This window comes from Triticum aestivum, chromosome 1B (genome assembly GCF_018294505.1).
Source record: "Triticum aestivum cultivar Chinese Spring chromosome 1B, IWGSC CS RefSeq v2.1, whole genome shotgun sequence".
Taxonomy (NCBI): domain Eukaryota; kingdom Viridiplantae; phylum Streptophyta; class Magnoliopsida; order Poales; family Poaceae; genus Triticum; species Triticum aestivum.
The window spans coordinates 681,084,770-681,156,858 of NC_057795.1; the positions used below are offsets into that span (position 1 = coordinate 681,084,770).

General features: G+C 42.9%; 3 protein-coding genes, 3 non-coding genes and 1 pseudogene across 6 annotated transcripts; 2 read left to right on the forward strand and 5 right to left on the reverse strand.

Annotated features, from left to right (window-relative positions):
- Positions 1–5,607: 5,607 nt before the first annotated feature.
- LOC123100515 (NADH-ubiquinone oxidoreductase chain 6-like) lies at positions 5,608–6,726 on the forward strand. Its single transcript, XM_044522437.1, has one exon. The coding sequence runs from the start codon at positions 5,623–5,625 to the stop codon at positions 6,364–6,366; it is 744 nt and encodes a 247-aa protein (XP_044378372.1). The 5' UTR covers positions 5,608–5,622; the 3' UTR covers positions 6,367–6,726.
- A 9,337-nt stretch (positions 6,727–16,063) lies between these two features.
- On the reverse strand, positions 16,064–16,137 carry TRNAW-CCA (transfer RNA tryptophan (anticodon CCA)). Its single transcript has one exon. It is a non-coding gene; the product is annotated as a tRNA-Trp (tRNA).
- Positions 16,138–20,779: 4,642 nt separating this feature from the next.
- TRNAC-GCA (transfer RNA cysteine (anticodon GCA)) lies at positions 20,780–20,850 on the reverse strand. The gene has a single exon. It is a non-coding gene; the product is annotated as a tRNA-Cys (tRNA).
- A 754-nt stretch (positions 20,851–21,604) lies between these two features.
- Positions 21,605–22,384, reverse strand: LOC123148713 (NADH dehydrogenase [ubiquinone] iron-sulfur protein 3-like). Its single transcript, XM_044568207.1, has one exon. It carries the CDS (start codon positions 22,190–22,192, stop codon positions 21,620–21,622), a length of 573 nt encoding a protein of 190 aa, XP_044424142.1. The 5' UTR covers positions 22,193–22,384; the 3' UTR covers positions 21,605–21,619.
- A 2,125-nt stretch (positions 22,385–24,509) lies between these two features.
- Positions 24,510–26,094, forward strand: LOC123100526 (ribosomal protein S2, mitochondrial-like; annotated as a pseudogene).
- A 5,853-nt stretch (positions 26,095–31,947) lies between these two features.
- Positions 31,948–32,021, reverse strand: TRNAD-GUC (transfer RNA aspartic acid (anticodon GUC)). The gene has a single exon. It is a non-coding gene; the product is annotated as a tRNA-Asp (tRNA).
- An 11,011-nt stretch (positions 32,022–43,032) lies between these two features.
- Positions 43,033–43,770, reverse strand: LOC123100536 (putative ATP synthase protein YMF19). Its single transcript, XM_044522451.1, has one exon. It carries the CDS (start codon positions 43,765–43,767, stop codon positions 43,297–43,299), a length of 471 nt encoding a protein of 156 aa, XP_044378386.1. The 5' UTR covers positions 43,768–43,770; the 3' UTR covers positions 43,033–43,296.
- Positions 43,771–72,089: the final 28,319 nt, after the last annotated feature.

Genomic DNA, 72,089 nt, shown 5'->3' on the forward strand with positions numbered 1-72,089 from the left:
TTCAGCAGTTTGAAGAGGTAGCCTTTTTTAGTAGCAGTCTTGTAAGCAAGCGCCGTACGTTCAATCTATACTGGCGAGAGTCTTTCCTCTTATAAAGCCTGAGCGCGTTGCATGACTTAATGCCAGCTCTTTATCATACATCTTCTGTAGAACCAATAAATATAAGGGATATGTGTTAGCACATCTTGTTCGTGCTCTGCACCATGTTTTTCCTGTATACCGGCAGCTAGCATCCCATCAGTAACCTACGGGCGAGATTTCTTGAGGGGGGCTGGCCATGGTTTTTTAACCCACCCTTTCATTCACTTAAGACCCAAAGCAGAAAAGGTTTGCAATCCATATACAGGAATTTGGTTCCACCGAAGTACAAGGACTAAACTGGTCGACTCCACCGCAGGGTGCGAGATGTTGAGCTTCCTCGACGCCTACTCTGGGTATCAGCAAGTCTATATGGCTGAGGAAGACAAAGAAAAAACGAGTTTGATCGCCCCTTCCTTCTGCTACAAGCGGATGCCCTTCGGTTTGATAAATGTCGGCGCCACATTTAAGCGCCTAATGAGCCTCATCCTCAGGTCTCAGTTGGGTCGTAATGCAGAAGTGTACATTGACGACGCCGTCATCAAAAGCCGCTTGGCAGGGACTCACCCCAAAAACACCTCTTTTTTTGCATCTGCTGAGCAGAACCAATTACCAGATCCTACTTCTAAGCTCTATGCTCTACTTCGGCCTTGTTCTCACTTATGGGTAGGAAGGACAATAAGCAGGAATTCATGTTGGCTAACTATTCTATCCAGGCAGAAGTTGTTTTCATAGGAAAGACGGAAGGTTTTGCGCGTTGGTTGTATCGAATTTCCCTTTCTAATAGCATACACAAATAGATAAAAAAGTTACGACGATGATAAGGTAAATGAAAACCTTTGATTTACCTTACCATCAGTTCTGTCTTATCTCTATGCCTCCTCTAGCCATTTCATAATTGGATATCGTCATTCAAATCTGTTATGACAACTGTTTGGTAAGCAGGGATTCGAATCAAACAATAAATACCAACTCTAAGTGTGATGGATAGTACCTGGTGCCTAATTTCATGGTATCTTTCTTGGCGCCTACCACAGGAAAACCCCTCCTTCTTTTGGGAGGAAATCAAATGAGTAAAGGTTTCTGCCGACTCCCCTCAAGGAACCACTCACTACTCAACTTGAAACCACAGACCTACGTCCTGCTTTTTACTTTCTTCTTTGTCCCAATTCATATCGAGCATGTCTTTCTCCATCTATAGATAGAGAGAATATAGGATAGGGGCGCTCAAAGCAAATAGGATTCTGTATCAAATACTAATAGGTACTAACCGCATTCAAGATTGACTTGACCTCTTATTTTGGATAGGCAGAAATGCTTACGCCCTAGGGGTTTAAAGGGCCCACTCCCTTTGGTTGACTCATCAGGCTCACCACCTTTTGGAGCTCATCCAACAGTCAGTCTACTTAATCGTAATCATAATCAATCCGTTGCTATTGCTATCTATCGCCATACCCACAAGAGGGTAATTTATCCAACTCCCCATGCGAAAGCAAGTCCCACGTCAGCAGTGATTCGAGTTGTTCCTTGAGAGCAGGCTTATGGCATTCCAGGTAAACATAACAATATGAGAGAGAACTCCGTTCGGCTTATAAGTACTCGATTGAACCAATTGTTTTTTCATTTCCCAGTAGGTCACCTTGGGCCAGCTGCTGACTTTCTAGAAAGAGACAAGGAAGTCGATTCAACATAAGGGAAGAAAGCATATTTTAGGTTTACTCCTTCCATGTCTAGTAGGAGTGCGTGCTTCTTATTGCCTTTCGAGCAGTAGTTGTATACATTCCTCACTCAGTCTAATTAATTATCTTTCTCCCTACCCAAATACCAAGGGAGGTTTATGAGTCGTATCCTCCTTACGAGATAGCGGAAGTAGCATTAGCGGGAAAAGTAAGCTCCTTTTCAAGCCTTCTCTTTCGTAACCTTTGATTAGTTCCTTAGATGCCCTTAGCAAGAATGATGCAGGAGCAAGAAAGTCTATTTCCTCTGCCTTTCTAGAATATAGCTATTCAAATAGAACAGTATAAAATGCAATCCATAAGTCATGCTGGTCAATCAATGACAATGATAAGCTCTATAAAAAAAGAGTCTATTGCTCTTCGACGCTTTATTGGAGTTATCTGACGCCAAGGAGGAAGGAATAGAGATTAGGATCCTAGCCTTGTTCTGTTTGAAGTTCCTAAGAGAGGAAAGGGATGCTCAAACCAAGGATTTGGAGTCTTATTAGTGCATCAATCTACAGAAAGGTAGGGGGGCATACCTGTGTGAAAATGGAGTGTAAAGAATATTCTAGATATTTCACTTCGAATTTCTTCCTCTTAAAAGAGTCAAGTCCGCAGGGTTCCCTAAATTCCCCAGGAATCAAGTGGGACCGGGAGATCATTGTTCATTCGCTGGTTGGCCCTCCCCCTAATAAGTACCTACCAAGAATTGGGCCAGTTAGTTCAAGCGGTACCGAATCACAAAGAACAGTTGAGTTTTCTAATTCATCTATTATTCTATTTTTTGCATTTCTAGAATAGCGTTGGAGCCGGGACACACATTTCTGCCCGAGTTCCAACAGAAAACCAAATACGTTATCGTGGAAAACGAGTTTCGCCAACACAGAAGAGTTTGTGTGCGTTTTATTTTCACATGAGTTTGACATATGTGATGGTTGGTTGGGAGGGTACGGCAAATGACTCTAGAATCTTTCTGGATACAACCACTGAACCGGAAAATGGCCACTATCGTCACCGAGAAAATACTATCTTGTGGACTCAGGCTCTACGTTTATGCCTTAAGGTCTTTCTCCTTACCATGGGAAGCGGTACCACTTGCGTGATTCTAGAGAAGAAGGTGGTGTCCCGACCACAAGGCGGTTAAATTCCACTGGTGCTTGCTAGCCAGTCAAGAACGACTCGAAGACCGTGGGAAGGTCTTCACGCCACGCCGAAGACGACGATGGCTCCATACCGGGTGGTAATACATAGGTATAGGATTTCCTGTAATGATGTGAAACTGTATATTTCAGAGAAATAGCTCAGTTCGAGAGGAAGGCGGAAACAGTTCCGGTTTTATTAACCTGATTCCTATTCATTTACCGGTAAAGGAAGGAATTCTTATCTATTTCTCGAGGCAATTATACTCATATCGACAATATGAACTGCATGAGAATTAGCATATAGAAAGAAAGCTTTACCGAATATAGGTCTAGTAGGTATAGAGCCGTAAGCGTGGTGGGGGTGCCGGTGCTTAGGCAGATGCCCCATTGTTCATGATGTTGCAATGAATCCAGTGGATCATCCTCATGGAGGAGGTGAGGGGCACACGAAAGGAGGTAGACCTTCGGTGTCACCTTGGGGAAAGCTCACCAAAGCAGGATTTCGGGCAGTAGTAGGGGTGGTGAAACTTTAGATGTCAAATGCCACCAATTTTTCTGCTCAAGTTAGAACGTAGTTTTTCGAAGTGAATTGGCCAGTTCCTTTTAAAAGGAGACTGGTTTCTTTTTATAAGCGATTGGCTTCACTTTAGATTTTTTATCGTAATTTCTCTTTGATTTATGGGTTGTTATTTATTATTTCGATTTTTGATAAACGAAACGAATCCAAGCCCGACAAGTAGAATTCCATTCGGTACCTTTGGGGTTTTCTCTTTCCTTCTGGATGACGACGTCACCGCGTCTCCTTATTGTTATTGCGATGGTGACGAGGAACAAAGGGCCGGGGAGATCATCGAAATTACCTCTAGCCCGGAGCCAGAGGGGGTCGTCGACACAACGCCAACCCTGGTGGTGGGGCACTTCGAAGGTCTGGAGACCCTCCTTGAGATTCCCCCTTTACCGGAAACGCCACCCGCAGGTCCTTCCTTAGCTCCAGAAGAAAGGGAGCAAGCCCCCTCTATTGGCCTAAACCTCGATCCATCCCAGAGTAGCCGCCGACTGGACGGCGGCGAACGGGGGGCAAACTCCTCAAAACGAAGTTCTACTTTGTCTTTGGAAGAATTGGAAGAATCGGACTCTAAGTTTAAAGTAGGAGTAGAGTCTTTAGAGGCTCGCTTAGAAGGAATAAAGAGAAAAAAGCAACTGCAAGCGTTCGGGGCTTCTCCTTTTGAGACCGTGAAAGTAGAGCTGGTTACGTCCATTGGGGAAAATTCCCAGTTTCGTGTGGGACTGCTTTTGTCTCTGGATGTCAAATGCCCCTTGACGGGCAAACGGGAGGCTCTCGAAAAGACGATAGAGGCCATCTTGAAATGCCAAGGGAAGCCCACAGACTCCCTAGCGTCTCTACTCGACCTAAAATGCGATCTCGAGGACCCCGAAAAACTCGAGACCGCTCTCCGTCCATATTTAGGACGGTTAGGGCGATTTTTTAAGAAATAAAAACCTTCTGTCGATTTATCCACACTTCCATGTCTTCTAGAGGAAAGCTAACTGCTTGCTGGCTGGGAGCTGTATGAGCGGTAACGTCCACGTACGGCTCCGTGAGAAGGTGGACGGAAATGGCCTTGTTGTACCTCACTCCCGTCTTCAATGGGGTCTGCTCTTTTTTTAGGAGAGTATGCCAATATGATCTTAATGAGGTGCGGGGCTTTGCATCTGACATTCGTTGGGCTTTCCTCTGCGGGAGCCCGCGTCCCGGCCTTTTTGTGCAATAAACCCCTCCGGCCGAAGACTAGTGATAGGTGGTCCCGCGGAGCTTTCGGAGAAGGGTAGCCTAGTGTGTAAGCACAGCAATGAACTGCGGCGAACCCTCAGACGACCCTCTAAGATAAGGGGGGAGATCCTCAGTAGTGGTGACCCTTTGACTCTTCCACTGACTTATATATGTACCGAATGCTCATACGGGAAAGTGAACTCCTGGGTTTGGAACCTGGGGGGGTTGATCCGATAAAAAATCCTTTCTTTCTCGTCCACTCTAGGGGGTGCGGACACACCTGCGCGGATTACAGGTGACGGTTACAAGAATGGCGGGGAAGTGAAGAGTACCCGACGACATTCAGGGATGAATGTAGACCCATCGGGCGGGGATAATCATTCCGGTCCTAGGAGAGGTGGCGACACCAGTCTGAGCTGAGGGAAGCCAGCCAATTGAGTCACTGAAACGACCGCAGGAGGCACACCCTAAGCCCAGCTTTTCGGAGCTGCTATTGCGAAATACGGCTTCCTTAATATCCAAATTTCAACAAGGGGGCTGGGCTGCTCGCCTTCATAGAAAGGCGACCGGGCCTAGATTAGATGTTCGCCTTTTTATAGAATAGAAAGAGAAGGTAAAGGGGGGGGGTTGGAGATTCTTTCAAGAATGCATGGCCTCCTCCTATTCCGCTTCAACAGAAGCCCTTAAAATCCTGCTGCTATGGCAGCAAGGGTTATCCATTTCATAGGCGGGGGAGGGGGAGAAGCAAGCCGAACCTCTGATCGACCCGGACACGTCAAAAATTCTCGGCGCCGAGAGAAAGACGAGATTCAGTAAGTAATTCAGTGAGTGCTTTCTTTTATAAGAAGAGCGTCGGCTTGGAAGAAGAAAATGAAATATGAACAACCACGCTGGTTGTAATAGATCGACTTGAATGCGTCTTCTTGCTCCAGCATTCAAGTTCCATTTCAACGGAGGACGACGTACCATGATACTTTCTGTTTTGTCGAGCCCTGCTTTGGTCTCTGGTTTGATGGTTGTACGTGCTAAAAATCCGGTACATTCCGTTTTGTTTCCCATCCTAGTCTTTTGCGACACTTCTGGTTTACTTATTTTGTTAGGTCTCGACTTCTCCGCTATGATCTCCCCAGTAGTTCATATAGGAGCTATTGCTGTTTCATTCCTATTCGTGGTTATGATGTTCAATATTCAAATAGCGGAGATTCACGAAGAAGTATTGCGCTATTTACCAGTGAGTGGTATTATTGGACTGATCTTTTGGTGGGAAATGTTCTTCATTTTAGATAATGAAACCATTCCATTACTACCAACCCATAGAAATACGACCTCTCTGAGATATACGGTTTATGCCGGAAAGGTACGAAGTTGGACTAATTTGGAAACATTGGGCAATTTACTTTATACCTACTATTCCGTCTGGTTTTTGGTTTCTAGTCTGATTTTATTAGTTGCTATGATTGGGGCTATAGTACTTACTATGCATAGGACTACAAAGGTGAAAAGACAGGATGTATTCCGACGAAATGCCTTGGATTCTAGGAGCCATATAATGAACAGGACTATTTCTCCTTTTGGCCATAGCCATAGAAGAAGCTTCTCCTCCGGAGCGGGGGGACCGCCTGACAATTACAAAGAAACCTTTAAAATGTGGATTTAGTGCCCAGAATATAAGGATTTCCCTGGCTTAAAATGCAAGATAGACAGACTTCTTGCATTCCTTGAGCCTGGGGAGATCCTATTCATGGTAAACATGTTCCCCCGGGACTTTCCTCTGCTCGAGATCTTAGAACCCCAGGATATCCGAAATATAATTGCTCACTCGCACAAGCAGTGGAAGCCACCCAAAAAGGGAGGCTAGTAAATTTTTTTGGTAGGTTTGTATTGTTTCTCGAATTGGTAGGTTTCTCGAAGTTGTTTTAGTAGGTTTCTCAGGAAATAGAGATGCCGAGGCCCCTACTTACCTTATGGGTAGGTAGGGGGAAGGAAGAGTGGGTCAGAGGGCTTCCTTCACAGTGCATACCTCTCTTTCTCTTCTGAGTTTTTCTGGTCACGCAAGATCTTTGGTCTTCCCCCCGGAACCGATGAAAAAGCGGGTCGCTTCTTATGGACTCGCTCAGAATGATTCTTTTATATCTAAGGAAAGGGGATGACATTATCGCCATTGATTGAATTCGTACGTCTATCGCTATCCCGGGCCGAGGAGAGGGGGTTTCGGAAGGAGGAAGGCTCGTTTCATTATCGAATATCGTGTAGAACTCACTTGCCCTGCCTTTTGCTAGGAGAGTGTAGTTCGAGCATTCTATTCTGTGCTCGATCCGTGATACGCAAAGCAATCTCCTGTTTACTATTGATCTAATGACAGTTGATTGAGACTTGCCATTGTCGTCTTTCGAAAGCGAAATCTTATCTGGTTGCACTCGGGTTCTCCTGTCGACTTGTTTTTCAATAGTAAATCACAGGCAGTATGCCATATTTGAAAACATGCAATGAGGGTACGAGCAACACTCCCCAAACTTGGCATGACTCATCGCCATCTTGTATTCATGATCTTACCTCTATTGGTCACAAATGCATAGCATAGGATCGAGTGGATCGGCACCCAATAGGCCAGATTTTCATATCTTTGATGTTAGAAGTGATTCCAATCTATTTTTCTATAGTGATAGTTCACACATTAGCAATTACCACTGCCTCAAAGCAAACATAGGAACTAGGGAGTTCATCGAGAGAAAGTCCCTTTAGTTTCGTACTTCCTTGTTTCGGATTTGCATATGTCTTTAATCGCAATAGTTGTAGAGAAATCCCTCAATCACGGGACAATCCTCCAGGGCAAAGGTACTTCCAAAGCTCAGAAGGTTCATCTGTGCATGAAAGGAATGAAACAAATTCCATAGAAAAAATAGGAAAATCCCCACCGAGATCGGTACCTATCTAGATCCCCAGCTTCGACAACAAAACTCCTTCGCATTTTGCGACCATTCCCGCGAGGACTACGATTCGGATTATCTAATGTCATCCCCAAACAGAATTACACCTCTTAAGAGGAAGGGACGGCCCTCTATCCGGTGTGGGTTCCTACGAATTATTGTATGGTTCCAGATCCAGGTCCCTCTGCCCTTGCTTTTTGTTATTCCATAGGGGTATGGATTGAAGTAATCACTAATCCAGGAAAGATGGATCTTTAGCTAGAAAAACGAAAAGCCAATACGCCATGTATCAAAACAATAGGGATAGGGGTAGTTGTATACCACCTACGAATAGGAAGATCCTGGGTTTTGTAAGAAAACTACGAATAGGAAGATCATGGGTTTTGTAAGAAAACTACGAATAGGAAGATCCTGGGTTTTGTAAGAAAACTACGAATAGGAAGATCATGGGTTTCATCAATTCTAAGCACGGTAACGGCAGTGCTCCTATCCAACGGCCGGGGATCTATTCGATTTCTCAATTTGCTAATGCCGATAAGCTTAGGTTGTTATTTCATCGTTTTGTGCTAAAAAGGCACCCTCCTATTATGCTAACAAAGGGACGGATAACGGCAAAGCAGAACAGCAATAGCGAAAGCAGGTACAGTAATTGTGCAATCCCTAAAAAAGAATCAAAATAGAGAAATTTAGAGCGCTGCAAATTTCCTTCTTTTGATAATGCTACCCACACAGTCACGGCTCCTATCCGGTCACCGGGTTAAACAATTGATTCCTCTCAACGCATCCCCGCGGTAAAGAGCTAGTCGTATTCTTTTGAGAATTCTCTAGTTGTATTCAAGCAAGAGTCCTCGGCATCCTACGAAAACAAGCGCTAGGAATATCAATAGCGTTAGCGTTAGCGTCCTGGCCTTTGCTTGGGGATTCCTCTATGGAATTCCAAACATGCCATTGCTTTGCCTTTGCTCGTCCCTTTGATTCAATCCTTCTTCTCCTCGAAAGCTACAACTAGAAAATATATTCTTCTTTGCCGGTGCGAACCCTTCTTTTGAATAACAACCATTGGCAAGACCAGCGAAATCCGAATACTAATCCGAGGAAAGCCCATCCCTACTTCCCTTTGCTGTTGTTCCTCGAAATCCTCTACTAGTCATTGGTTTCAAAGCAAAGGTATCCGGTATAGGGGGTCGTGGGCAGGTTAGTGTTTCATTTCGATAGGTGATAGTGGTATACCCAAACCATATGGTATAGGTCTTGGAAAGGAAAGTAAATCAAGTCCATCTTACAGGATTTCTTCACTTGCTTGGGCTTAAGCGGTACCAGTACCCGGAGAATAGTTCCATTCTCTTTCTCCACATGACACCCTTGTGTTGTCAAACTAATGAATCCCTCTCCGCCCCTGCTCCGACAAAGCAATAAGCACTAGGGTATCCACCCACCCGCCAGTTCGGATAGCCGGTTTCCTCCCCTTCCTCTCAAGTTAAAGGTTCTGGGCTACGGCTTCCGGTTCCGTATTCCGATTCGTCTTCGGATAGCATTAGAAAATCCCTTTCATGCCTTGCCAATACAACTATTATTTTTCTTAGCCAAGGAGCCTTTGGAAGTACCGTTGTTGGATCGGATTGAGCCATTATTGGATCGGATAAAGATTCACTCTTTGCCAATGCCTGCTTCCTTGGTTTCCTACTTTCTGCATCGAAAGTGACTTTTTGCTCAGTATCGAGAACCACTTCTTCTCCTTTTCGAGGCGTAGATCGCCCGTCATCTAATTTGCTTCGTCAAAGCGGATAGCATTATGGAATTGATTATATTCGTAGAAAAAGCACCCCTATTTAATAAGTCCTCGGAAATGATCTCATCCAGTACTTCTCTCAGCCTATTTGCCAAGACTTTGGAGCATAGCTTGTAAATGACATTGCACAAAGATATCGGCCTATACTGTGAGATTTCTTGGGGGTTCTACTGTCAGCAAGTGCACTATTATTTACTTCACCGCGTACTTAAAGAATTTTTGGTAGCAAAGAACAACACCTGATAGAAAGGATGCTAACCAAGCCTCTTCTGTTTAAGCAAGGCTAAGCCAGAATAAGGGGTACAGTAGGCTGGTGACCCTGACAATAGCACTAAGACTGCCTCGGGAATCTCCTCAATCATTGAAGAGTGCCTCGGGAATTGAATAAAAGCACTGATATCCATATAATCCTACAATTATGCTCTATTCTCTTGAAGAGAAGACACTTGAACTTCGTCATGTGCTATTGATCCTTTTGAACCTAAATTCACATTGGCTCTTTTGGCATACAACTTTTGTTTTTCTGTGAAAGTCCTCCTTCCTCTGGACAAAGATTACATTAGAGGTGCCTCGACCCGAAAGAGCATGATACAATCAATTAGGACGTAGCTCTGCTACAAGAAAGGATAGGACTTTTGCCAAGTCTAGAGTTCGACTTCTAAAAAGAGAAAGCCACTAACAAAAAGAAAGAAAAGAGGAGGAAGCTGGACTTACCTCTGTTCGAGATACAATGAAACGAATAAATAAGTCTTATGGATGAATGTTGAAGACGGACGATACAACCCTACTAAAAGTCACAAAGCTCACTTCGCTATCAGGCCTACCAGCTGCTTCATAATATAGGTGAGATAGATTAATTGATTGTTTCTTTTTTTGTTATAGAATTCTAAATCGAGCATTAGTTTGAACGACATAGAAAACTCTTTTCCAACTAAGCACTCTTGAGCATCAAGCAATTATATGGCTTGGATTCGGTCTGTTCCATCTTTTACCTTTGGAAAAATAAAGGGATTGGAGCCGCAAATCCTTGTTGAAGAGGATATCGAGCACAAGAGTGAAGAGTGAAGAGTAGAGGGCGCATTGGATGTGCGCTCCCTATGAACGATGTCCCACTAGAAATGGATCTTCGGAAAGAAGAGTGTTTCTCTTGATATTTCTATTATATTCTATTTCTATAAGTGAATTATTGATCAAGATCAAATGGAGAAAATGTAGATGTGAAACTATGTTCTTTGAACACCTTCTTCCATGCTTTTGAAGCTGGCAAATAGGGGAGTGAGTGAAGAGAGAAGCCATGCCTCTTTCAATGTGAGGCAAGCGATGAACGAGTAGATGCTGCCCTTAGACCAATTTTCTCTTTCGGTAGCTGACACCGAGATGGGCTAGGCTAGGAAACCTTATTCGAGACGATAGGGATGGTAAACAAAGCGATGGGGTATACGTACGAATTGGAATACAAATGAAATCATTGCCTATAAAGATGAACCCGTTAGCGTATAGGAACAACAGCATATGAAAGTTGGGCGGATACTCCTATTTAATTGGTTTAACCAGAAACAGAGGATAGGATTCGAAAAGTCAACCGAAAACTGAGCCCTAACCTTTAATTGATGAGAATTTCCATACCCCTACTACTCGTATGTATTGGCGTGGGTTCGTATGTAAACATTCGTATTGGCTTAGCAGAGCACTTCGTATCCCGCCACAACCGATCCTTTGCTTCCTTCTCACTCAGCTTTTTGACTCAACAGTCGTTCCCCCTGTTACACAAAGCTACGTATACAGGGGTAGTTGTTCATCCCTTTTGCTCGTGACATATCCCCTCGCTCTGTCTTCTATTCCTTCTGTGCGTTACGTTACTAAGGCCATCGGTCTTATGGAAAGAGAAGGCATATAATCGATTCTTTGACCGGCTTTGCTTCTTTCGTGATTCACGTAGATTGGAATTCACTTTCTTTAGGGCATGGCTAGTTTCGGGTTTTCTAAAACCATCACCCAACTCTTTCTTATTCAGACACGCCAACTGATATGTTGGATTAACAAGCTAGGGAATAATTGGGGCTTATGTGGACCCCTTCCCTTTAATTTAAGAAAGAGGTCTTCCTAGCTGACTTGAAACTAGATCTTCTTCCGAGTTTCGTTCTCTATGGCTTGTGAATTGCTGTGCTGCCTGTTTCACTCTCTTCTAAGGGATCTCCTCCTATGGAGGTATGTAAAGTGGGTTCTATCGCATTTTCCATCTTAGGGCGAGCAATATAAGCAATTCTGGTATCAACAGATACATTGTTTGGGAAAGAAAGTGAAAACAATAGATCCAATTCTGGGTTTTGGGGATGGATTTCTCACAACCCTGAGGTGCTTGCTAATCTCTCGGACAAGTCGATGTCAATAGCAATTCTGATGAAACATCTTAAACATCTTTAGTGCCTTTTGCCTTTGAGCTCAATCGATCAGAAGAAAGGGAATATAACCTGCCCCTCATTGTCCTTCAATCATGGTGCAATGAATATCGTAGATAGAGTGATTTCGATCTCATATAGCTAGCTTTCCTTTCAAAGTGAAACGATTTTCCTTTTACGTTGAGATATTTGAATTGGATTTTCTTTCATCACTACTATCGTAACGCACAGAAAACACTGACGTTTCCGCTCGCTTTCAACCACTGCCACTTTACCTGAGCACTGTGACGCAGTCGGTCAAGTATTGAGTTTCTGCTAGTATATCAAGGACTTATGAGAACTGAAAAGAAAAAAATGAAAAAAGGAATTCTCATAGTTCATTGAATTAAGGGAGGGCCATTCGTGGGGGGTTCGTGGAAGAGTTGGGTTCGATTCCCTTTATACGCGATGTGGCCAAAAAGAATGATTCAACGAAATATGCCATGCCAGCATTAAGATTTAAAATGTGTCGTCTACTTCCAGGAAATGTTCGGAACAAAGAACTTTCTCTAATCCAATGCCGTATTCTCCGAAGATTGAGGAACAAGAGGAGATCCATTAAAAGAAATCTTTCTCGGAGAGAAAATCGAAACAGTAACATCAAATCACAAACTACACGAAAGTTGTCTCTTTATTATGGGGATTTACCCATAAGGGAGATGCACAGAGGAAGAGAACTAACTTCATATATCCCTTTTTTACTCAATCAAGAAACAAGATCGGACGTGATTCCGGTTCGTCTCCATTTTAGTGACACTCTTCCTCAAGCAAGGCAGCCGATAAGTCATCGAAGGGTTTGTTTGAATAATGGACTGGTAACCATTACTCATTTGAAAGTTTCCCACTGTGATCTAATATCTTTTAAAGAAAATGACGCGAGAACCCGCGGTTTTGAAATAAGGAGATCTTTCTATATCGACATATCAGTTGGAAAAATCATAGGCAAATTCCTATCGGTTGATCAATCCATGATGGGATAGAATTTGCCGAGTCAGGTCTAACTGTTGGTGATCTCTGTACTAGAATAGAAGCCCTGCTAATTGTGAAGAACCCACAGCCAGGAGCGTTAGCAACTGGATTTTACCACACTCCATTATACCCTCCCTTGGGGGATGGCTTGGTGCTAATGTAGGACTTTCGGAGACCTTCCGCTTGCTGTTTTGGTCCAGCCTGAGTGGCCATAACTTCTACTGTGATTTAGCTTGGCGCGGTCTTGCTCTTGTTGTTCCGTTGTTGCGCGTCCTATTCTGATATTTAGGACCAAGAGGTACTGGATTCTCTTTCGGATAGGCCCTGAAAGGAGAAGAAAGGCTGAAATGCCAACGGACGTCTGTCTATTCTCTAATTCACCCGATCCCTATCCGCTTTCCAAAAAGGAAGAATGCATGAACCACGGCAGAGGAGAAAGGACGGATCACCTGCTGATCTTTTACAAAACTATGCCAGAAAGGATATAAAGATTGACCGGTACAAAAGCCATCTCCATCAATCTACGCTCATTAAGGAGAGGGTTCCTTAGAGAATAAAATGGGGAGCGAACGAAAAAGATGTGTGGCTGAGGTGTTGGGAGCCCCCAATAGAGAAGGACGATGCGGAAAGGTATGGTGGGAATACAAACAGGCCTGGACAGAAGAAGTAGACGAAAGACCTCCAGGCTGTGTCGTCATTCTCAATCCTGAAAAGAGAGCGCACATCCTGAGGAAGGCGCGTCATGCAAAGGTTCCCATTTTTTTTCCTTAGTTGACCCCGTGTTTCTATCGGATCCTAAGCTTCATCGGGACAAGCGCATAAACCATCCCATCCCGGTAGAGGGGACAGAGCAGCTCAGCGGGCTAATCAGTGACCTCATCTACCCAAAGACTTTATTTCTGCTGTACTTTCTTAAGCAATAGGAGCTCCTTCATATGCCCTTGAAGGCGGGAATATTGGTACTGAAACGAGGTTTAAAGGTACCTTTTCCCGTTGTCCGCTTTGCCTTCGTACGACTTTCCTTGGCAAACTATCCCAAAAAAGGAATGGGCTTTTTCAAAATCAAACTTGTTGTTTACTCATTGTGGCAAAACAAAACTCTCTTATTTTCCTTCGAGATGAATACCAATTTGATAGAGGTGGGGCATTTTCCATGAGTGGATTCGAGAATGTGGTCCCTCCTCTCTTTTGACCAGTCCTTGGCTTCTTTGTTTGATGATGGCGATAGCTCTTCTCTAGCCCGGCTAGATAACAAAACAATGAAATAGCACGCCACTGTGGTGATAAATCTTCTTGATGAAATCTTACTGATTCAACTCGTGGACCTTTTCCAAATAGTAGTGGCCTTCGTTCGAAAGGTGAAAACAACCAGTCAATACCTTATTGATTCAAAAGGGAATGCAGATGCAATCTACTTGGAATAAAGGGTCTTGGCATGTAGTTGACTTCATAATGAAGAGCCAGAAGTTTAATGTCACTAGCTTCATTCTTACAGAAATTGATCAAGCTAGAAAGAAGGGATTTCCACAAGAATCTTCTCTTTGCGAGACCAGAAGTATGATCCTTCACAATCAGGCTCCAAGTCCTTGTTAGACACCTTTTTAATAGCAAACAAGGGCTCTGCCTAATGCATTCAGAACCGAACATTAGCATTCCGGGCAAGGAATAGAACTGCTTTGCTATTAAATGGAAGTCCATTAAAGGGTCGGACACTCTTTCTTTATTTACCGAACTAGCAACAAGGAGCTTTTCAAAGCAGATTTCCCTGTTCAGAAAAGGGCAGGAAACAGTGGGTTTTCCCGAGCGACCGATCCTATCTGTGGTCGAACTGCTTGATTTCATCAAATTAAGGAAGCCTAAAAAAAGCAAAACCGAAGGATAGACTTGTTTTACGAGCAATAACGAGGGAGGCCTCTTCGAGGCCCTACCTATCGAAGCCTTGTTTTAACAGGGGAAATATTAGGTACCACAAGGCCTCTTTTACTAAACGAATCCGCCTGAAAACGCGTTCCATAAAAAACTAAGTAGGACCCTATTGAAAGTGCAAGGAACTTGAGCCGATAAAAAAGAAAGGCACTTTTCCTTTCCTATCTTTTTGCGTTAAGGCGGAGCAGTCAGCTAACGAACTGGAAACCGGCTAACGTTACTTTTCCTTTTCCGCTTCGGAGTGGCAAACCGGCAGACCTTACTTTCTGAAAAAGACAGAAGTACGGAAACTGATCCTATTTCAGATCTAGAATTGCATTCAAACTTAGGCCGTTTTGAATTGACATAGCTTGACCTGTGAACTCTCAGCGCGTACTACAGTTGCTTCGAGAAACATTCGATAGACTAGCTTTCGAAGTGCCACGATCCTATCGAGAAAAATCAGCCCCCGGGGATAATGGCCAGTGCAAGGCTACCCGCCTTACCACACTTTCCCTGAATGTAAGTCGCTTCAGTCAACCAGGAAGATCATGGTAGCTAGACTAATTTGAGATTAGATCAGTGTCATCTGTAGCTCCCTGGTAATGAACGGAAAAAGAGACTGCTCACCGCTAAGAACAAGACGACACAGGTTGTGGTTCTTCTCCAGTGTAGGCTAGCTGCTGGAACCCACCGAGTTCAAATCCGAGTTAGGAAATTAGACTCTGCGATATCGACCGACGCGACGCTATACCGGAAAGACTAAAGAAAGGTATGTATTTTAGTCACATGAATTTTGCGAATTGAAAATTTGGGCAAGTTGACTCAGCTCTTATTTCCGATAAAAGGTTTCCCCCGAGCCCCCTTCCAAAAGGAATAGAAGGCGCAAGCTAGACCTATTCAATAGATCAAGTCTAGCTTGGCCAACTATTTGAAAAGGAAGATTCGAACTGGAAACTAATTCAACGGACAAGAAAGCTAAGCTCAAGACAGGACTAGAGGAGTGGGCTATACCCTAACCCTCGGAAGCGAAGACTACTTGTTATTCCCGTTTCTAGCTAAAGTAATGTACCAGGAGAGCTGGGTGGAATTGAAGTTCGGTTTCGATCAAGACACCCCTGCCTACTTACCTTAAAAAAACGACTAATGATCAACCGATCACAGAGGTCCTTTTCCAGCAACTTCAAATCAGAAAGCCCCGACTCCCATAAAGAATGTTTGCAGATCTTTCTTTTTATTACGATGACGATATGGACCTCATTACTGTCTCATTTTCTTATATTTATATAAGTTCTTTTTTTGGATTCGACATAACAAGAACAGAATCACGCTCTGTAGGATTTGAACCTACGACATTGGGTTTTGGAGACACACGTTCTACCGAACTGAACTAAGAGCGCTTTCCGGGAGATAAAGCAGTAAAGAAAAGGATGATTTTTGTACCGCATGCATATAGAAAAATGAAACTCTGAATTTTGTCCAATTTGAATCGATCTCAATTGATCCCTCGTTACTGCCCATAGGAGAAGTAATAGGTAGGGATGACAGGATTTGAACCCCTGCCTTGTTTTCCACATCATAATTTATTCCTCCATCTATATACAACTTTCTTGTCATTTCTTCTTTTTGGTTTCATATAATAAATGATATACATCTGAAACCCAACCTAACGTATAAAGAATGAATATTTATCGGTAATGCTCAGGAAGAAAGAAGGGGTCATCTTTTTGATTTTTATTCCACCCTCATGTACCCTTCTTTGCATTTTTTCTAAAGCCTGTTCAACCTCATATCACCTAGAACAAGTCATGGACTTCTTCAATGAAAGAAAGTCTCATGGAAACGTTTTCAACGAAATAAGAACCATACAAAATAGATTTCTTGATCTTTTTATTTAGGAAAACGGATTTTTTCGCAGTTTTTTCTTTTATCCTAAAGATATGCAGAACGAGTGTATTATGAAATGTTCGTTGTATAGCTTTGCATACATCGCTACTTAATCGTTTAGTGGTTATCGATGAAATTACTTCACCATAGAGAAAATATTATTGAAGTTTATATATATATATTATTGGTTGCTTTTGTTTATGTCCAATTGGAAAAGTTGATCTTCTAAATTATTATGTTTAGCCTAAAGTACATAACTTGTGTTCCTCCCTAGTTCTTGCAAAGCCACCTAATCAAGCCTCACCCCATTTGTAGTTATAACATGTTCAGCTGAAAGCAAACTCCAAATAAAATTGGTTTACTATTAGTAACACATATACTTTTTTACCTTAGCTCTTTCTTTATTGTTCATTGAGCAGTTCAAATGCTTTGATTGCTTATCAGATAAGAGGTAAAAATATTCTTCATTCGTTTATTTTGTTAATTCCAAATTGCATTCAAATCCATTCTTTCTCATAACTTGAGAATATGTACAGCGCAGAATAGAAAAGAAGGCTGATTTGATGAGTTGTAGGGGCGGACCCGCTTCCACTGATTTCTTGCGGGAAGGTTCTATAAGGGAAGAAGAATCAGAGCTGTGACCTGGTAACCTTGATTTCTTTCGGAACGTCATTACGAGAGTAACAAAGAAAGAATAACGTAGATAGGAAGGAGCGAGCCGAGCCCCAAGGATAATGAATTGGTATGCCGGGTGCTTACTTGAGCAAGAAGCCAAGTCATCGATAATCAAAGAAAGGTGTGAGTGAACGAGCCCAACTTTCCAATTCAAATATGACTCCTTTCCACTTTCAACAAATAGAGAAATCTCCGCTAGGCTAGCAGTGGGTAACCAACATAGTGCCCCATTCGTTCCATGACATCAATCAGTTCTCCTCGGATTCCAATCCAATCTCCCAATCAGTGAGAAATAGACGGTCGGATGAGATCAGAAGAACCGAGTACTATAGAATCTGAAACACACATATGCGAGCTATTAAACATACCATTCCTATTTATAAATAACAACATATTACCGCAGCGCTAAGAAAAGGGTTTGAAAGCTCTAAGTGGTACGATAAGCGGAATGAATCAAACGAAGTGCATCATGAGGGTTGGGGATTTAGCATACGCTCTACTATCAATTATAGGTTCACCTATGCCCCAAGAAAGAGGTGCAGAGGTGGAATTCAATAGATTTAAGCAACTTCAGTATGCGGGTAGCGATGCTTTTTGGAATCCAAGAGAACTTTGAATCGGAGGAATGACCAACACAGCTGGCATGGCTTTGTTGAATCAGGATTTGATGACAGGAACGTTGTTGAAATAACTTCTTTACCTCCCGTAAAATCCTTTATGCCTGATTTTAGTACTAACAATAAATGGCTAAAAACATCCTATTTTTTATGGTAAAATATGGAAAATCATATGGGAAACGAATAACGAATAGAAGTAGCCTAGCCTTTTCTTTCAGTCTCGGTCTCTAGATTCCCTTGTTCTTACTGTAGCTAGCACTTGTTATTGCAGTCAAGGAGCCAGGAGCCTTCAATCACATTTGAGCTTTACGCTCTTCTCCTTCTTGGGGATCGGCCTGTAGTAGCAGGCGTACAGGACGAGGCCGAACAGCGCACCGAGGCCGAAGGAGATGACATTGCTGACGATGTTCCGGGCCGCATCCGGGGAAATCATCTTGCTTTGCTCGCCGCGAGCGGGTGGGGACTTGGGATTGGTTTGGATTGGACGGCGCACGCGGCGAAAGGGAGGGAGAGAGAGAGCCAAAGCAATTGAGATTTGGGAGTCAGTTGAGGTCGAGGGATTAGCTTATATAGATAGACGCGGCGGGGGCGCGGTGTTTATCCGGTCTCGTGTTAGATCCTATGATTTGGCTAGTTAGCCTACGAGAACAAGTCACGAGTTTTTTGTTTGACTATGCATCCAGTTCGTTGCTATCTCTATCTTTATCTACATGGATATTAACACGCACTATTCTTGAGAGTCAAGACACCGTTTTGCTTTAAAGAGCCAAATAAATCCCAGATAATTACTAATGCACCGTTGAGTACACAGATTCTTTTCCTGTTCGTACTGGAGTATAGTAAGGAAAAACTGCTTGACCGAATCAAGGTCAAGATAACTAGTGTGATTCCTACACTAGGAGAATCGTGGATATGTAGGGAATAGATAAATGCCACCCGCCTAAGTAAAGAACTGTTACAAATAAAGAGGAAACTAATAAGGATAAGTAAGAAACAAGAGAAAAGAAACCATATTTGATACCGGAATATTCGGTTTGATAACCCGCAACTAATTCCCCCTCTGGGTAATCTTTCACATTCGGCCAAAGAAGAAATTCTAAAAACTAGAAAGCCTATAGACTGATGCCAAAGATTCCATCAAAAAAAACCATATTTTGGCTGTGCTTCAACTATATCAAAACGGTTTCTATATTCTGATACCCTACTATATCATAGTCTCTACTACTAGTATTTTTAACACCTCAGGAGCTCATGAGACTCTTTTAGTGAAATTCATAAGTCCCAATTCCCGAGCGATCGCACCAAAAACTCGAGTTCCTTTTGGATTTCCTTCTTGATCAATGACAACCGTCATCATATCGTATTATCATATCGTTGTCACGTTTGAGTTCTTTACATGTATGTACAATTACAACTCGTCTTACTTCTGTCTGATCTTTCTAGAGGCATTTTGGGCACTGCTTCTTTGATTACAGCAACAATAACGTCACCAATATGAGCATATCAGTGATTACCAGCTCCTAAGATTCGAATACATATCAATTCGATAGCCCCACTCCGTTTTTATCCGCTACATTCAAAAGGGTCTGAGTGAGATGGATCTTGGAAGTCTGGTTTTTGATTGGATAGTGATCTCGGTCACGAGTGGTTGATCTTCGCGGGCCGTGAATGGCCATGGAAAGGATTATTGATGTCAATATGTTTGATCGAGAAGATTGGACGATGAAAGACGGATCCTTTGTGGTTTGAATAATAGGCTGTGGTCTCGATATTGGGCTATGGGCTGATTGCTTTCTGTATGAGCCTCTTGTGATTGGGCTCTCGTGGGCGGATTACCCAATGTGTACTCATCTTCCAACAAAGAGGAGAAGACATAACCGGAAGAATTGTGAGAAATAAGTTAATTTATCAAGTTGAGGCATGTCGATTTGGATTTCAAATAAGAAAGAAAAGACTCCTGCACCCTCGAGAGCATTCTCTTTCACTTGCATTTCTTCCTGAAGTTGGCTCGAAGACCTGTCTAGCCTTGATTTTCCTAGTTATTACTCGAGCGCGCTGAGGCAACTCTGAACTAAGCTCAGGGGAGGGGTAGTAGGTATGCTTCAAACCCTCCGGCACCTTGAAGAACGATGGCACTAGATCGGGAAAGATGAATGACCAATGAGGACAGGACAATGGGGGAAGTTGGTAATAGAGAATCCTCCCTTCTTCTTTGCTTTCTTGCCTGAAAAAATCCAAAACTAACCATTGGAACCTCATGGGCTACCGAGTTAGGAGATTCATTTTCTTTATTACTTTTACTTTTTTTTACTAAGTCATTCTAAAAGATAAGAGCTAACCGACCATCCTGATTGAATGTTTGAGTACTCGGAGTCTCTCGTAAGTATGGAAAGAAAGTCTCTTCTTTCCACAACTCCTAAATTTCCCATCAGCCTATCCAATCTAATTCCAGACAGAGTCAGTAGACCTTACTTTAGTGTAGGTAGTGTCAGATAATTAGGAAGTCTTGATAGTCTTTCGTATAATCTCTTCTTCAATCCTAGGAGCAAAAAAGGAATGTCCTTTAGGGACCTTTGGATAAAAAGATTTCCGACCTCTTACTTTCGTAGTTATGAATTGCGGAATAGAATCAATTATGAAATTCATAAGTATATATCCCTCATCCCTATTGGTATCGGTTTGGGCCACTACCCAGAACACTGCCAGAGCCCTATTTTTAAGAAGAAATTGACAGTCTTTTTTAGAACTAGAACTATGGTAAAATCCAGTATCGACAGGCCTAGTTCTTTTCCTTTGCTTATGCAGGGCAAGAATTTGTCGAGTTCAATCAGTACAATAAGAAATCCTAAGTATTTTTTTGGTCAGGCGACACCCAGATTTGAACTGGGGATAAAGGATTTGCAGTCCCCTGCCTTACCGCTTGGCCATGCCGCCAAATCCGATCCAAAATAGAGCAAAATCTTATTCATCCACATTATTTTACTAATTTTTATTCATAGGAGGGGATTATTAAACCCTTTTTGATTTTTTAGATCGTTGAATCCCTTTGTACTTATCCCTTTCCAATCCCTTTTAATAAATTCATTCCTGTTTTTTATTGGACCCAGTTTTATTCTCTTCGATTGATTGTATCTCAAAACACACATTGCTTAAATACCTTCTCTTTCTATTGAAAAGAGAAAGGATTTCCAGTCACAGCCAATTTAGGAAAAATTTCGGTGGAGGAAAGGAGGCGACTAGTCGCTTCTGGCGAAGCAGCGAGTTCATGAGCAAGTGAATGAACGAGCAGCGAGTGAAGTGCAACAGTCGTAAGTAAGGCTCACCATGTTCCTAAAAGGAGTGACTATCTTTTCTTCCCTTCTACTGACATTGAGCGAGCAGCAAGCATAGGCAATAGTTTCCGTAGGGGTGGGGCGCAAGCAAGCGTTTTCAGGCTCCGCTAGCTAGCGTACTCTTTTGCTATCAATGAAACCGAAAGAAAAAACCAGTGCCCTTTCGTATAGATCGACACGCAGTACTTTTTCTTTACTTCTTCCATACTAGGAAGAATGGAAGGAAATCCTTCGATAACACTTCTTCCTTATTTGAAGAAATGATATCCGACGCCCGTGGAAACTCTTTCATTTCAAAAAAGTTCTTCTTAAGAAGCAAATAGCATTTCCTATTGATTTGTCCCCTGGACTAGACCTATGTAGATTCGGAATTATCCGTCGCTACGTTGTTCCCAAGGACTAGCAAAATCGAAATAGCGAAATTCTTGGGTCATCTCAATGGGTTCAGAAACCACACGTTTCTCTGGATCATCATAGCGTACTTCCACATATCCACTCAGAGGAAAGTCTTTTCGTAATGGATGACCCTCGAAACCATAATCTGTTGATATACGGTGTAAATCCGGATGATTGATGGAAGAAACACCAGACATATCCCATACTTCTCGCTCCCACCGGCCGGCTGATGGAAATAGACTGACTACCGGAGATATTCGTGTTACTTCGTCTGCACTTGTTTGTACACGAATGCGTGAGTTATACCGAGTACTCAGTAAATTATGGACAACTTCAAATCTTTGTTTTCGAGAGGGATGATCCACTCCGCAAATATTGATCGAAACTTGAACCCTTGTATAGGTATGCCATTTTAGAAAGCACAACAATGGAAATGGGTAGTCAGTATTGGTATAAGATCTATTCCCATGTTCCGATCTTTTCATTTTATGTACCCATTTCTTGGGTAAAATCTCCCAACTATATTGGAAAATGGATTGGTTATCCATAAATGAAAATCAAGAAAGCTTTATTTTGGTTCCGCTTCTTGCTCTAAGCAGAAAGACTTGTCGGAAATCGCCGGTTGGGTTGGTCCGACCAAGAAAGGCATGGGAGTGGGGAGGCAGAAGTGAAAGACTGGCTACCAATAAAGATCCAAAACTGCACACACACTTTTTAGAGTTATGTATCCAGGATCGGCTGCATGCTCTAGTGTTGAATCGGGTATAAAACCCAGGATGCCTGGTTACAATTCCGAATCCGCTAAACCATCGCTCAGGGAAAAGTATTATACAGAGCATTAGTACTTATTCTGATCATTTCCTTATATTTAGATTCTAGTAGTTTATTTCAGTCGTATTCGTATCCTTACTGCGGTTTTTTAAGGGTAACAAATAAAAGTATGCAGGTTCTATTTTATTGTTCCGAGACATATGATGATAGCATTGAGAATGAGAAATCTTTGCAAAATGCTCGTATTATTAAGGAGTTCTGGAACGATTACTACGCTAAGCTGTTGGATATTGACAAAAGAAAAAGACTTCTAATGTTGATATGTATCAGGATGATGTTAGAAAGTTGTTGATTAATGAAAAGAAGAATCAAAATGGTGTGTTTTCCGATACTGAATTAATAGATTTATAGAATCAAATTGCAAATTGCACAATGAAGTTCGATGAGGATAATCTATTTAAAGTAACTCCTAACATAGTAAAGTTCTTGATTAATAAAGATCAGCCTAACGCTAAGCAATATCTAAAGGGTTGCCTACCAAGTAGCTTACCTATGCTTAAGATGTTTGGTATCTATACGCTTGAGGCTATCATGATTCATGTACTAGGCTTGGTATTCAACACTCTTCAGGAATCATCCGCAGTTAAGGCAGCTAGATTTATAGATCAACTTAATTCGACTGTACGAGAACAAGCAAGGTTTCTACAATACAAAGCACCAGGTAGTGGTAAGGTGGAAGCAGTACTCACTAGTAAGGTAGAATCAGTTAAGGATGTTGTTCAGCCCAAAGGTGCTAGCAAAAAAGAGAAAAAGAAAAAATGCAGTGTCATTATGATATCGGGAAATATTTGCTCCAATTCATGATTGAAAGAAATGTTCTACATATATCAACAGATAGGGGAGTAACAAAAGAAGATCCAGTGCTGGTTCTTAAGAAAGGTCAAGGGTATATAGAGAATTCTTGTTATGTTATGTGCAATTTGAACATAAATCTGCTCCCTATCAAACTCAATCTTCCGATGCTTTGCAAACCCTTGGATTGGCAACCAGCAGAGAGGGGGTCTGATCCTGATACATTATCGGATCTGATAGGAGGTTACTTATGCAAACCCACGGGGGATATCTAGAATCACTTTCGGCTATTAACTTCCCATGACTTAAACCACTTCTATATAAAGTAACATAAAAAAGAATACAAGCAGATGTGTGATATTTTGAATGGGCTTCAGTCTCAAGTGTTTGAAATAAACAAAAGGCTCTTGAGATTTCTGGAAAAGAATCGTCAATGTTTAGTTGAGTGTGGGCTTCTTTTACCAAATGCTCTGGCTCGCGTGAATCCGACAGAAGCCTCAGACATATTGAGGGAGTGCTACTTCAATAACGTCAAAGGTATTAAGAATGCTTGTAGCTATAACATACTGTTAAATAAATTATGAAAACAGGTGCAGCAGGCTAGTTATGAAGATTTTTTAATAAGACTTGCATCAGCATACAAAGGTTATCAATTCTATTTGCCAGCATTCATGGACTTCCGTGGTAGAATCTACCGTTCAGGTGTATTGCATTTTCATGAGCGTGATTTGTCAAAAAGTTTATTACTCTTTTCTGCCGATCATCCTCAACCTCAAGCACAAAACCACCTGTCGGAAAAAAAGAATCTCAGTCAACACTTAGCATGTGCTGCAGCCTTTAAGTATCCAAAGTTCTCGAACTTAGATGATGCCCTTAAATGGTATAACGAACACCAGACTGAAATGTTTACTTCGGACGAAAGTTTCATTCAATTTGCTGCGCAAGCTAGTGATCCATTTTTTTTCATAGCCAAGATCCTTTCTCAGGATGAAGGAGTGAGTAATTATCATCAGGTTCCAGTGACCCAAGATGCGAGTGCGAGTGCATATCAAATTATGAGTTATCTCTTGCTTAAATTAGAAATGGGTAGGAGAACGAATCTTCTTCCATCTTAAGACGGTCAAATCCAAGATGTGTACATGTGCTTGCGGGATGAGCTTAATAAATTGTTTTTTACCAGATTGAATAATGTTAGTAGTAGTAATTAGAAGAAAAAACTCATATATTCTATGTTAACTAGAAAGTTCGTCAAAGGATTGTTTATGCCATCTCCACAGGGGTCCGTCCGGTTCTTCCTCAAATGGGTTGCCTCAATCTTTATCAAAGTTTTGGTATCTAGCTTATCCAGCTACAGTATAGTATACTCCTTCCTTGCTCGATAGAGCTCTTTGAATCCGCTTCAACTAAATGCGTAAAATAGAGTAATTTCTTCAAAAGCCAGTTTCTTTCGAGAAGGCAGGAGGCCCATAGCGAGTTACAATAGTGTCAGTTCTTGTACGGAAGGCCGCAATTCCGGTAACCTCGACTGCTCTAAGAATGATCCGGGCTAGCCGGGCACATCACATCAAAGTTAGGTCATTTGTCAAAAACATGGCAAATAGCTCAGTTGGTTTGGTAAGGGAGCTATTCTCTCACTTAAACCACTCCCATATTAGGTATTCTATCTCGTCTTAAAGTTCCCCCGCATTACCCATAACTTACCACCTGTATCTCCGGAACTCAAATCGCAAAATGACAATGCTTTCGATAGTCTGTACTAAATTACTTTGTACGAATGCACATCTCGGCCGTCGGGTAGCTGATCACCATTTCAAAGTCTATATCCGTGGTTCAAGAAATGGAATTGCTATTCTCGATTCAGACAAGACATTGATTTGTTTACGAAACGCTCTTCATTTTATAGGATCTCCCAGTCGTCAAAAAGGCCGTTCCTTCTTTTTAAAGACCAATCATTTATTTATTTATGAGATAACGGAAGAAATGGCGAGCTATTGAAGAAGCTATTTGAGAAATGTGAATTCTCATTGTTTCGATGATTCTCAATGGAAGATCGGGGCGTTTTTGACCAATTCTTTTGCAAATAAAAAAAATTCCGTTCAAGAAAGAAGAAGATCAATTTTGGGTTGAACCAACAACCTGATTGTGTGGTTATTCTGAATGCAGATAGAAAGTCTTCGGTCATACTGGAAGCTGATCGATCACAAATACCTATTCCATCCTTAGTTGATTCTACGATCCCATGGGAATCCTATAAAAGAATCACTTATCCCATCCCAGCGAATGATCCTATACAGTTCGTATATCTATTTCGTCATTCGATCATGAAAACAGTGATTCTTGAACAGAATGCGATTAGTAGAGAAGCGCAATCTCTCAGAGTCACTTTGAGTACGGGGAAGTCCGCAGGAGGGATGAGATCCTCTTGCTACTCCACCTCTTCTTCTTCCCCAATAGACGAAGAAGAAAATAGGGCCAAGGCGCTATTGGAGATGCGCAAAAAATATCCATCGGGAGATGGCGCTGACGCTGACGCTAACGCTTGCAAGGCAGTTTTGCAGGCAATTTCACAAAATAGTTTTTTTTCGTTGAGCTCATAACCCGGTTTGGGCCGATTGACTCTGAGAGCGATCGAGGGGTCGCGGGCTCACACCTTGCTTTTGCGCATAGGATCGAAGAGATCCTAGAATTTCATGGAAAGAGCAGCAGCTCTCTGAAAGACCTCATTGATCTGAAATTGGATTTGGAAGACGCCTCTAAAAGAGAGGAGATTCTACTTCCATATTTTTCCTCCAAAAAAGAGGCAAAGTCCTAGTGTGATACAAAAAGAAATAATGGGAAAGGGCGGGGAATGATAGGTTCATAGATGTGGAGTAATCAGTTCTTCATTTGAAGAGTTAGTTGGCTGGCCTACCGGCCCGCAGATGTAGAGAGGTTGCCCCCACCATCCTCTTGAACTGCGAAATCAAAGCGATTCCTGTTGATGGAAGAAAGGCTAATTTCGTTTGATCCGATCCGCCTATGCCAGTTCGAGTCTGGCGAGTCGCTATCATCTGTTGCCCTAACTTTTTCTATTAGCTCATCTTGTCCGTAGTGATATTTTGGAGAAGGAGCAATTACCGGAGTGAGAAAGGTAAAAAGAAGCAATCACGAAAGCTAGTGCTAGTTGTGGCTTTTTGTACTAATCTTGTTTGTTCGGTAGCTCGCATCAGCAGCTTTAAAAGGAATAGAAAACGAGGCTTTTTCCACCACACCAGGGGCGGGCATTACGCTCAAGCAGGGGAAGTCAATTTGACTGCTGCTCGAGAACCTGTTTAAACAAGAAGAAGTAGCATGGCTCCAGCGGGGCAGAGCCAATTGGCTATGAATGGTGACCGAAATACAATTTTTTTCCACCACTTTGCAATTGCAAGAAAAAAGAGGAATCTGATCAAGTACTTGATGAGCAATACTGGAGATCGAATAGAAGGTAATGACTTACTCGATGCACATATTTAGGGCTATTTCTTTCATCTGTTTAATACGCAATTCTCTTCGATAAGAAGGGTTCTCTTGTGTTCCAGGGTTGATTAAGCGTCTGGTGGAATAGGGATACATTGTGTGAGGCCAAATTGCCTGACGAATTGATGAATATGGCTCAATATAGACTGGTCCAGGTATACCGGTCAGTCTTGAGCCACCAGGATAGCCTTCCACATATCCTGTTCCTCCCTTGAGTGGTAACTCTTTTCTAACCTTAGAATCCTGAACCAATTTGCTCCAAAGACTCTGTCATTGAAAGGAGTCCATAGGTTGATAAAATAGGTTTTCACGAAAACCACACGTAAATAGAAAAGGTAAGAGTTACACGTGCCAGAAGCGAGGAATACCGCTCGGAAGCCCGATTGAACCTGTCCTCATTCACTGCTATCTCCATATATTGGATGCCAAGCTTGAAAGGGTAATGGTCCGAGAGGATGGGGCCATAGTCTTCTATTACGCACGCTACGCAGACGATATGCTCTTCGGCTTACCGAGAGGGGATAAGTCCACGCGAGTCACCCAGGGTCTCAAAAAGGTCTTAGCTAGAGTCCTTAGGGAGCTCCTACAGGGCTTCACTTCTACTGAAATTTCCAGAAAACAACCAGGGAGGCTACAAATTATCGGCTTGCTCCTGTCTCTGAAAAGTGAAGGTCAGCTCCACGTGGGTATTCCATCCAAACGATGGGAGAAGAGGATGACACTTGTTCGTATTGAAAACCGGAGACGAAGGGAAAGAGGTTTGATTGGAACATGTTCTACAAGAACTCCTGTGTAGAACACGCCCGTATCTATTCTATGGGCTACCTTCAGGCCAACCCTACTGCTGAAGTAGAAAGCATCATATTCCGGTTTTTCCAACACTTGATCAGGAACCGGGCGCAGAAATTCCTTGAAGAGAAGGGGATGCCTACAACCAATGCCTAAATAAAGGCATATGTCGAAAAGTGCAACTACTAATAGATTCAGTAAAGGAAGGCCAGGAACGGGCTGAGCTACTGCCCGAAATAGAAGAGGACGACTGAGCCTAATTCCAATCCAAACAATTGACGAGGGAGTCTAATTATTTTTCCGTTCTTGATTGTTTCAATTGCACTTTCTTCATTGGAGGGTTGCTTGGAAAGTGTGATAGTTACGGCGCTTGGAGTATACGGATTGAATTCTTCCTTCTTCTATAGGTCTTTCTGGGCGGCGAGGCGGAAAAAAGGTGTAGAGAGGGAGAAGGTACATAAAAAACAATTTCTAAGGTAGAAAAGAGGCATCCACCAGTCATTGAGAACAGCTAATCCCGGAATTAGCAGGCCGGTATGCGAAGAGAATTCGGTATTGAATCCGCAAGGCCAGGTGAAGAAAAGTCCAATATGGGTGGATTACCTTTTTCTGAAGGATAAGTCTCTGGGACTGACTGAACTGAATGTATAGCGTCAAGATAAGAAGCACGGTAGTCGAAGATGTACCTTGTGGGGTGGGGTACGAGTAAACCAGACCAATGATGAAAAGCATAGATACGAGCATGGCCTCCCTATCTCAAAAGCAGGCCGCCAAGGGTGCTCGCATGAAGCATTTCTCACTCATAAATAAGTAGTTATCACAAATTTAGAAACATGCTCTGATTTCTCTTATCGAATTTCATTCATATTTTCCAGTATTCGGAGTTGCTTGGGAAAAGGTCTAGTCAGGGTCGGTTCTGTTCGGAGTTTCGGGTTGATCGGAAAAAAACACCCTAATTAAGACTTTTGTATAGTTTGTGTCAACCTGAGTTTGGTTAAGTGCCCGCCCGCCTAGATAGATACATAAGTGTCAGTTTGAATGAAGTCAAGTGTAAACCGTGTCAACAACGAGAAATTGAAGTGTAAATCTGGATGGTTTGAAGTGGAAACCTTAACATACAAAAGTGTCTACCTCATTAGAAAAGCAAGTATCTACCGGCGATATATTCATTCGAGTATCAACCGGCGTCAACCAGTTGTCAAACTCCAAATATTTCGTTCGTAGGGGCATGAAGAAGTTGCTAAACCGGTTGTAAAGTGGCTCTGATAAAAACCATCATTGCTTTATTTTTTACTTTTCATCTAGTAACGTGCATGAATGGATATGGTGGGTAAGATTTGAAAACGTTTGACATCAACCGGGCTCTACTTTGCTTTTACTTTACTTCACTTGCCAGGTCATTGTTGTCGATATTGAGGTGAGGACTCTCTCTTTATTCCCGTTTTATTTATCACTAAATGATCTAACAAACGCATGATTTGATTACTAAATATTGAGTCATTGAACGAATATTCGAGTAAATTCACCTTTTTCTATGAAAGCAAGGATTGGGCTGGGTTGCTTATTCGTCATCACGGAGCAACCCGGTACCTTTTCTTAGGCGAGCGACTGAGACGAGAGCTTTCAATTATGCCGTTTTGGTCAAATCCCAGGGCTCTTTCTGATTTGATTAAATACTTCTATGTTGTATGATAATAGAAAGTCAAGATCTCACTCGCTTTTTCTGCTTTTCTCGGCTGTTGCCTTTTTCCACATCGATTGCTATAGGAGTTCCATCCTCAACCTATGTATGCTCAAAGAACTGGATCACGGAACTCTCAGCCCTTCGCCCCAAGGCTACGAAAACGTTTCTACTCCCTTTCCCTTCCCAACGTCATATCTTTCTTCGACAAGAAGGAAAGATCACTCTCTATCTAAATGATAGAACCACTGGCACGGTACCTTTCAAATTGGTAAGTCAAATCCTGGTGAAGACATCACGAGCAATGACACGATGACATCATCTCCACTTCGTAGCCCATCGGTCTTCATTCATTGAAGCCAGGGCATTGACTGACTTTCAGCGATCGCTATAAGAAAGACATTAAAAAAGTTCTCCTAAACCTGTTCCTTTCCGTTACTACTACTTGGAATTGGAAGTCTAGGAGCAGGACTAACCTTTTTATTTCGTTTAAATAAAGTCGAGATGTAGCTTTCTCTATCTCAATAAATTATTCCACCTCCATTCATTGGAGAACAAAGCGTTATCTGATTAGATCCTTGCTTCAAACTCAACCGAATCAAGTTTCAAAAATAGATGTGGAAGAGGCAAAGGGAAGAGCGGGGTTGCCGAATTGTTTCTCAGAGCCGGACGAAACATCTATCTCTATTTACAATACCCCCAAGAAAACTTTGTCGAAAAAGGTTGTCATCGTAATAGGGATTGCACCTCAACATGGCAGCCCTCAATTCTGCCAATTGTGTGTGACTTGTACTCTTCTAGGCTTCCTCTTTGCCTCAAGTGATTAAACTCATCAACTACACCAACCACATTTCTTACCTCAAACCTCCCTACAATCTCTTGAATTCACTCTTGCCAAGATACTTGTCCCCTATTCACTAAGAAACTGTTGTACCAGCTTTCACCTCTCCCCCTAAGGTGCATAGCCGAAAGTTCTACCTTGTACCAATCTGTAACTTGGTACACCGAAAAGTAATGTTCACACTTTTGTATCCAAGACCTGGCCCCTTCAAATATTGGAAAATAAACTCTAGGAGGTTGATGTATCTGCTGCCCATATTGATATTGATTTTGCGGCCTTTGTTCTTGCAGGTATTGGTACGGGTCATGCTGTTGAGTTGGAAGCGGTTGGTTAAGGTAAGTATATATTGGCACTTCTGGTTTCATGGAATTTCCAACATAGGGCAAAAGTATTGGTTGGGAAAATTGGATATTTGGTATTGAATTGGGTCTTGGTTGTGGTGGTGGAGGTGCAGGATTAGGTCTAATATTATCATGTTTTGAGTTGTGAGGAAGGCCATAGGTGGCTGGAAACAAGTGTTCGTGCCAAGGTTTTGAGGGGGATAGAGAGGGTTATTTTTGTGATTGGGTCTTTTAGTTGCTCTGCTACTAGAGGTCTAGGTGGTCAGGGGTTTAAAGGTCTGGAATAGGTGTGAGTGGTGGTCGTATTCAGTACCAATGGTACGGTAATTGGAGGTTTAGGCGGTTCAGGCCTAGGATAAGAGCTAGAGGCTTGTTGAGGGGTAGCCATGGTTTCAGCTTCACTGGCAACAGCTGGTAGGGACATTTGTTGTGGTGTTCTAGGAAAATGAACCATATTGCCCCTAGTTGTGTTAATCGAGCTATGCTCTTCTTCAACGCTCCGCGCCTTCAAAAAAGTAGTTTTGTTGCTTGTGCTTTAATTTAGGAGTTTCAACTTAACTAGCATATGTGCATTTGGGTTGTTGGCATATGTCGGCTACATACTGGATGCTTTTCCATCATTGTTCGACTTGCACAGAAACAATGGGTCCCTTCTGGTTTCTTTTTCTCCCTCCAAGTTTGTTCTTCACTGTAATGTGTGTCAACTCAACAAGAGTGAGCACACCCTTCCTGCTGGTCTTCTTCAACCTTTGTCTGTTCCATTACAACCTGGGTCTTCTATTTCAATGGATTTTCTTGAGGCACTCCCCAAGTTTTATGGTTATAGCTCAATACTTGTGGTCGTGGACCGTTTCACTGGCTCATTTCATTCCTCTATCTCACCCTTTTAGTTGTATACCCTATCTTGTATCCAGTAGTAAGTCTACTCTTCTTACCCCCTCTCCTCTACCTTTTGTGGCCCATCTATTAGCTTTTTGACCATCTTTGAGTCATAGCAAGATGGCTCTATCTCTTTTCACAAGTACAGCCGTAAGTACAGTTGCGGGCGTCAACGATCAGCAGTACTGAGCTACGGAAAGTCTATTGAAAGGACCTAATCAAAGGCTACTACAGCTATAACTGACCCGCCTATGGAATCTATTGGCTCGGCTGAACCGACATGAAATGAAAGAGAGGAAGGCGGAAGCTATTGGCAAATAGAGGGGGGATGTTCTCTGTGTCTTTTAGCCCTCACTAGATGACAACTTGCTTACTTTTCACTTCTTCTTAAGCTTGGCAGACTAGTTCCTGACTGACTTGATAGTGCGATGAGCTTACTTGCTCTAGTTCTATCCTCAGGATTTACTTACCTGAGTACCCAGCACCGAGGATCGATGTAATTTACTTTCAAAAAGATGCTGTTGATGCTAACACGCATATAAATAGATGGTCCCCACTGCTTGCTCCTCTTACCCGAATGGGGTTATATGCCTTAGTGAAACTCAGGGTAAAGTGGCAGAGGTATGACCTCGGGAAGAAAGAAAGATCGGGCGGGGAAAACGGGGTTCGAACCTGCGACTTCTGGCGTGACAGACCAGCACTCTAACCAACTGAGCTATTTCCCCCTTTCGTAACTACTGTCGATTAAACAGTCACCTACCGGTTACCTTTGTAACTATACCAAAGTAGCTGTACAACAGAATGCCCTTCGCCTTTAGTACTTTTCTTATATATATTATGTTATATACTAAATGTGTCAAAGCAATAGAACTTATTGAAAAAAAACAAGCCCATCTTTCTCAAAAAGGAAGAGAGGGTGCGCCCCCCAGAGAGAACCCCATTCTTTCAAGAAAGTTCTAATTAATTATGTAGAAAAAGAAATAAGGAAAATAGGAGTAAGCGAGTAGGGTCAACAAGATTCTAAACGAATACCACAAGTGACGGAACCGACGATGATGAAGAGATAAGGGGCGAAGGATATTTTTTCTTTCCAATTCTTATTTATTGATTATCTAATTTATTTAGATCCATATTCATTTGCATTTGCAAATACAAACTCTCTTTCATTTTCTTTTTACTTTTGCGCTAAGGATAAGGGAACTGAGAAAAAAAGAGCTGGCTTGGCTGGTACATCAAGCATATGACATATTGCTTGTTCGGTGTGGTACACATATCTGCCAATGTCAATCAAGTAAGAAAATGCATTCCCACTGTCTGAGGAAAAGGTGAAGAATTGCAATTTATTGAGCTTGTAAGGCCCGTTGAAGTCCCCGAGAAAGGGTATAAATAGGGCTATAAGTAGGCCGTTTGCTATTGCAATAAGGGCTGCTCGCCTTTCCTTTTGACGGCTTGGCTTCCTATCGCTCCTATGTAGTGGTCGGCCTTAAAAGGAGTCTTCCTACCATACCATCATGCATGCCTATGTTATAGTGCGTTAAGCTTCGCCAAAAGCAAGCAAGATGATGAAGCGAAGCTTCGTAGACAAGGCTCGTTCCGTGCTTGACTTACAAGCTCGTGTAGTAAGGCCTCGCCCTACTTCAATAAGGGCTTATGCACTCCACTCGTAAACGAGCGTTAGAGCTTTTTGAGCGAGTGAGCGAAGCCTTCCTGGAGCTTCCCCCTTCCCTCACCCGAGAATTGCATTTCCGCTTCAGCTTCCCCGGTTTAGTTGGTTTGGAGGATTAATTGATTGGATACCCAATCCGCATAATCTTTCAAAGTCACTGCTTCTACGACGATAGGCGTAAAGGCATGATTAGTTCCACGAATCTCACTGCACTGACCATAGTAAACTCCTTCTCGTTGTACCGAGATGGAGGTAAGATTTGAACGACCAGGTACAGCATCACATTTGACACCTGAGGAAGGTACAGCCCAACTATGAGGTACATCAGCGGGTGTTACAATCATACGTAGATGAGTTTTGGCTGGTACAACCACTCTATTGTCAACTTCTAATAAACGTGATTGACCCAATTCTGGATCATCTTCTGGAATCGTATAACTGTCAAAAGTGAGTGACTGTTCATCGGAACTGTTATAGTCCGAATACTCATAAGGTTGGGTCGACGCCCGCCTCCCCCCAAACTTGACTTGCAAGTTTCCCCGCAAAAAGCTCTCCACGCCTACTCTTATTTATAAAGAGCACTATTCTTCTTTAGTTAGGTAGTTCTCCCCCCTCTATGAGACCGTAAGACCCCGGTGGAATCGAAGGCCCGCTTACTAATAGGCAAGAGGGGACCCTTTCTCGCCCAGCCCTACCTACATCAGTGAAGCTGGAACCGAGGAAGACAATGTTCAACACACATGAGACAAAATGAAGGTATGGGACGGCCAGTTCACCACGGAAAGGGATGCTAGTCGACTTTGGCGAAGTTGTAGGCCCCAATAGATCAGATCTCAAGAGTGATTCCTCACCTATCCTGCTAGGGGCCAAGTCGAAGGCTCGAGTATAGATTCCCTATGCTCATGTGAACGGCCGGCCCGTAGATCTAAAAGGATCCATAAAAAAGACCGGAAAGTATGTCGAAAGAAAACTCGTTCATGAGACCTCGAATTCCCACGTTCCAGCCTGCATTATGCCAGCAGGTCCCACCCCCAATTTCTTGAGTCACCCTTATCTAAAAAAAGGACGGAGTCTATCTAGATCATAGGATCACTGTATTCAGAGGTCAATTCTCTTTCTTTGACCTCCCACCGTTCACGACATCCCTTGCTTCTCGCAAGAACGGCTCCTCGGTGGAGGAGTAGAAGCGCTGGTCCCCTTCGGTCAAGTGCTTGTGCGTGCTCTTACCTACCGTAGGACCTCCGTCCCCGAAGCGAAGAAGGAGGAGCAGGAACAACAGGTTGTCCTCTCTTGGTCCAGTAGTTCCGCAACTACTACCGTGGTTGTTGCCAACGGGGATCCCCCATTCCGAAAGGTAACGGGACCAGCCCTTAGGTCCAAAGTTTTATGCCACTGCTGTGGTGCCGATAGATTCACTACTGAAGCCCCGTTATCGGACATTGCAGGCTTAGCATCTATTTTTCGTATATCGCTCCACCACACCGAGAAGAGGTATGTGTACCTCCAGCAATAACAAGAATGGAACCATAGGCTCCTATGCTAGGAGCATTTCGGGGTATAGGTCTAACCACCTCAACTCCCCGTTTCTGGCATGCTATAGTTCTTTTAGTCTCTCGACGACGGGAATGGGAGATGACCGGTAAGCCAGATGCTTCGCGAACCACCGGTACATTTTGTTGCACTTAAATCACCCTCGTTAAGAGGCGCACTCCGATACCATTGATGTGCAATAGCTTTGATAGTAATGGCTGGATCTACTAATACCCCGTCCATTGAGTATAACAGAGCAAACGATGGTATAGCAATGAACAAAAGAATGACACTTGGAAATATGGTCCGAATAATTTCGATAGTAGTTCCATGAACAATCCTCTGTGGGATTGGATTAGTTTGCTCGTTGAAATGCCATAAAGCGCGAACCAACATCCGTGATACGAAAACCAAAATAAGAATGAGGAAGAAAAAGATATCATGATGTAAGTCAATGATTCCTTGCATCATAGGTGTTGCTGCGTCTTGAGATCCTAATTGCCATGGTTCCGCAGCATCACAAAGAGCGATTGTGAGGAATCGACATGATAATGAACGAAGAATCATTGGAATTCCCATCTTTTTCAGCTCTGCTCCCGAAAAGAGAAAGGAAAGGAGACTAATCTTGACGTCGGCGTTGGTTTTTCCAACGAAAAACAAGAACATTCTTTCACGAACTTCCATGACAAAATGCTAGTTGCCTCGTAACGCATACACTGGAGCGTTTGTCCCATCGACGAAGACTACTTACTATACGCGTTTTCTGAAGAGCAACAACGGAAAAAAAATGGGTGAACCTGGATACCATACTATTAAAGAGAAAGATACAGACTAACAAGAAATCAAGGACCTCGTGAGTACTACTTAGTCGGCCTCATCAATTAGTCATGCCAATGAGATATCAAGCCCTCGATTCCAACGGGGCTACGGACAAGAAAGGTCCTTTCGAGATTCTATTTCCCCTTGGGTCTATCAAGCTGAACAGTTCGTGGGGATATAAGAAGATCGCACTTAGACAACTGTCTACACTACCTCTTTAATGATCCGGATTCCATGACGCATAATTCATCTGTCCATATATATTCCTAATTTCATATTCATCACCATTTCAAATCGGGCAAGGAGAAGTCGTCGTGTTGGTTCTAGGATGGAATGATCTTTTGATCCAAAGATGCCGGTGCTAAAACCTCTTGTGTCTCTTTTAATAGGACCGCGAAGGCAAGAGCATTGAGGAAGCAAGGATTCTCCCATAACTAATTAATGCGGGAAAAAAACAAGATTTCACTGAAAAAAGGTGCCTAACCCCGGGATTTTTCGATACTTTTCTTGAAATTGACTGGATTTGGAAGAAAATGCACTCAACCTAACAAATCCTGACCAATTCAAGTGGTTAGTTTAAGGGGGTACATGGGGCTGACGCCGAAGGAGATAGGAATGAAGTAGGGCGGGCAGCTACCCAGAGATTGGAATGCCCTATCGACAGGGAATGCTGGTACCACCTACGGTGCTTGATAGTCTTCAATCCAGACGGTCTCGAGAGTACCTTGACCCATAGCATAGGGCTTGATGTGGCTTTGGGGCTTCCCAAAAGGTAATAGAATAGGTAGTTCAGGCACCATCATCAATATGTTGCTGCTATTGAATCCGGTTTTGAATCAAGCAGCAAGAGTCCGACCTCAGGGTCCACCATAGAAAGGCATTCCTCAGTCCCAGAATAGCATGCATACGGGAGCCATATTCCAATCATGTGAGCAGACTTCTTCGATAAGCAAGCAGCTGTTCACGTAGGCCCGGATACAGAGGAAAGGGAGGGGAAGGTATAGAAATCTATCAAAAGAGCACCTTAACGGCAATGCCTGGAAGGAGTCCCTCTTATTTCAGTATATAGGACTTCTTGTCCGCGGGACCTAACTAACTACCCGATCGATGGAAAATAAGGGCAAGTCAATACCAGATCGCACTCAACAAAGTAAAATGGGATGAATTCAATCGCCAAGACCTGCCACTGGCTGATTCCATAAGCACAGAAAGAAGGGTTTACGAATAAAAAAATCTGCTCATTAGGGTCTCTTTTCATATCCGGCTATGTGAAAACCCACGTACTCTTCTCTGAAACAGCCTACCTACCTTTTGCTTTTTCAGATAAGTAAATAAGCGGACCTCCTTTCCGGAGATCAAGTTTCTACTGGACTAACCACGGGTCTTGATCACAAAGTTCTAAGGTCAATTCTCTAATGAGAACAGACTCTGTCCACAAGGGCCATCAAGCCAACTATATGGAAGGACCCAGTCCCACATTCCCGCTCGTGTTCCGTTTTCCTTGTGGTTCTCGTAGTCGAAGCAGCTTAAAGAAGGTCAGGTTTGGAACTCGTGAGGGATGTTTCGTTGCATGTGGATCTTCCGCGCCTACTTTGTCCTAAATTTGGTCACCCATGCACTTTTCTAGTTAGGGCTCGACTGGGTCCTTTGATAATATAGGTAAGTCGGGCTTCTTTTTAAGCAATATCATGACTAGAATCTTGAGAGGATGACTACGTCCTTGAAGCTACAAAGTCCAAAGAATGTTGAATCGACGCATGACGAAAACAAGGAAAAAGAAAAGGTGACTTCCGTTGACCAAGGAAATCGAAATGTATGTGCCGGTAGAACAAAGATACCATTAGGTGATAAATTGATGCTGCCTGCACTCACAGATTCAGGAGATGACAATTTTAGCTTCAATATGAGATGCCAATGATGCATTCAAAAAGGAATTAGTGCTGCCCGAGTCGACCAAGAAAAGAGGGTAACATCCAAATTATGGACTACTGAGCAAGCTAACTGAATGGAACGGGGTGCAGGAGATTTCTGATTAGCTTCAGCGGAGAGGACCCTTAGATCCGAAGCAGAGTCATCATGGTCCTGTAACATAGAATAGCCTGCAGCAGTACTCCGCGATAATTCCGCCATTTCCTGAACAACATGGAGTTGAACAGTAGCTTTACACTGACAATCCTTCGCCCAGCGCTCACCACAACCAATCCAGAGAACCTTCGCGTGCCGATAAGCCTTCAGTCTATCATAAGAAGAATACTTGAAACTTACACTTAGACACTTGAATAACCAATCAAATCGTACATCTTGTGGCATGCTCACCAATATTGACGTAAAGTGAGGTGATCAGGGTTGATGCTGTGATGCGAAGGGAAGGGGCCACTCAATTCAATTCAATGTCGTAATCCGACCTGGCTTCTCCTGTCCGCACTTGGGACAGATTGATACTCGTTTTTTGCTGGATTTGAACTTGCTTAAAAAAGAAAGGACTCAGCTTCCGCAAAAGTGATCGATGGAGAAGCTCAAAAGTCTCAATCCACCACTAGCTATCATTCAAGTTTGCACTTTTTGAGCTCATCCTTACCTTTGCGCTTTAGCTGCTTGTTCCCACTAACCCATTTCATTTTCTTAGCTGGATCCTTCATAAAGTATCTCTTATCGCTTGTCCAGAGCCTGGATGTCAACCTTAGCCAGAGCCTGTATCTCATCAGTCTCCATCTGAGCCTCAATCGTGAACTGAAGATGACGCGCGGTCAGCGAGGAATGAATTCGAAAACCCGTACTTGGAGCATTATTGCACTTGGGATAAAGTAGATGTTGAAACAGCTTCTTCTTCAAGTTCGCTATCGTGAGGAATGTCTATGATAATATGCTCACTGCATATGAGGTAGTTCATTCCATGAGGTCGAGGAAAGGTTGAAACCATTTTAGAGCTAAGCGGGGTCTCTCAGATGCAGACTAACCCATTTCGACGTGAAGCATCGCATCGGCTTGTGATCCTAAATCTAGTGATTGATTATTGACTTGTCAAGGGCAGGTTGGTGTCTTAATGTGGAGGAATTCCGTACCTAAGATAAGAAGTTTCATTTCATGCCTACCGTAGTCCCTATTTTATTGGGCATAGTCCCCCTTACCTACTCCCGAGAGTAGAAAATCAACATTTATGTCGTTCTTAATAAGAAAGAGATGCTCGGGTAGCAAAGTTGCCTACCATTAGGTATTGTTTGAGCCCGTAACTTCCATTAGGAGAGGCATCCTCGCTCAGTTTCAACTGGTGGTTACTTAAGTTTCCTTTCTCTGCCGGATTGCGTTTCAAATTCAGACTTGTCTTTGTTAAACAACGCTTTCGGGTTACCTAGACCAGAGAATTCAAGAAATAGAGACGCACATTGCCTAATTGGTAGTTTATTTCCCACCATAGCTTTACTCAAGTGGAAATCCTTTGAATCGAACAAAAAGTTCGTAACCGCTAGGCTGCATCGTCCCCTTCAACCAGAATCTTCTAGATTACAGATTTCATAACTGCATTTTGCAAGAAGAGAGTGCCTCCCATTCTCTGGAGTAACGATAATAATAACACTCCATGTCGCCTTCAGGCTTGGATCCATGCCTTGCGTCTTCTTCTTTCTCAGAAAAGAACTCAGATCGTTCAGATTCTTTGCCAGGAGAGTCCCCGGCTTTCGAGCCCTACTCGTGGGAGTTGCTTTATCCATCACTGCTATTGGCATCTTGGCGTTAAACAATTCGTTTATATAAACACTTTTGACATAGCAGAATCCTTCTCAGGTTGATTTGTGTGCCACTCTTCATCAGACAGTGAAACGTCCGGTCTAGCCCTTAGCTGAGGGATCTTCACTCCTGTCCTGCCATCCATATCCGTGCCCACTCGAACCATGGGAAAGAAAGTTTGTCAGAAATTACTTGTACTTGAGGGCAATGACAAAGTGAAGAAAATTATAGAAACAATGAAATGAAGCTATGGCTCGAACTATTGGAGAAGCCACCATAGAATATATCCATGAGCTTCTCAAGCACTTCTTCTTCCAATTACTTTGTAACGATTTCAAGGAAAAGTGAATGATTTCAATCAAGAAAAGAATCATATGCTCGATCCGTCGTAACAAGAGGGATAAGAAAGTCTCAACTCCAACCGCGGGAGCATTTACTATTTGGAAGTGTACGAACGTAGCTGGTGGATCAGGGAAACAGGAAATCCTTGTGGTAATGCTGTGGGAATAGGAGTTGTTAGAGAGAGGTATTGCAATGAAACAGATTGTTCAATAGATTTTTTCATTGCTAAGGGTAAATGGCATTTTCATGGTCAAAATTCCAAAGAGGAGTTCCGAGCTTCAAGGATGCCGAATCGCACCATTCATAAGAGAAACCCTTGGGTGCCCGACGAGGCACAAAACAGATAACCAGACTGTGCCCTGGGCAAGGAAATAACCATGGCAAGCCACAAAAGGAATGAATAAGCTCCCTCCGGGCTCTCCCTCCGGAGTTTCACGCCAGTGGAACTCACAAAAGCAGCGCAGCTAATGAATCAATGAATCCGTGGGCAAATCATTGTGTCCATACATTTGATGTGCCTTTTGAAAGTCGCATTTGTTTTCAACAATCGGAAATGGGAATATTCCATTCCATGGCATAGTTCTCAATGTTAGTAAACGGAGTGCGTTATCAACTCAATAATAAATCTCCCCTACACCGTAACCGGATTACATTCATTCAAGTTGGCAATCCCCTGATCTTTGCTTCTGGTGTGCGATCCGAATTGACATATAATGACCGTAGTTAGCAGGCAATGGCCAAGGTCAGTGCATCTCGAACTAGTGGGTCACTATATCTAAACTATCTAATACAACTATGGAATGCGCTTTGAATTGCACTTCTGCTCGTAACCACTATGAACCGGAAAGGAAGGAAGCAGCTTTAGAGGAGGGATGCCGTCAAACAAAGGATTTTTTATATGCTAAAGATACCAGTTCAATATGTCATTTCCGAAACCGAGGACCACACCGCTGGGAGGACAACTCAAGCACCAAAGACAAAGGTATCGCTCGTAAAAGTGATTTTCATCGTAGTACTCGCTCTAGCGTTAGGTTCAATGCAGCGTGTAAATACCTCTAGCCCTAGGGAAGGGGGCGTGCCGTTCCCAATGGTGGAATTGCTTCTTGTCTGCTTTGCCGAGGAGAGCGCTCGCTACCCGATCCCCCTAAGCTAATGTAGTTCCCAGGTTGCCTACTCGATACCGTTTACGGCTATATCCGTGTAGGAAGCCGAGGAAAGAGATAATTGATAGTTGCCAAAACCACGTAAAAGAAATGAGATTGAACATATTTCAATTCAACAAATTCTGATTGTTTCATTATCAAATGCAAGGGATGTGGGACCAGGTTCTATTATTGGAGTTAAGCGGTGTAGGAGCCATGCCGTTCCTGTGTATTAGCTCGTTGTTAGCAGCCCCGAAGGGCGTAAAGGGGGTAAAAGATTTCTCGGAAGAAGCTCTTCGCCTGTGGGAACTTGCTCTTTTCTTTTGTTTTAAAATGCAACCTATGCTGAAACAGCCGAATAAAAACCAAAAAGTAAAGAGGTGGATCAGTTGATCCTTTTCTTGATTGAATGCGCTTTCTATCTATCTATACCGGTACTAGGAAAAGCAGAATAAGCAGTTGAGCACCAAGAAATTCCTGTTTCAAGTAAGTACGAAGGGGCAAGAGAGACTGTCATAATATTACTATGGGAGACGGATCCTGTTAAGTCAGTACGAATGTGATATGAAAAATCCTCTTCCATTCTTTCCGGCTGGGCAACATGACTGATGGGAATGTTCGCTACTGCTTCGGCGTCCATCTCATACATATGTTCTCTGACCACCTCCATATTCCACGGCCTGGTTGCAGCATGGATAAGATCCGACACAAACATAGGTGGATCATTGGACCGCGGGCACAGCGGCGTCATAACATCTTGTTTCTCAAGAGTACGTAGCAATAGGTCCTTCTTGGAGTTCAACAAAATGAACAGTAGCTAAATTGGAACTAAGGTGACCGATCGTCCACCGATGGGTAGAAATATGAATGTTGACTAGGGTCCCCTGTGCTCATTTGATTCTGAGTCGACAGCATATCAAGCTCCTAGCCCCGCCTTAACAACCCTCATAGTGTTATGTCCCCCGATCGATAGCTTAATACATTTCAGTATTTGGCTTGCTTTCTTCATTTTCCTTGCGTAGGTAGAAACCTTTCTGGGTGTGTCAGCACACCAAATTATATGACTATATTCAATATGCCCTGATGTCCATAGTACCGTACTCAGACGACCCTACCCTTCCAGAATAGTAGGATTACATTCATCGTTCCAGCTGTAAACACAGTTTCTAGTTTGACTGAATGAGAGTCATGCAATAGGCATCAGTAGGGAGTGCGAAAGCAAAAGCTAAGTGATCGGACTAACACAGAGTGCATTTCTCCCGGGTAAGCTTATGTTCCTGATATCTGATACCTATGTTTGCTCCTTATTTTATTAATAATTGATCCAATTTATACGAAAAATACGTAGGTTGAAGAAGTTATCAAGAAAAATGATTGGGATCTTTCAATATGCTATTCTTGATATCATGTTTTTTATTCTTGATCCTATCAAGTATGGATTCTAGATTGTTAGTTGGAGCATCCTGACCAGTCTAGTTTATTGTGATATGATCCTGAGGGACTCTTCAAATACATGTAGGGAGTCACACAGGTCTCCGACATATCAAATTGTATCTGGATTTGAGTCAGAGCATTTCCTATGATTCCTAGCTCAGAAATCTTTGCTTTATTTACTAAAGATTGGAGCACACAAGCGCACACGCAGTAATCTGATTGAGAAAATGGATAGTTGCTGCCATCGATATTAAAGAGTGTGTCTAGTGCCAAAAAGGTCCTTCCAAGGCTTGAGCTATCAAATTCATGTGAGACACACTTTGCTCTCTGTGGATCACACTCAGCTTACTACAACTGAGGGTAGGATTGGTTGCACAACGCATGCTATCCATTTGTTATTGGTGATAGGAAGATGGCTCAATCATTGAACTAGCATTGAACAACCTACTTTAGAAAAAACTTAGAGTTAACCATCTAGTGCGAAAGTGCTAGTTTCCCCCTCCCAGAGGTGAGAAGGGAGATATGAGCGTGGCGGTATCTTTTCCTCTTTTGATAGAAGCCCACATGCCCACTCTTCTATCCCACCTATCCACATGGGGTATCAGTGGCCTCGTGATCTCCATGAACAGAGATCACTACACAAAAACAACTATATGAAAAACTTGCTTGCTTCTTTGAATCTCGAAATAACAGAACATATAGAAAGTGTTTCTGTGATTTTTCCATTCTCTTCGGGGAACCTATAGAAAGATTATCAGACGGCTTTCATTCCCTTCAGGGGGGGTGTTCCTTCAGAGCAGTCCATATCATCAGATGAACTCCCTAATGAATCAGTTGATGAATCATCAGATGAACTCCCTAATGAATCAGTTGATGAATCATCAGTTAGCTCATCATAATCCGTGTCGAGATCCGATGAATCAGTTGATGATTCATCAGATGAACTCCCTGATGAATTAGTTGATGAATCATCAGATGAACTCCCTGATGAATCAGTTGATGAATCATCACTCTCCACCACATTTTCATGATCTAGAAAAGGGGGCTGCCCCTGCCAGAATTCTGCAGCTCCCGGGGGAAGAACGTTTAAATCAAAAGGAAGAACAAGGGCGAGTAAATGATGGAGACTAAAAAAACGATTTAAGGTGGCATTGTCCACGGAGAAACCACCCCAAAGCCAAGTCACTATGGTATCTCCTACTACTGGTATGGAGCTAGCTAAGCTTGTAATTATTGTTGCTCCCCAAAAGCTCATCTGACCCCAAGGTGGTACGTATCCTATAAAAGTTGTCACAATCATTAATAGGAATATTCCTATTCTGCCGAGTATTCCATTCATTTTCATCATAATACTATGCTTCCTTGCCCGTGTGGAACATGTGTGAGCATTATGTTTTTCCAACAAGTGATCCGACTGGAAGAAGTGTTATATGAGGACTTCGAGATCAAATAGAGAATCTGTCTCTCCATTCCTCGTGAGCCACTTATTTCTCCGAAATCAGAGATCAGAGTGATTTTCCTCCTTTTTCCCAAATAGTCGACGGTCTTACACCATTGGGATACTTCGGATAAACTGGAGTACATATATGAGAGACCGGTGCTAAAACCTTTTCTCAAGATATCTTCCAGATTCTTAGGGTCCTTGCTCTGGATCTCGCCCCCCCGGCGCGAAAGCAGTTGGTTCCCTAGTTTGAGAATTCTACTAATTCCAAGTATTCCATTATTATTATTAAATAAGAGAATATAAAAAGTAAAGAGGAGAAGACATAACCAGAAAAATTGTGAGAAATAAGTTAATTTATCAAGTTGAGGCATTTCGATTTGGATTTTAAATAAGAAAGAAAAGACTCTGAACCGTACTTTTGCTATTTTATATCTATACAAAAAGAGATTGACTTTCCAAAATGGAATCTTTGCCATTTTTGATGTGAATGAGGGAGGTTGTCTGCCCGGGTAGGGGTGACCGGAACCCTCCCAAGTCATCGCTCAAGAAAGCACCACAGTCACACGAGAAAGAGTTTGGACTATGACGAAGACGAGCAAGCCTTTGTTGGGGAGTGATCGGGGAAGAGTCGAGTACAAGAGGAAGGTGGAAGGAAGAAAGCGCCAGAAGCGCCAGGTGCGAAGATAGACCATCAAAGAACTCCACAGAAGAGCAAAAAAGAGAAAGGCAAGGCTCGCAAAGAACAAAGGCTCAACCATCAGATCCAACACAAAGCCCTCAAGATATTTAGAGGCTTGGACTACTCTCTCTAGTAAAAGAAAGGAAGCACAATGGGTGTTGCTCTATTTCTTATTAGTGAGGTATTCTTCTGCATTTCAGTATTATGGGCATTCTTCCATTCTAGTCTGGCACCAGCAGTCAAACTAGGAGCTCAACGGCCACCTGTTACTACGAACTTGTTTTCATCTGGCAGATAAGCTTTTGAGAAGAGACCACTTTGATAACGAGCTTTCGGGTTGCTGTATTGATACCGCCCTTCGGGGGAACAGGAGAATAGCATGCACGGGAGAAGGATTTAGGGAAAGGTACCCACCTTTTAACGGGAGAAAGGCTGCTTATGTGAAAACTTCCCTTGTGGTTTAAAGTTCAAATAGATCAGGTGCCTATGTTCTTGATACACCGAAAGATACTAACGTTATGCTCCAATGCGGGATGAGGGCCAACGATTGTGATGAGTGGGGACCTTAGAGCTGAAAACCTACATACAGTGATCCTTATGGGTAGCGCCCTGGGCTGGCTATGTGCGAGACATCAAACCGTCTCCCGGGTCCAAAGTTTCCATTTCCAGGCCTGATAGTCTTCAACTGAAAAAAGTAGGGCGGAGAACTAGTAAGAATTGTGCCTGCCATTCAATTCGTGACGTGGATGATCCGCCGACGGAATCGATTAGGTGAAACGGCTCTGCAAAGTTTGTTTGTTCATAAAGGCTGCATGCAGCCATGCAATTCGTACTGCATGGCGATATTACTCTACCACTCTATAAATGGTATATAGATATCTTCACTTCATCACAAATAAGTTGAGTACTAGCACGCATTGCTATGGATGCTGCAACCGCAAACAGGCTTTCTGCAATTGCTACCGAAACGGAGCAACTGCAAAATGAGATTGAAGGGCACCGTAGAGTGCTAAACAACCAGTTGAGAAGTGTTAGAACAATGGATCCTGCAAAGAAAGAAGCACGCATTCGCGCTACCAGAGAGCGCATAGAGGGTTTGGAGGAGAGGCAGGAAGCGCTGCGGGTGGAGCAGCAAGTGCTCTTTATTCGTCTAGCATCTCGCTAGAATAGAAGAGTCCGTAGACTCTTTAGTTTTCTAAGGTTGGTTTAAATTCAATAAGTGTCTGGAGACATTTGTTTTCATGTCAGGTGTTCTTTGTCTTAGTTTGATTCCGATCTACTCCTATGCTAAGTGTCTTTGTTTGGTTTGATTTCTTGTGTTTGCATGTATGGGCTAGCCGTCAGTGTTCAATGCTTATGTTAATATAATAACGCCAAAATGTGCTGCAAATTCATGTTCAAGTTGAAATAAGGCCGAAGGGCTAAGTGTACTACTGGAGATTATATATTCCAGCTCTGAAGTTTCCTTTTGAGCCCCCGTTCTACTATGGTTTGGATTCTAGTTGAAGCGTGCGACCATCTATTCAGATGAGGAGACCGAGTAAGAAACCACTAAGCGGAGAGCAAACAGATCAATCTCTATCTATGAGTTTCTCAACCAAGATCCACTATTCAACCAAGACCCGCTAACTAATACTTTTACGCGAGCTTAGTTATTGGAAGTTGCAGCCGAGGAACTCTTATCCCTAGCCACAGTTGTTGCAGCACAAGGCTTTGTCGCGATTGGGTCATATGTCAGTACTCTCACATTCCCCGTGGTCTCCCTAGTATGCTGAGCTGAACTGAAGTGAAGTGAAGCTGCGGGCGATGATGGACTGATCCCATGCTATTCAGGCGCCTAACAACGCTGGCTCCGACGGTGATGAGTCTCACGGTGGCTCAGATGTTTCTCTTCCTGATCCTTCAAGGTCCCCCGTTCCTGACATCGTCCAAAGGCCGTTGGCGCTCTCCCATCTGACAGTGCGGGCTCTGCGTGTCGCCTATGGCAACACTACCCGAGTGGTCTATTGCATAGTGGATCCACGGGTACCCCGTCGCTGCTTCATTTTTATCAACATCCGGTAAGCAGAACGGACAGAGAACTGTCCCAATTTCTCGTAATGCCAGGCCCAAAAGTCCTCCATCCGCATAGCAGCAAAAGTAGGCATTTATTTGATACTTACTCACCTGTGGCTAGATTTACCACCATTCGAGTACTACTATCACGGGCTGCCTCGCACGGTCTTCTCGTTCATCAGATGGGCAGACGGCTTTCCTTAATGGGGAGTTGGATGAGGAAATTTACATGGAGCAGCCAGATCAAGAGTACCCGCGCATTCGCCTAACCCCGGGTTTTTTCGATCAAAATGAAGATTTTTTAGAAAATAAGCCCAAAAAGCATCTAACCTTGAAAAGAATCACCAGTTACTTGATCCATCCCTGCGGTAAGTGGGAACGAATGTGACAGCCGATGGTAGTAGGATTTCCACAGGTTGAGCTCCTTATCTTTTGACTTTTCTAAGGATAGCCGAGTAGATATACTCGAATGGGATGAATCGAGCACGAGAAATCACTAGGCACAGGGGAGCCGTAAGGAAGAGGAGTAATATCGTTCTAAAGTTCACGAATTCGATTCATTTTGGAATCGATAAGTGAACACGGAATCTCATCTTGTTCCCCTTGGTTCCGAGTCGATTTCGCTTGTCAAAATCATTCAATCCATAAGTTTTTGTTTTTTCGATCGGAATTTGGGTCAGCTGAACACTTATTTTCTCTTTCAAAAGTGGTGATGGTGTGGGTAAATTCCATCGATATCTTGTTTCCCCTTTCCGAGGCAAATATCGGGGAAATCAGTGATTCATTGTTAGAAAGAGGGCTGAGCTATAAAATCTATAAAATGGAGCTTGATCGGTAGCTTCGGCCTCCCAGACCCAAATTAAGTTACCAACACGGAATTACATTTGAAACCTGACTTCCTGTTTGTCATTGGAAAGAACGGAAGAGCATTGTATTCCTCCTAGGAAATAATACAACAGGTAAAAATAAGAACGGAGAAGATTCGTTGATACGGAGCTGGTCCATTTTACAAGCGATCCCCTATTCTGCATCCCGAAGATCATACGGCCCAGAGCCAGAGTGATCATTACAGATATATAGGGACAGCAAGAATCAGTAAATACCGGGGATACCTTACTAAGCATTTCCTAGATCTTGAGTTAGGCGTAGCTACTTCCTCCCCCCATGTTCTCCTGATTCCCCATCCTTCCGTTGAAGCTAAACCAGTATCAGTTGATGGCGAGCATAGTAGAGGCGGCTTTATCGTAAAAAAAGCAACCGGCTTTTGAGTAAAAAATAACTTATAGAAGCACTTGAGCGTGGGTTCAGCCTATAGCCGGAGGGAATGTTTTTCAAAATCGACCCGATTTTGGGCATTCGTAGAGGGGAAAGACAGCCATGCGATAAGCGAGGGAGAGGTCTGTCTTCCCAAAGTAGCCATTCAAGGAGACAAGTTCTACCATTGTACCTTGACCTGTGGAACTGGAGAAGCTCCTTTATTGCTATAGTTCTTGTTGAACCTTTTCTAAAGTCAACAATTTCTGCAATCAGGGAGGAGGCATCGCCTTACTTGCTATACCTTAAACCTCATCAAGAAAGTAAGCCCAGCGAAACCGCAATCCCAATCAAATAAAAGATCAGATGGGCTGATCCCTGAGATCGATCGCTGTTGATTTTCTAGTTTTTTAGCTGACCCGGGACCTTCCATAGAAAACCGAGTACGAGCAACGGTCGGGTCTGCTGCCCCTTCCTTCTCAGCGTACAGCTGCAGATTGGATAAATGGTTTCTCTTCGAATGTATGCTACAAGAAATGGGCTGAACCGATCTACAGGGAATGCAATAGCGAAAAGAATTCCACTCTATATCATATTTTTTTATCCTTTCCAAGGGCCAACCCTGGGCCAAGGTGAGCGCATCCGTGCCTATTGCTCTTGACCTCTTCAGTTGTGCAGGCACAAATATGAACTGGTCTAAGTTTGTTCTTGACGATCCCCACAAGCTTCTCTTATCTACTTGAATGCAAATCAGAAAAGAGGAAGTCGCAATGCATTTTATTTTTAGAAAGAATAAAAGACACGTGGATGGTATCGATCAAGAGACATGGCTAAAGGATGGAAGTGAATTAGAATCAGACGGTCTTCGAACGAATTCCCAATAAATGGAAGATCTACGTGCAACGAATTTCGTATAAAAAGTAAAGTAGGCGATTTCACCGAGAGGCCTATTGAACTAGCTCCCATGCATGGATCTGCATTGTGTGCTTTCGCCGGGGCGAGAGTGAAAAAGAAATGTACCAAGAGTTCCGTATGAATTAGGTTTGCCTTTCCAAAGAAATGAGATAAGGAGCAGTAAGGCCTCGTAGAGCGTCAACACCGAGACATTGTAGAGCAACGTCTTGCAACTATGTACAAAGCCTCCATTCCCCTGGGTGTCGTGTTTGAAAGCACAGTCTTTGTCATAAACCGATTACCCTCCGCTCCAAATGGCTCTACCAAGGATCCCACAAAGTTCCTGAAACCAAGTTTCTCAGAAAAGGCCTGGTATCCATCTACTCACAATAATTTGAATGTAGAACTGAAGAAGCACAATTTCCTTCTTCGAGAGGAATCCAACCGAAGAGAAGCGAGCATCATAATAGCTTGATAAAAAGATATTTAGTATAAGAGGACGTTCGCGTCAATTATCACGCCTCTGACTGCTGAGGACGAGGTTCGGGTTAATGATATTGTGAAAGGTGTCATTAAACCGGGTCTGCCTCTGTTAGTTACGAGGTATATGCCATGGATCTCATCTATTCCCCTTAAACAAGGGATAACGTGGGTTCCGACCTGGAATCTGGACCCCCAATTAGAGTGTGTTTAAAGAGATTGGAGGAACTCTTCCTCGGTCTCCGTATCCAAAGATACTGGTAATTAGAGCTTCAAGTGTTCGGTTCTACTCTCTGTTTTATTCATAGTAAGGGAGAGCAGTTCAGTCCACTTGCTCTTTGGCCGCATCGGTTGAGGTTTGCTCTGTTCAGTTCAGTTAAAGAAGAGATGGTATCTTGCTTGTTTCAATTATCCGGGCTCGCCATCAATAGATACTGCTTTCTCTTCCGCTGATGTCGCGTCAATTGCCTGAGGGAGCATAACACTGCAGGCCGCAATGAACATGCCCGCCGCATCTCGGATAATTGCTCCAGTTGCGCCAATTACAGTATCCGAGACAGAAAGCAGCATCCACGTGAACTTTGACTGTTCATAATATGGGAAATTCCGAGGTGAAGGATGCCTGCTCAGGTCATGATATCACTGATCCAAACTATGCTACACCAAATCTGAATCCTGACTAGTTAGCGAATCGTGTGCTCTGTGCGAATGTCTTTATTAGTCTATTTCATTTAAGCCCAAAGGATCTTCGAATACCGACTGGTCGACCCAATCCAATCTCCCTTCTGCTTATTCCAATTTTTCCTATTCCTAGCGAATCAAATGAGATTTCTGTTCTTCCATCAAGAGGAGATAGTTATCTATAAAGCAAAAAACGAACCTATTGACATAGAATGCAATCGAAATAGAGACAACTAGGAAAAGACCGAAATAAGAAACTTCTACTCCCTAGGTGGTTATTTGCCGCATAAGACAGCGGTGGAAGCTGAAGGAAAGAGTGGGCTTTGAATCTAGGTATGCTTTCTAAGGATTGCGCTGCGCCTAGCCTACATTTACGAACATACCTCTGTCTTTCAAACAAAGCCCTGTGTGTGGAACTACTTAGATTTGTTTTCGAATTGCTTTTCTCGGGCCATCGAGAAGTCAGTCAGCGGTTGGCTTGAGTCCTCAAGTTGGTCTTTAAGACTTAGCAGGGCCCTACACACAGTACACCTCACCTTAGTAGAAGGTAGATTTCTCTCACCCTATGTGCAATCAAGCTCAGAGACTTGAGCCGCAGAATTCCTTGCCCACTGACTAAAGAAGCTCCCTACAGTGTCCAAATCGAGGGATCAATCCAACAATCTTCTCCTTTACTCAAAGGAGTAGGTGGAAGAGTTATGAGAGAAATCAAGCGATAGTGCTTGACCAGTGAGAAGTGCACCGGAAGTGTACTTCGAGCGATGGGAAGCTAGCCTGAAAAGGTAGAGCAGAGGTGCTAACAATAATAAGAATCTTTCATCCTGCAAGTTACTCATAATTGAGAACTGATAATGTGGATTTTGTTCCATGCAGCTACACCTTTTCGAAAGCAAATTCGAGGAAATCGCTTCTTTCTTCCCATCCCAACCTGTATCACTTGACTTTTAGATTGGCAAACTAATACCAGGTTGATGACTTCACTTCTCTTGGGAACTTGCTTCTTCCTTCACCGAAGTTAGTAGTTAGCTTTTATGGGCAAGGTTCCATACTGGGAATCCAGTCAAATGGGCCAAAGCAATCCAAGGCAGAAGGCCCGTTTTAAATAACTAATCTCGTGACTTTTGCTACCGGGGGTAGGAAGGAAGCAGTGAGACCCAGGGAGAACAAGCAAGACCAAGAACAAGAATGAATGCTAGAGCATATGCAAACCCTAGATTAGTTCCGTTAAGGGCTCCTTTCGCTGGGATGCATGCCCTAAAGTGCATGTCAAAATTGCTAAGAAAGCAAAAAATCATTTGGGGGCAGACGGATAAATAGTTAAAAATCATCTTTTAGTTCACCGACCGAATATTCCCTTAAGAACGCTAGCTTTCGGCTTCACCCAGTCTGAGGTACACATCCGGCTGACCCGGCAGTAACAATCGCAGAGGTGCTCCCTTTACCACCTAGCCGAACAATCGGGAACGTAGGGGTAAGCACGGGAGCCAGGCAACCCAGCTTGGCCAAAACTTAAGTCATATCGATGCATATAATGGTGAATAAAAGGTACATGCGGAAGTTTGACACATGTATTGGGCATGAAGCCCATATAAATAAGCTTCTGTTAAAGAAGCCCCCAGGTATAATGAGCGTGGACAGCGCATCAAGTATGTGCAAACAAAGCGCGAACGAGCCTCTAAAGGCTTGAAAAAGAAAGGGGGGGAAGGAGAGAAATAAAAGACACCAAAAATAGAAAATGTGGACAGAGGAAGGAGACGAACTTGGAGTCCAACGCTTAGGCGTAGAATCTCTGTAGACGGGCTGCGTTCCATGGGTTCGGCTCGAGTCGGTTATTCGATGTGTTTCGCAGACGGTATGCTCCGCCGGTCAGGACCTGGTCGGCGATGAAGGGACCTTCCCATTTGGGCTTGAGTTTGTCCTTTTTCTTGTCCGGCAGGCATAGAACTAGTTCGCCAACGTTGTAAGCTTTGGCCCGTACTTCCCTGCTTTGATATCTTCGAGCCTGCTGTTGATAAAATGCGGAACGAGCTTTTGCCACGTCGCGCTCCTCCTCCAATGCGTCCAAACTGTCCTGCCGATCGAGCTCGGCTTCTCTTTCTTCATACATGCACACGTGAGGTGAGTCATGAATTATGTCGCAGGGTAAGACTGCCTCTGCGCCGTACACCATAAAAAATTGTGTGAATCTGGTAGTATGATTCGGCGTGGTCCGCAGCCCCTAGAGTACGGAGTTGAGCTCCTCAACCCAGTGCGTGTTAGATTCCTTGAGGGACCGCACTAGTCTGGGTTTAATGCCGCTCATGATTAGACCATTTGCTCGTTCGACTTGACCATTGGTTTGAGGGTGATAGACTGAGGCGTAATCGAGCTTGATGCCCATGTTTTTGCACCATAATTTGACCTCATCAGCCGTGAAGTTGGTGCCGTTATCAGTGATGATACTATGGGGGACGCCATAACGGTGCACTACCCCTGATATGAAGTCTATCACCGGTCCGGATTCGGCCGTTTTAATAGGCTTGGCCTCTATCCATTTGGTGAATTTATCCACCATGACCAATAGGTATTTTTGCTTGTGGGTTCCTCCCTTAAGGGGTCCAACCATGTCAAGCCCCCAGACCGCGAACCGCCAGGTGATGGGTATAGTTTTGAGGGCGGTGGGTGGCATGTGGCTTTGATTAGCAAAAAGCTGGCAACCGACGCATCGTTGGACTAAATCCTGCGCATCTGCCTAGGCCGTCGGACAATAAAATCCTGTACGGAAGGCCTTGCCTACGAGGGCCCGGGCTGCGGCGTGGTGCCCACCCAGTCCGGTATGAATTTCAGCCAGGAGGTTGCGCCCTTCCTCTTCGGAGATACACCTTTGAAGGACTCCTGTTGTGCTTTTCTTATAAAGCTCTCCCTCATGGACTTTATAGGCTTTGGATCGCCGCACTATGCAGCGGGCCTCATTTTGGTCTTCGGGGAGTTCCTGCCTAGTTAGGTAGGCTAGGAATGGTTCCGTCCACGGGGCGATGACCGACATTATTTCGTGGCTGGACGGTGTTATTTCGTTGGCAGAGCCTCCGATTGTTTCAGAGTGTTCGGTGTCAGGCAGTGCGGTTGGGTCCGGATTGTTATTTCCGGACTCCCCTTCCCATAGTACGGATGGCTTGAACAGCCGTTCCAGGAAGATGTTGGGCGGGACGGCATCGCGTTTTGCGCCGATGTGTGCCAATACGTCCGCCGCCTGGTTGTTATCCCGGGCTATATGATGAAATTCGAGCCCCTCGAACCGTGCTGACATTTTTAGGACCGCATTGCGGTACGCTGCCATTTTCGGGTCTTTGGCATCAAAGTCTCCATTGATTTGAGATATCGCGAGGTTCGAATCCCCGCGCACCTCTAGGCGTTTAATGCCCATGGAGACTGCCATCCGAAGGCCGTGCAGAAGGGCCTCGTATTTGGCTGCGTTGTTGGAGTCCGTATACATTATTTGAAGGACGTATTGGACTGTGTCCCCGGTTGGGGACGTCAAGACGATGCTAGCCCCCAGGCCGGCCAACATTCTGGAGCCGTCAAAGTGCATGATCCAATTGGAGTATGTGCCGTACTCTTTAGGGAGTTCGGCTTCGGTCCATTCGGCCAGGAAGTCGGCCAAAACCTGCGACTTAATAGATCGTCATGGCTTATAGGTTATGTCGAATGGAAGGAGCTCTATGGCCCATTTAGCAATCCGGCCCGTCGCGTCGCGGTTGTTTATAATGTCGTTAAGAGGTACTTCGGAGGCTACCATTATTGAACACTCTTGAAAGTAGTGTCGCAGCTTCTGAGATGCCATGAACACCGCGTATGCTATCTTTTAATAATGCGGGTACCGGGACTTGCATGGAGTTAGGATAGTGGACACATAGTAGACCGGTTTTTGAAGAGGGAACCGGTGTCCGTCCGTTTCTCGTTCGACGACGAGCACCGCGTTGACAACTTGATGTGTTGCCGCGATATATAATAGCATTGGTTCGCCCATGTTGGGCGCGGCCAGGACCGGATTTGTTTCCAATATGGCTTTTATTTCTTCGAGTTCGGCCGTGGCGGCATCCGTCCACTCGAAGTGTTCGGTTCGCTGGAGGAGGCGGTAAAGAGGTAACGCCTTTTCTCCCAAATGGGAAATAAAGCGTCTTAGAGCTGCTACGCATCCAGTCAATTTTTGTATTTGCTTGAGGTCTTTTGGAATATCCAATTGTGACAGAGCTCGGATCTTGGCTGGGTTTGCTTCAATTCCTCTACCGGACACAATGAAGCCCAAGAGCTTTCCGGCTGGGACGCCGAAGATGCATTTTTCCGGATTGAGCTTAATGTCATATTTACGGAGATTATCGAATGTGAGCCTCAAGTCGTCTACTAGAGTTTCGACATGCTTGGATTTGACGACCACGTCATCTACATATGCTTCTACTGTTTTGCCGATCTAGTTTGCGAGACATGTCTGAATCATGCACTAATATGTAGCGCCAGCATTTTTGAGCCCAAGGGCATTGTGTTGAAGCAGAATGGGTCGTATGGAGTGATGAATGATGTCGCAGCTTGGTCTGGCTCCGCCATCTTGATTTGGTGGTAGCCGGAGTACGCGTCGAGGAAGCACAATGAGTCGTGTCCTGCTGTGGCGTCGATAATTTGATCAATTCGAGGGAGGGGGAAGGAATCCTTTGGGCAAGCCTTATTAAGGTCTTTGAAATCAACACATAGGCACTAGGATTTATCCTTCTTTGGTACCATCACCAGATTTGCTAGCCAGTCCGGATGTTTTATATCTCTGATGAATCCGGCTTCTAGGAGTTTGGCTAGCTCCTCTCCCATGGCCTGTCTCTTGGGTTCGGAAAAGCGCCGAAGAGCCTGTTTGACTGGCTTGAATCCTTTTAGGATATTTAGGCTGTGCTCGGCCAGCTGACGTGGGATTCCTGGCATGTATGAAGGGTGCCAGGCAAAAATGTCCTAGTTTTCTTGTAGAAATTCTCGTAGAGCGGCGTCTACATCAGGGTTTAATTGTGCCCCAATGGAGGCCGTCTTTGCGGGGTCCGTTGGGTGGACTTGGAATTTGACTATTTCATCCGCTGGTTTGAAAGAGGTGGACTTGGATCTTTTATCAAGTATCACATCGTCCCTGTTCACCGTGGACCGCATCGCAGTGAGTTCCTCGGCCGCTAGGGCTTCGGATAGTGCCTCGAGGGCTAGTGCGGCTGTCTTGTTTTCGGCGCGGAGTGCTATGTTCGGATCACTAGCGAGAGTGATGATTCCGTTAGGTCCAGGCATTTTAAGCTTCATGTACTCATAATGGGGTATAGCTTGAAAAATTGTGAATGCCTCTCGCCCTAATAAAGCGTGATATCTGCTGCTGAACGGGTCCACTTGAAATGTGACCTCCTCGGACCTGTAATTGTCCGGCGAGTCGAACACTACATCTAGTGTGATTTTTCCTGTGCAGCATGCTTCCCGGCTAGGGATTATTCCTCTAAAGGTTGTGCTGCTTCGCTCAATGCGGTTCCAGTCTATTTCCATTTTTCAGAGGGTTTCCTCGTAGATGAGGTTTAGTCCGCTGCCGCCATCCATGAGTACCTTAGTAAGGCGAAATCCGTCCACTATTGGACTAAGGACCAGTGCGGCTGGTGCTCGGGCTGTTCGGAATTTAGGTTCGTCACTGGCATTAAATGTAATAGCCGTGTCACTCCATGGATTTATTGTTGCTACTTGGTAGACTTCGGCAAGGTTGCGGAGTGTTCGTTTCCGCATATTTTTTGATGTGAAAGTCTCGAAGACTGTTAATACCGTACTGGTGTTGCTAGGCTGGGGTTCTGAGGCTAGAAGCTCTTCGCCACTTTTGGCCACCTGCCGTAATATCCAACATGCTCGAAGGCTATGAGTTGGAGTGGCGCCCTCTGTGCTATGAATTTTGCAGGGTACGTTTAGCCAACCTCCAGTACGGTTCCGTACCCTTTAGGGTTTTTTTGATGATGCACCCTTTTATTTCGGACTAGGGCTGTATTCGGGGCCGGATTATCCCAAAATTTACTTTCGGTTTTCCAAGCACTCTCTATCGCCTAGTACTTTTGTACTATGGTCACCAAGTCATCAAAGTGTGTAATTTCGCGACGACTTATGGCGTTTAGGATTCCCTTGTCCGTGCAATTATTGGGGACAAATGAGATTGTGTCCTCCTCTCGGCAGTCCTTTATCCTGTCCATAACCAGGAGGAATCTGGCCCAGTAGTGATGTACTGTTTCAGCGGGCTCTTGCCGAATTCGGGATAGATCGCTAATGTTTGGGTGGGCGGGTGGAACTAAATCCGGAACCCCGTCCAATTTAAGACTCGGGGGCCGAGAAGTTTCCGAACTTGGAATTTTGGATTTTTGAATGCTATCCAATGAATCCAACCCGCCGCCTGACTTTAAGTTCAGGGCTTGATCGACATCCGTCCCTCTGCGGCAGTCCGGCATGGAGGGATCAGGAATCCGGACGTAGCTAGTCCTTAAGATAGAAGAAGAATCGCCGTATTGCCCCTCTATCACAACAATATGATCGGTAGCCTGGGGAGAGTTGATCTCTCTCAGATCGGTTTTAAGCCCGATCTGGTCGTAGTCTGTGGTGACTCCCAGTGCGGCGATGCGATCCAAAAGCTCGTTTATGGAGGAGAGCTCGATCGGAGCTAACTGCTCGGCGAGTTCCGAGTTGACGTGAAGATTGGTTTTGATGACCCAAGAAGTCATCGTCGGCGCGGTGGCCGAACTGGGGTCATGAGAAAAGCACCTAGCCGGAGAGTTTGGCCGATAGCCAAAGCTCCTTTAGCAACAAAGCCGTCTTTAAAGATGGGAAGAGGCATCCCTGCTGATGGCGACAGCACAGCGGAACTCTCAATGAAAGCACCAATGTCGGTGCCAAAACCGGCGGATCTCGGGTAGGGGGTCCCGAACTGTGCGTCTAGGCGGATGGTAACAGGAGACAAGGGACACGATGTTTTTACCCAGGTTCGGGCCCTCTCGATGGAGGTAATACCCTACTCCTGCTTGATCAATATTGATGATATGGGTAGTACAAGAGTGGATCTACCACGAGATCAGAGAGGCTAAACCCTAGAAGCTAGCCTATGGTATGATTGTTGTTGTCGTGTCCTACGGACTAAAACCCTCCGGTTTATATAGACACAGGATAGGTTAGGGTTACACAGAGTCGGTTACAATGGTAGGAGATGTACATATCCGTATCGCCAAGCTTGCCTTCCATGCCAAGGAAAGTCCCATCCGGACACGGGACGAAGTCTTCATTCTTGTATCTTCATAGTCTAGGAGTCCGGCCGAAGATGATAGTTCGGCCATCCGGACACCCCCTAGTCCAGGACTCCCTCAGTCCCCATGTAGCAGCCAGTTCGCTCGACCTCTCCGTAAACAAAAAATTCCTCTTGGTCTAAAAGATTTTCAATGAGTACTATAATTTCCTTTTGCCTTGAGCGGGATTCACCACTAATCGGACCACGTTTCAGCCTCTCTAGTTCTTTTTTTTAACTTATTTATTCTCCTCTTTGGTCCTTTCAAAGTAATTTGGTCCCAAGAATGTAAATCATCATGCACTGCTCTAGTCCGTGCTGCGAGAGAGGGACCAATACCCGCCAACTTTGCTTTTTCCCAAGAAGTCTTCACAATCTCCTCAATAGTATCTTCTTTCAGCCATTTTGCTTCAAATTGTCTCACACAACCATTCTAACTATTAAACAAGTTACTATCAAAATAATCTGTGTCAAGAATCAAAGGACGATGGTCTGAGTGTACATGCTCCCCATTAATAATCGCAGCACGCAGAAATTTATTTGCCCATTCTGAATTACAAATAGCTCGATCAAGCCTTTCACAGATGTCGCCGCTTCTCCAAGTGAATGGATCACCAACACAGACCATATCCTCCAGGTTACAGTCACTCAAGCACTTACGAAATTCCTGCATCATTTCATTTGGTCTAGCATTACCGCCTTCTTTTTCGCTAGAGTAGATAATTTCATTAAAATATCCAATGACTACCCAAGGATAATGAACATGGGAATGCAATTCGCAAAGATCAGCCCAAGATAAATATTTTTCATTCCATGCCGGATAACCATAGAAACCCGTAAAGCACCAATTTACAGAATTATCATTCATAAACACAACATCAAAAAAATGGGAAGACAAGTAGTTCAACTCGACTTTATCCTCTTTTTGATAAGAAAGTACAAGACCACCAGACTTGCCATCACTCTCATCTAAAAGCATGGAAATAAAATCTAAGATACAACATAGCTCGTCAGCTTTACTTAAGAAGAATGTATGCAATAAAGTTACCATCATTAACAAAATCTTACCAAGTTTTTGGCAATGAAGTTACCATCATGCAATTTATGGACTAGCGATAACCCACAAGTATAGGGGATCGAAACAGTTTTCGAGGGTAGAGTACTCAACCCAAATTTATTGGTTCGACACAAGGGGAGCCGAAGAATATTCTCAAGTATTAGCAGTTGAGTTGTCAATTCAACCACACCTGGATAACTTAGTATCTGCAGTAGAGTATTTAGTAGCAAAGTAGTATGATAGTAATGGTAACAGTGATAAAAGTAACGATAGCAGTTTTGTAGCAGTTGTAATAGTAGCAACGGAAAAGTAAATAAGCAAAGCACAATATGTGAAAATATCATACGCATTGGATCAGTGGTGGATAATTATGTCGGATGCGATTCCTCATGTAATAGCTATAAAATAGGGTGACACAGAACTAGCTCCAGTTCATCAATGTAATGTAGGCATGTATTCCGAATATAGTCATATGTGCTTATGGAAAAGAACTTGCATGACATCTTTTGTCCTACCCTCCCGTGGCAGCGGGGTCCTAGTGGAAACTAAGGGCTATTAATGCCTCCTTTTAATAGAGTACCGGAGCAAAGCATTAACACATAGTGAATACATGAACTCCTCAAACTACGGTCATCACCGATAAGTATCCCGATTATTGTCACTTCGGGGTTGTCGGATCATAACACACAATAGGTGACTATAGACTAGCAAGATAGGATCAAGAACTCACATATATTCATGAAAACATAATAAGTTCAGATCTGAAATCATGGCACTCGGGCCCTAGTGACAAGCATTAAGCATAGCAAAGTCATAGCAACATCAATCTTAGAACATAGTGGATACTAGGGATCAAACCCTAACAAAACTAACTTGATTACATGGTTAGTCTCATCCAACCCATCACCGTCCAGCAAGCCTACGATGGAATTACTCATGCACGGCGGTGAGCATCATGAAATTGGTGATGGAGGATGGTTGATGATGATGACGGCGACGAATCCCCCTCTCCGGAGCCCCGAACGGACTCCAGATCAGCCCTCCCGAGAGAGATTAGGGCTTGGTGGCGGCTCTGTATCGTAAAATGCGATGAAACTTTCTCTCTGATTTTTTTTCTTCGTGAAACGGAATATATAGAGTTGGAGTTGAGGTCGGTGGGGCATCAGGGGGCCCACGAGACATGGGACGCGCCCAGGAGGAGGGGGCATGCCCCCCACCCTCGTGGACAGAGTGTGGGCCCCTGGGCTTGATTCTTTCGCCAGTATTTTTTATATTTTCCAAAAGTTATCTCCGTGGATTTTCAGGTTATTCCAAGAACTTTTGTTTTCTGCACAATAAACAACACCATGGCAGTTCTACTGAAAACAGCGTCAGTCCGGGTTAGTTTCATTCAAACCATGCAAGTTAGAGTCCAAAACAAGAGCAAAAGTGTTTGGAAAAGTAGATAAGTTGGAGACGTATCAACTCCCCGAAGCTTAAACCTTTGCTTGTCCTCAAGAAATTTAGTTGATAAACTGAAAGTGATAAAGAAAAACTTTTACAAACTCTGTTTGCTTGTGTTGTTGTAAATATGTAAAGCTAGCATTCAAGTTTTCATCAAAGATTTTGAACTAACCATATTCACAATAACACTTAGGTCTCATGTTTACTCATATCAATGGCACAATCAACTAGAGAGCAATAATAATAAAACTCAGATGACAACACTTTCTCAAAACAATCATAATATGATATAACAGAATGGTATCTCGCTAGCCCTTTCTGAGACTGCAAAACATAAATGCAGAGCACCTTTAAAGATCAAGGACTGACTAAACATTGTAATTCATGGTAAAAGAGATCCAGTCAAGTCATACCCAATATAAACTAATAGTAATGCATGCAAATGACAGTTGTGCTCTCCAGCGGGTGCTTTTTAATAAGAAGGTGATGACTCAACATAAAAGTAAATAGATAGGCCCTTCGCAGAGAGAAGCAGGGATTTGCAGAGGTGCCAGAGCTTGATTTTAAAATAGAGATGAATAACGTTTTGAGCGGTATACTTTCACTGTCAACGGAACAACTATGAGATGGCGATATCTTCCATGCTACATACATTATAGGCGGTTCCCAAACAGAATGGTAAAAGTTTATACTCCCCCACCACCAACAATCACACTCCACGGCCATCCGAAACAATAGGGTACCGTCCATACCAACAACAATCCTCGGGGAGTTTTGTTTTAATTATTTTGATTTGCTTTTGATCTTTTTGATCATGGGACTGGGCATCCCGGTTACCGACCATTTTCTCGTGAATGAGGAGCGGAGTCCACTCCCCTTGAGAATAACCCACCTAGCATGGAAGATATAGAGAGCCCTAGTTGAAACATGAGCTACTCGAGCATACAAAACAGAATTTCATTTGAAGGTTTGGAGTTTGGCACATATAAATTTACTTGGAACGACAGGTAAATACTGCATATAGGAAGGTATGGTGGACTCATATGGAATAACTTTGGGATTTATGGAGTTTGGATGCACAAGCAGTATTCCCGCTTAGTACAAGTGAAGGCTAGCAAAAGACTGGGAAGCGACCAACTGAGAGAACGACAACAGTCACGAACATGCATTAAAATTAATCTACACCAAGTGCAAGCATGAGTAGGATATAATCCACCATGAACATAAATATCGTGAAGGCTATGTTGATTTGTTTCAACTACATGCGTGAACATGTGCCAAGTAAAGTCACTGGAATCATTCAAAGGAGGATACCATCCCATCATACCACATCATAACCATTTTAATAGCATGTTGGCACGCAAGGTAAACCATTATAAGCTCCTAGCTAATTAAGCATGGCATAAGCAACTATAATCTCTAAATGTCATTGCAAACATGTTTATTCATAATAGGCTGAATCAGGAACGATGAACTCATCATATTTATAAAAACAAAAGAGGTCGAGTTCATACCAGCTTCTCTCATCTCAATCAGTCCATCATATATCGTCATTATTGCCTTTCACTTGCACGACCGAAAAGTGTGTATAATAATAGTGCACGTGCATTGGACTAAGCTGGAATCTGCAAGCAGTCAATTCAAGAGAGAAGACAAGGTAATATGGGCTCTAGGTTAAATCAACAATCATGCATATGAGAGCCACTAAGCATTTTCACTATGGTCTTCTACTCTTGACCCCCAAAAGAAAGAAAAGAAATAAAACTATTTACATGGGAAGGCTCCCAACAAGTAAAAGAAGAACGAGAAATATTTTTGGGTTTTCTTTTTAATTACTACTACAAGCATGGAAATTAAACTAACTATTTTTTTGGTTTTCTTAAGGTTTATCAAACACACAAGAACGAAAGCTACAAGAATAAATTAAACTAGCATGGATAATACAATGAAAGAGTATGAGCACTGACAACTAGAATAGTGTGTGAACATGAATGTAAAGTCGGTGAGAAATACGTACTCCCCCAAGCTTAGGCTTTTGGCCTAAGTTGGTCTAATGCCAAGGGTAGCCTGGCTGATATCCGAAGTTACAACCGGGGTCGTACTGAGATGCAGCAGCCAATGCCTCCTGAGCTGCGGCATGTTGGCAAGCTGCCTCCGCTCTCCTCTCGTGTTCGGCTGCCTCCTCCCTGGTAACAACATATGTTCGTTTTGCCTGGTAATCAAAAAGGGAAGCAGCAGGGAGAGTAACATGGACAGCGCAACGTTTGTCAAAGATTAGTTGATACTGGAGGAATTGTTCATTCCTCACAAGAAAACGGTGCCTGACCATAGCGTCAAAATCTAAATAAGCGGCAGGCAACTCTATATCACCCTCACGTGGAGCTATACCAAGATAATTAGCAACACAGGTTGAATAAATTCCTCCAAATAAATCTCCAGATATACCATTATTATGCAACCTACGTGCAACTATTGCCCCCAAGTTATAATCTTTATTACCTAATACAGCACTCTTGAGGACACAAAGATCAGGGACACACATGTGACATGCTTCATCTTTACCGTTAATGCATCTACCAATGAAGAGAGCAAAATAATGTATAGCAGGAAAATGGATGCTCCCTATGGTAGCTTGTGCTATATCCCTAGATTCTCCCACAGTGATACTAGCAAGGAAGTCTTTATATTCAGATTTGTGGGGTTCATGAACATTGCCCCACTGCGGGAGTTTGCAAGAAGTAGTAAAATCTTCTAGGTCCATGGTATAAGATTCATCATAAATATCAAACAGGACATTCTGAGAATTACATGAAGATGTATATTTAAATCTTCTCATGAATGAATCAGTCAATTGGTAGTACTGAGGACACTTATCTAGTATGAAGTCCTCAAGATCGGCATTACGCACATACGCGTCAAATTCATCCTTGATGCCTGCATTGACCATAAACTCTTCTGACGGCCATTCACAAGACCACACTTCAGCTTCCCTTGGTGGTTCATCATCTTGCTCATGCATAGCACGCCTAGGTCTTCTCTTTGTTGAGGAACCACCTTGGTACATTTTCCTGGACATATTTCTTCCTCTGAAAAATTTCTGAAATTTTTAGTAACTTCAAAACAAAAGTGAATCAAACTAAACAAGATTGATAACAACTACTCCCACAAGTGCCTAGAGCCTATATCATGCATTAGAATTACTTGGGACCTCATAAATTTGACATGCAAGCTCAAGAACAGGGTCACCTATGCACCAAAAACTTGAAATGAATAAAGCACTAGAACAAAAACTAATTGGACCAATGGAGGAGTCACATACCAAGCAACAATCCCCCAAAGCAGTTTTGTGATTGGAGCTTTGAGCAAGGAGATCGAAAATCACAGCAAAATGAGCTAGAACTCGTGCTTGAGCTGGATGGTGATTTTTTTGGGAGGAAGATGGAGTGTGTGAGTGCAGGAATAAGTGGAGGGGGGCCACCGTGGGCCCACTTGACAGGGGGGCGCCCAGGGAGAGTGGGCGCGCCCTCCGCCCTCGTGGCCAGGTGCTTGCCCCCTGCTGTGTTTTCAGTGCCTAAAATCCTCAAATATTCCATAAAAATCATACTAAATTTGCAGGGCATTTGGAGCACTTTTATTTTCGGGATATTTTTTATTGCACGGATAATTCAGAAAATAGACAGATAATACTATTTTTGCTTTATTTATTCTGAATAACAGAAAGTAAAAAGAGGGTACAGAAGGTTGTACCTTCTAGTTTCATCCATCTCATGATCATCAAAATGAATCCACTAACAAGGTTGATCAATTCTTGTTAACAAACTCATTTCGAATAACACGGAACCGGAGAAATTTCGAATAACACTAGGTTACCTCAACGGGGATATGAACATCCCCAACAATAAGAATATCATACTTTTTCTTGACAGTAGGAAGAGGAAATTCAAAACCTCCAATAATGATAGTTGGAATTTTTCCAATAGAATTGATGCTATGAACTTGAGGTTGTTTCCTCGGAAAGTGTACCGTATGCTCATTACCATTAACATGAAAAGTGACATTGCCTTTGTTGCAATCAATAACAGCCCCTGCAGTATTCAAAAAGGGTCTACCAAGGATAATCGACATACTATCGTCCTCGGGAATATCAAGAATAACAAAGTCCGTTAAGATAGTGACATTTGCAACCACAACAGGCACATCCTCACAAATACCGACAGGTATAGCAGTTGATTTATCAGCCATTTGCAAAGATATTTCAGTAGGTGTCAACTTATTCAATTCAAGTCTACGATATAAAGAGAGAGGCATAACACTAACACCGGCTCCAAGATCACATAAAGCAGTTTTAACATAGTTTCTTTTAATGGAGCATGGTATAGTTGGTACCCCTGGATCTCCAAGTTTCTTTGGTATTCCACCCTTAAAAGTATAATTAGCAAGCATGGTGGAAATTTCAGCTTCCGGTATCTTTCTTTTATTTGTAATGATATCCTTCATATACTTAGCATAAGGATTTACCTTAAGCATATCAGTTAAGCGCATACATAAGAAGATAGGTCTAATCATTTCAGCAAAGCGCTCAAAATCCTCATCATCCTTTGTCTTGGATGGTTTAGGAGTAAATGGCATGGGTTTCTGAACCCATGGTTCTCTTTCTCTACCGTGCTTCCTAGCAACAAAGTCTCTCTTATCATAATGTTGATTCTTTGATTGTGGGTTATCAAGATCAACAGCAGGTTCAATCTCTACATCATTATTATTGCTAGGTTGAGCATCAACATGAACATTATCATTAACATTATCACTAGGTTCATGTTCATCACCTGATTGTGTTTCAGCATCAGAAATAGAAATATCATTGGGATTCTCAGGTGTGTCTACAACAGGTTCACTAGAAGCATGCAAAGTCCTATCATTTTTCTTTTTCTTCTTTTTAGAAGGACTAGGTGCATCTAAATTATTTCTCTGAGAATCTTGCCTGATTCTCTTAGGGTGGCCTTCAGGATACAAAGGTTCCTGAGTCATTCTACCAGTTCTAGTAGCCACTCTAACAGCAAAGTCATGTTTATTATTTAATTCATCGAGCAAATCACTTTGAGCTTTAAGTACTTTCTCAACTTGAGTGGTAACCATAGAAGCATATTTGCTAATGAGTTTAAGTTCACCTTTAACTCTAGCCATATAATCACTCAAGCGTCCTATCTTGAAAGCATTATTCTTTAATTCTCTACCTACATAGGCATTAAAACTTTCTTGTCTAGCCATAAAATCATCAAATTCATCTAAACATGGGCTATGAAATTTGGTAGACGGGATTTCAACTTTATCATATCTATAGAGAGAATTTACCTTTACTACCTGTGTCGGGTTATCAAGACAATGTGGTTCTTCGACGGGCGGTATATTAAGACCATGTATCTCTTCAATAGGAGGTAAATTCTTAACATCTTCATCTTTAATACCTTTTTCTTTCATAGATTTCTTTGCCTCTTGCATATCTTCAGGACTGAGAAATAGAATGCCCCTCTTCTTCGGAGTTGGTTTAGGAATAGGCTCAGGAGTTGGCTCAATTGGCTCAGGAATTGGCTCAGGAAGAGTCCAATTATTTTCATTAGTCAACATATTATTCAATAACAATTCAGCTTGATTGATTGTTCTTTCCCTGAAAACACAACCAGCACAACTATCCAAGTGGTCCTTGGAAGCATCGATTAGTCCATTATAAAAGATATCAAGTATTTCATTTTTCTTAAGAGGATGATCAGGTAAAGCATTAAGTAATCGGAGAATCCTCCCGCAAGCTTGTGGGAGACTCTCTTCTTCGATTTGCACAAAATTATATATTTCCCGCAAGGCAGCTTGTTTCTTATGAGCAGGGAAATATTTAGCAGATAAGTAATAAATCATATCCAAGGGACTACGCACACAACCAGGATCTAGAGAATTAAACCAAGTTTTAGCATCACCCTTTAATGAGAATGGAAATATCTTAAGGATATAATAGTATCGAGACTTCTCATCATTAGTAAATAGGGTGGCTATATCATTCAACTTGGTAAGATGTGCCACAACAGTTTCAAATTCATATCCATAAAAAGGATCGGATTCAACCAAAGTAATAATTTCAGGATCAACAGAGAATTCGTAATCCTTATCAGTAACACGGATAGGTGAAGTAGCAAAAGCGGGGTCATGTTATATTCTAGCATTAAGAGATTGGTGCTTCCATTTAGCTAATAACTTCTTAAGATCATATCAATCATTGCAAGCAAAAATAGCTCTAGCAGCTTCTTCATCCATAACATAACCCTCAGGAACAACAGGCAATTCATAATTAGGGGGAGAACCTTCATCATCACTATCATCAATAATCTCATTCTCTCTAGCCATAGCAAGTTGTTCATCAAGATATTCACCCAATGGCATAGTAGTGTCAAGCATAGAAGTAGTTTCATCATAAGTATCATGCATAGCAGAAGTGGCATCATCAATAACATGCGACATATCAGAATTCATAGCAGTAGCAAGTTTAGGTGTCACAAGCTTACTCAAAATACAAGGAGAATCTAGTGCAGAGCTAGATGGCAGTTCCTTACCTCCCCTCATAGTTGAGGGAAAAATCTTAGTTCTTGCGTCTTTCAAGTTCTTCATAGTGATCAGTAGATATAAATCCCAAGTGACTCAAAGAATAGAGCTACGCTCCCCGGCAACGGCTCCAGAAATTAGTCTTGATAACCCACAAGTATAGGGGATCGCAACAGTTTCAAGGGTAGAGTATTCAACCCAAATTTATTGATTCGGCACAAGGGGAGCCAAAGAATATTCTCAAGTATTAGCAGTTGAGTTGTCAATTCAACCACACCTGGATAAATTAGTATCTGCAGCAAAGTATTTAGTAGCAAAGTAGTATGATAGTAATGGTAACAGTGATAAAAGTAATGATAGCAGTTTTGTAGCAGTTGTAACAGTAGCAACGGAAAAGTAAATAAGCAAAGCACAATATGTGAAAAGCTCGTAGGCATTGGATCAGTGATGGATAATTATGTCGGATGCGATTCCTCATGTAATAGCTATAACATAGGGTGACACAGAACTAGCTCCAGTTCATCAATGTAATGTAGGCATGTATTCCGAATATAGTCATACGTGCTTATGGAAAAGAACTTGCCTGACATCTTTTGTCCTGCCCGCCCATGGCAGCGGGGTCCTAGTGAAAACTAATGGATATTAAGGCCTCCTTTTAATAGAGTACAGGACCAAAGCCTTAACACATAATGACTACATGAACTCCTCAAACTACGGTCATCACTGAGAAGTATCCCGATTATTGTCACTTCGGGGTTGTCGGATCATAACACATAATAGGTGACTATAGACTTGCAAGATAGGATCAAGAACTCACATATATTCATGAAAACATAATAGGTTCAGATCTGAAATCATGGCACTCAGGCCCTAGTGACAAGCATTAAGCATAGCAAAGTCATAGCAACATCAATCTCAGAACATAGTGGATACTAGGGATCAAACCCTAACAAAACTAACTTGATTACATGGTAAATCTCATCCAACCCATCACCGTCCAGCAAGCCTATGATGGAATTACTCACACATGGCGGTGAGCATCATGAAATTGGTGGTGGAGGATGGTTGATGATGACGATGGCGATGAATCCCCCTCTCCGGAGCCCTGAACGGACTCCAGATCAGCCCTCCCGAGAGAGATTAGGGCTTGGCGGCGGCTCCGTATCGTAAAATGCGATGAAACTTTCTCTCTGATTTTTTTCTCCATGAAACAGAATATATAGAGTTGAAGTTGAGGTCGGTGGAGCATCAGGGGGCCCACGAGACAGAGGGACACGCCCAGGGGGAGGGGGCGTGCCCCCCACCCTCGTGGATAGGGTGTGGGCCCCCTGGCCTTGATTCTTTCGCCAGTATTTTTATATTTTCCAAAAGTTATCTCCATGGATTTTCAGGTCATTTCGAGAACTTTTGTTTTCTGCACAATAAACAACACCATGGCAGTTCTACTGAAAACAGCGTTAGTCCGGGTTAGTTTCATTCAAATCATGCAAGTTAGAGTCTAAAACAAGGGCAAAAGTGTTTGGAAAAGTAGATACGTTGGAGACGTTTCAACTAGTGGCACGTATCCAGTAAAATTTGGGAGGATAGAGTGATGGTTTTAAAGGACTCAACATCGTCTATGAATGAGACAAGATAACCTTTCTCCTCACAATTAAGCTTAGAGTCATAGTTGTAGTATGTCACGTCTAGAACCTCCCGAGTATTTTTGGAAGATAAGAAATAAGCTGACAATTATAAATAAAGATGTTTAGTACCAATGAACACCAAATATTTGTAAATTAACAATATAAATTACTTAACTTAACAAATTAGTTTGACAAACTCACATTTAAGGAAACTAGAGGCATATCCACATCCACCCAGATGTAGATATTATCATCATCTTCTTCTTCGGGATGAATATCAAATATTATTTGCATACCAGAGCTTCCCAATTAGAGCAAATGAAATGGGAGTGATTGACCGCATTGTATAGCTTAACCCGAAATTCATAACCATGTTTAGTTCTTAAGTGAGCCCCCCTCGTCTCCATATTCTCAAAGTCTTTGGAACCGAGGTTCTACATACATATGGTCTTGCATGGATTGGATGTACTAATCGAATTGAAAAAATCAAGAAATTACAAGTTGAACAAAAGAAGAACAAGTGATGATATTAATTACAATGAAATGCTTGTCGTTGCGTACCGTACAAACATCAAAGGTCTCATCCAGCTTCACGGTGAAAAACCTATCATTTTGCAGGGAGGAAACCTGTCGCACAAACCCCGGTCATCGTAGCAGTAATGGCACTCCAGGATTCTATCATCATCAGACATCTGTTGTGTTCATAATTCAAAGATTAAACTTCTGAATATTTATCACGGGTTGACTTTCGGTCTATCGAGTCTTCCTTGAAAACTCTCATCTCACATGGTGTATATGGTGGGCACTACCTCTCTGATATATTCGACCGTTGGTGATGGTCGCTACTCCCTTCGTCCCCGAGTGCATTACACCAAACTGTCTAGCACATGGGAACGACGAAGAAGCGACCCCCACGACAACAGTCGGGATTCTTCATCTCTGATATTTGCGACCGTCGGTGATGGTCACTCTTCTCTTCCTTCCCATGCATTACCAAAAGGTCTATCACGAGAAAGAAGAGGAAGAGCGACCCCCACGACAACAGTCGGCATATATGGTGGACACTCCCTCACTGTTTTATGACTGTCATGTATGGAGTCCCAACAGACTTAAAGTCAACCCAAAATGTCGTTTAATACTCTTTCCAGCAAATCCAAGGCACTCGATATTTCCTACATTCTAGCACAAGCCATGCTAAAATTCACGAAAAAATCCAGCATGACCTTTGCTAAAAAGGACATATCGAGCGTGATACGTCCATTTTGCATCATGCTTTTACATTGATATTTATTGCATTATGGGCTGTTATTACACGTTATGTCACAATACTTATGGCTATTCTCTCTTATTTTACAAGGTTTATCATGAAGAGAGAGAATGCCGGCAGCTGGGATTCTAGGCTGGAAAAAGAGCAAATATTGGAAACCTATTCTGCACACCTCCAAAAGTCCTGAAACTCCACGAAAGTCTTTTTTGGAATTAATAATAATTATTGAGCGAAAGAAGTACTAGAGGGGGCCCCAACCCTGGCCACGAGGGTGAGGGCCGCGCCCACCCCTACTGGGCGCGCCCCCCTACCTCGTGGGCCCCCTGGTGGCCCTCCGGTGCCCATCTTCTGCTATATGAAGTCTTTTACCCTGGAAAAAATCATAAGCAAGCTTTCAGGACGAAAGTCCGCCGCCACGAGGCGGAACCTTGGCGGAACCAATCTAGGGCTCCGGCGGAGCTGTTCTGCCGGGGAAACTTCCCTCCGGGAGGGGGAAATCATCACCATCGTCATCACCAACGATCCTCTCATCGGGAGGGGTCAATCTCCATCAACATCTTCACCAGCACCATCTCCTCTCAAACCCTAGTTCATCTATTGTATCCAATCTTTGTACCTAAACCTCGGATTGGTACCTGTGGGTTGCTAGTAGTGTTGATTACTCCTTGTAGTTGATGCTAATTGGTTTATTTGGTGGAAGATCATCTGTTCAGATCCTTAATGCATATTAATACCCCTCTGATCATGAACATGAATATGCTTTGTGAGTAGTTACGTTTGTTCCTGAGGACATGGGTGAAGTCTTGCTATTAGTAGTCATGTGAATTTGGTATTCGTTTGATATTTTGATGAGATGTATGTTGTCTCTCCTTTAGTGGTGTTATGTGAACGTTGACTACATGACACTTCACCATTGTTTGGTCCTAGAGGAAGGCATTAGGAAGTAATAAGTAGATGATGGGTTGCTAGAGTGTCAGAAGCTTAAACCATAGTTTATGCGTTGCTTCATAAGGGGCTGATTTGGATCCACTAGTTTCATGGTATGGTTAGGTTTACCTTAATACTTCTTTTGTAGTTGTGGATGCTTGCAATAGGGGTTAATCATAAGTGGGATGATTGTCCAAGAAAGGACAGCACCCAAGCACCGGTCCACCCACATATCAAATTATCAAAGTAACGAACGTGAATCATATGAGCGTGATGAAAACTAGCTTGACGATAATCCCCATGTGTCCTCGGGAGCGCTTTTCTCATTATAAGAACTTGTCCAGGCTTGTCCTTTGCTACAAAAAGGATTGGGCCACCTTGCTGCACTTTATTTAATTTCCTTGCTTGTTACCCGTTACAAATTATCTTATCACAAAACTATCTGTTACCTATAATTTCAGTGCTTAAAGAGAATACCTTAGTGAAAACCGCTTGTCATTTCCTTCTGCTCCTCGTTGGTTCGACACTCTTACTTATTGAAAGGACTATGATAGATCCCCTATACTTTTGGGTCATCAAGACTCTTTTCTGGCGCCGTTGCCGGGGAGTGAAGCGCCTTTGGTGAGTGGAACTTGGTAAGGAAATATTTATATAGTGTGCTGAAATTTACTGTCACTTGTTACTATGGAAACTAATCCTTTGAGGGGCTTGTTCGGGGCATCTTCGCCCCGACCAGTAGAGCAAAGAGTTGCTCCTCAACCTACTGAACCTACTGAAAATGTTTACTTTGAGATTCCTTCGGGTATGATAGAAAAATTTCTAGCTAATCCCTTTGCAGGAGATGGAACATTGCATCCTGATTTACACCTTATCTATGTGAATGAAGTTTGTGGATTATTTAAGCTTGCAGGTATTACCGATGATGTTGTTAATAGTAAGGTCTTCCCTTTATCTTTGAAGGGAGATGCATTGACATGGTATAGGCTATGTGATGATACGAGATCTTGGGACTATAAACGATTGAAATTGGAATTTCACCAGAAGTTTTATCCTATGGATCTTGTTCATCGTGATCGTAATTATATATATAATTTTTGGCCTCGCGAAGAAGAAAGCATCGCTCAAGCTTGGGGGAAGCTTAAGTCAATGTTAAGAGAAATGATTATTCAAAAAATTTATGCTTGGCTTTCTCTCAATGATCGCACCATGCTCGATACTTCCTGTGCTGGTTCATATATGCTGAAGACTATTGAATTCAAGTGGGACTTATTGGAAAGAATTAAATGCAACTCTGAAGATTGGGGTTCCGACGATGGTAAGGAGTCAGGTATGACACTTAAGTTTGATTGTGTTAAATCATTTATGGATACCGATGCTTTTCGTGAATTTAGCACTAAATATGGACTTGACTCTGAGATAGTAGCTTCTTTCTGTGAATCTTTTGCTACTCACGTTGATCTCCCTAAGGAGAAGTGGTTTAAATATAATCCTCCCATTGAAGTAAAAGTAGTTGCACCTGTTACAGTTGAAGAAAATATTATCACTTATAATGATCCTATTGTTCCTACTACTTATGTTGAGAAACCACCTTTCCCTGTTAGGATAAAGGATCATGCTAAAGCTTCAACTATGATTCGTAAGAGTAATACTAGAACATATACACCTCCTGAGCAAATTAAAGTTGAACCTAGTATTTCTATGATTAAAGATCTCTTGGCTGATAATATAGATGGGCATGTTATTTACTTCTGTGAGGAAGCTGCTAATATTGCTAAACCCGATGCTAAGATACATAGACCTGTTGTTCTGCATGCCTGCTATTTCTGTTAAAATAGGAGATCATTGTTATCATGGCTTACGTGATATGGGTGCTAGTGCCAGTGCAATACCTATTTCCTTATATGAAGAAATTATGCATGATATTGCACCTGCTGAGTTAGAAGATATTGATGTTACAATTAAGCTTGCCAATAGAAATACTATTTCACCAGTTGGGATTGTTAGAGATGTTGAAGTCTTGTGTGGGAAAGTTAAATATCCCACTAATTTTCTTGTTCTTCGTTCCCCACAAGATAGCTTTTGTCCCATTATATTTGGTAGACCCTTCCTGAATACTGTTAATGCTAAGATTGATTGTGAATAGGATGTTTTTACAATTGTCTTGGAGGATATGAAACATGAGTTTAATTTTGCTAAATTTCATAGACAACCCCATGATACATAATTGCCTAGTAAAGATGAAATAATTGGTCTTGCTTCTATTGTCGTGCCTCCTACTAATCCTTTAGAACAATATTTGCTAGACCATGAAAATGATATGTTTATGAATGAAAGAAGGGAGATAGATGAATTATTCCTTAAACAGGTTCCTATTCTGAAACACAACTTGCCTGTTGAAATCCTAGGGGATCCTCCTCCACCCAAGGGTGATCCAGTGTTTGAGCTTAAACCA

Coding starts and splice junctions, on each gene's coding strand:
- LOC123100515 (XM_044522437.1), top strand. CDS start 5,623: ATGCGTCTTCTTGCTCCAGCATTCAAGTTCCATTTCAACGGAGGACGA.
- LOC123148713 (XM_044568207.1), bottom strand. CDS start 22,192: ATGGATAACCAATCCATTTTCCAATATAGTTGGGAGATTTTACCCAAG.
- LOC123100536 (XM_044522451.1), bottom strand. CDS start 43,767: ATGCCTCAACTTGATAAATTAACTTATTTCTCACAATTTTTCTGGTTA.